The sequence below is a fragment of the Typha angustifolia genome, chromosome 8 (assembly GCF_048772165.1).
Source record: "Typha angustifolia cultivar Huaian chromosome 8, ASM4877216v1, whole genome shotgun sequence".
NCBI classification, from domain to species: domain Eukaryota; kingdom Viridiplantae; phylum Streptophyta; class Magnoliopsida; order Poales; family Typhaceae; genus Typha; species Typha angustifolia.
The window spans coordinates 11037794-11109882 of record NC_133246.1 but is presented as its reverse complement, the minus strand read 5'-3'; the positions used below and the strand labels follow the sequence as shown (position 1 = coordinate 11109882).

The 72089-nt window shown below is 37.0% G+C and overlaps 5 protein-coding genes across 7 annotated transcripts; 2 read left to right on the top strand and 3 right to left on the bottom strand.

The window, feature by feature from the left end:
* Window positions 1-11803: 11803 nt before the first annotated feature.
* LOC140766220 (uncharacterized) lies at window positions 11804-16885 on the bottom strand. The gene is made up of 4 exons (XM_073105691.1): window positions 16483-16885; window positions 16178-16402; window positions 12361-12386; window positions 11804-12281 (listed from the first exon to the last, which is right to left on the bottom strand). The coding sequence occupies exons 1-4, from the start codon at window positions 16825-16827 to the stop codon at window positions 12035-12037; spliced, it is 843 nt and encodes a 280-aa protein (XP_072961792.1). The 5' UTR covers window positions 16828-16885; the 3' UTR covers window positions 11804-12034.
* Window positions 16886-18324: 1439 nt separating this feature from the next.
* Window positions 18325-35884, bottom strand: LOC140764200 (uncharacterized exonuclease domain-containing protein At3g15140). 3 transcript variants are annotated; one of them, XM_073102631.1, is made up of 7 exons: window positions 35757-35870; window positions 35532-35652; window positions 28226-28422; window positions 25951-26031; window positions 22604-22726; window positions 19049-19172; window positions 18325-18879 (listed from the first exon to the last, which is right to left on the bottom strand). In XM_073102631.1, the coding sequence occupies exons 2-7, from the start codon at window positions 35598-35600 to the stop codon at window positions 18682-18684; spliced, it is 792 nt and encodes a 263-aa protein (XP_072958732.1). In that variant the 5' UTR covers window positions 35601-35652; window positions 35757-35870; the 3' UTR covers window positions 18325-18681. The 3 variants fall into 3 exon arrangements, 2 of the variants coding, with proteins under 2 accessions (XP_072958732.1, XP_072958731.1); XM_073102630.1 differs by having other exon boundaries at window positions 35532-35883; XR_012104997.1 differs by having other exon boundaries at window positions 18855-18879; window positions 19049-19243; window positions 35532-35884.
* Window positions 35885-53412: 17528 nt separating this feature from the next.
* On the top strand, window positions 53413-54469 carry LOC140765027 (fasciclin-like arabinogalactan protein 6). The gene has a single exon (XM_073103942.1). The coding sequence runs from the start codon at window positions 53536-53538 to the stop codon at window positions 54283-54285; it is 750 nt and encodes a 249-aa protein (XP_072960043.1). The 5' UTR covers window positions 53413-53535; the 3' UTR covers window positions 54286-54469.
* Window positions 54470-57005: 2536 nt separating this feature from the next.
* On the top strand, window positions 57006-58035 carry LOC140765255 (fasciclin-like arabinogalactan protein 9). Its single transcript, XM_073104235.1, has one exon. The coding sequence runs from the start codon at window positions 57164-57166 to the stop codon at window positions 57920-57922; it is 759 nt and encodes a 252-aa protein (XP_072960336.1). The 5' UTR covers window positions 57006-57163; the 3' UTR covers window positions 57923-58035.
* Window positions 58036-59930: 1895 nt separating this feature from the next.
* LOC140765729 (acyl-coenzyme A oxidase 3, peroxisomal-like) lies at window positions 59931-64602 on the bottom strand. The gene is made up of 13 exons (XM_073104948.1): window positions 63975-64602; window positions 63203-63320; window positions 62997-63104; window positions 62684-62856; window positions 62507-62606; window positions 62277-62351; window positions 62028-62158; window positions 61364-61499; window positions 61165-61284; window positions 60937-61083; window positions 60761-60865; window positions 60570-60671; window positions 59931-60420 (listed from the first exon to the last, which is right to left on the bottom strand). Exons 1-13 carry the CDS (start codon window positions 64475-64477, stop codon window positions 60169-60171), a joined length of 2070 nt encoding a protein of 689 aa, XP_072961049.1. The 5' UTR covers window positions 64478-64602; the 3' UTR covers window positions 59931-60168.
* Between the last annotated feature and the right edge of the window lie 7487 nt (window positions 64603-72089).

Below are 72089 nucleotides of genomic sequence, written 5' to 3'. Positions count from 1 at the left end.
ATAAATCTTTAGAAATTTAATAGGCGAAAAAACATAGATACTCTTAGCTAAAAGGAATGTATGTTATAATCAAGAGTGTTTTTATTTTACAAGTGAGCATCATGCAAAAATTTTAGAGTTTTAAGGAATATATATAAAACAAAGATAAGTTTTTTGATAAAAATATATGCAAATATCAACTTTTGAAGGATATACATACAAATAAGATATTTTAAAAGAGTATATATGTAAAAAAAAAAACTTTTATACAACAATTTAGTATAAAAAATAGCCACGTCGAAAACCAAAGTAGACATTTATATATGATTCTAATCTTGGCGCAGAAGTATCTTATGTTGGCAAACTGAATCCAAATGAGAGAGGCCAGTTATAGACCTCATACTTTCAAGGAAATAACTCAAAAGGAAGCATTGCCAAAAGAAATTTTTGATGAGCTTTCAGCCTGATACAACTACATGATTGCCTTCACAAATGAGAGCATGATGTGGGTCCTTGAGGAGAAGCTCTGACCTGATCAGCAGTGCCGTGAGCAACACTTTAATAAACTATGGCCCAGGTATGAGCAAATACATCTGGCTATAATGCAGATGTCCATCATTGGCGTATCATAGAGGAAAGCCAGTATGTTCACTGAGATCATAATTATGTAGTTTATTTCTTTCCAGGAAATTAGCTTTATCTCATGGATAGATACCTTAAACATGTGTTGGGAATTAGTAGAAGTCCTGAGATCCAAGTTTAGGATCATTGAGATGTAAAGATACTAAGGAGATAGATAGATAGATACTAAGGCATTCATCACCATGCTCCAGAGTATGACATGAGAATTTATTAACATTACATAATTTAGGCTCTCTTTGTAGAGATACATGCTATTAATCGGCAACCTTTTTTACACTAACTTAGGCTATTAACTAATACAGAAGTAACATATATCATGTCTTAATACAACCCTACTAATGATTCTGGACATAAGCTACAATCCTTCACACCGCACTAGAATAGTAATTAGCTTAATTACAGATTCCGCGAGATTTGAAATGATAACTTAAAATATTCGATCATGATACGAGAAACTTAAAACTCGTAGAGAAGATGATGAATGCTATGAGTGGGGAATCTTTTTAACTATTGCAGCATGCCATCCTCCATTCACTAGCAATTAATTACTCCAAGGATCAACTTGGAAGCAAATGTTTCAAAGTTTTCTCACTACAGGGGAAGTACACAAAATCTCATCCCCTTCAGGGCATTTCCACATGGCAGAAGATTGCTTGCAGCGTCTAATGCAGGAATTTCTTGCAATCAGGGATAGATGGAGTCTCATGATTGGCTGCAAAATGATTTACAGCACTTGTACTTTTAATATCTGCTATTTTTCCACAGTAAGTTCCTACATGATGCAGTAAAGCAGCATCAGTACAATGAAATGGCACAGATGCAAGTGTTCTCATTGGAAGGATATGTCTTGAAGCATTGAGAGCAAAGCAATCCTTGCTGGCCTTCCTCTTTGCCGGCCACATTGAAGGGATGAGAAATGAAGTGGGGAACTTTGATTGCTAGGAGATATGAGAATCCCATTCTATTCCCCCACCACCAAATTTGCTACCAATCAGGTTCTATCACTTTCTCTCTCAAGGACATTGCTACTAAAAAGTGCTTTTCTATTACTAGTTGCTTGGCTACTTGACTGATGTGAACTTTTATACATTAAACACAAAAAGATGTTACATAAGCAATTGATCCAAAAGGTTAAGCTACTATAGGTGTGAAGATGATTGATAACAAGAATATGTAGTCCTTTCATACTATAGCAAATAAATATAATAGATATGTAGTACGATCCAAGTCATAATTGAGTCCAAGAAAGAATTAGTCTAAGTTCCTAAATTTTATAAATTTATAGTCTATTTAGTTTCGAGAAAGTAATCAGCAAATATTTGTACGAAGTCCAAAAATTATGAAACTAAATAGCTTAGATCCACGATATCATGATCTACATTTTTTGTATTTAGATTTCTTTTAGATTCGTACTCTATCTAGGGCAAAATGGAGTTACAATTTAAGAAAAATATGATGGCTAATTTAGATATATTTAATTATTTATGTCTTATACGATTTAGGATTTTTATTTTATTCTATATATATAGGGTATCATAGCATGTATTAGGATGCTTATGGCTCGTGAATTAAATTTATCTTTTTCAATCTCTGTATCTCTCTTCTCTCTAGCATTCTTTCTATTGTATAGTAAATCCTCTCTCTTACCGCTCTCTCCTCTTAGCAATTTTCTCCTTCACCACATACTCTTTTTCATCCTGCAATTCTATCAAAATTATTACCCATGTTTCACCATCACCAACATCAATCCTATCCTAAATTAATCTAGCATCTACCATATCAAAACCCTAACTCAACCTATCATCAAGCTACGCCTTACCACGACCTTCCCTTCAACCCAAACACCATACCCCCTATAATTTCAAGAAGTCCCATTAAATTCCCAACAATGACAAATTACTAGATCAAGCTTTTCATATCAATAGCTTGCATCAATGCGCATCCCCCAATAATCGATGCACATCACTTCTAGAAACCAAAAGTAGCTCGAGCATCATACTAAGCTTAGAGCTCACCCTCCCTAGTTAGCGCGCACCGCTTTTAGACAGTAACAAAAGACCTTATTTGTGTCTAAGGTTGTTTCAACTGCGATCTTTAGTTAGTTAGGTCGCATCATTTTGATAACAAAGCTCAAGTGCTCTAAGATGGTCCACATTAAAATGAGGATTAGCAAGAGGTTAATAAGATTCAAACTCGTGACATCTTGAACGGATTTAGTCTCCCGTTACATAACCAATTAAATAGAAATCTTAAAGTTACGGAGGAAACTAGGTTTATACATTGCCATCAAATATTTGATTTTTGGACATATTTGTCCATGTAATTATACATATTTATGTCTGTCAGCGTTCCACTTATGCATTTGTTGAAAAGGAAAGACTTGGTAGTGATATTACTGAATATTCCTAATTCTGTTAGATTTGTGAATATTTGTTAAATGTTGTAAATTAGGAATTTAGGTAAAGCTAGTTAGCAATTGTAGTCAGGTTCATGATTTTGTGCATGCATTCTCTTCTATAAAGACTTGAGCCGGATCCGGCTTAGTTTGGATAGGGGTAGAGTGTTTGAAAAATTTCTGAAGGCATCTTCACCACCTATAGGGAGGCCACCAATTTGTTTGAAGTAGAGGCATGGTTGCTTTAGATTAAGAAGATTTTATGAGTATTGGACTAGACTGAGGACCAGAAGGTTGCTTTGATATCCTACATGCTTGAGGATTCGGTAGAGTATTGGTGGCAGATGATCGAGTGCCAGTATATTGGATGGGAGAAGGAGCTGATTTTTCATAACTTTAAGAAGATCTTCTTTGAGAAGTACTATCCTCAAACCCAGAAGAAGAAGAAGAACCATGTTGAGTTCTTCGAGCTGAGAAAAAGATGTACATCTATGGTGGATTTTCAAGCAAAGTTCACTGTGTTGATATAGTTTAGCTAGTAAAAAAGAGAGAGTCAACTTCTTTGAGGGAAAGTTGCAGTTAGCTATCAAATATAAAAGATCACTCTTCCACTGCCGAACACTTCTTGAGAAAGTGTCTAACGCATTCCTTGCTGAGAGGAATTTTGAGGAACTTTACTAGGAATGAGAGTAGTAATAACCACATGATACACTTAGTTGGGATCCTTTCTTATTGCATTAGTTATTTATTTTCATTAAAATAAAATTTCTGTAGGTCGTGTTCAAACGCAAGAGAAGTCACGTTTGAACGCCTTTACGAACGCTTGCATTAGGTTCGCAAATACAGAGAACGCATATTGTGTGTCCGAACAAAGTCAGGCTAGTTCGAACACCCACGTTCGAACGCCTACATCGCGTTCGCACATATAGAGATGGAGCTTTTGGTGCGTTCGAATGCGATCGAGCACGTTCGAATGCGATCGACGTGAATCCTCTAGAATTAGAGTCACATATTGTTTTAGGACTTATTGGCTAACCTCCATAAATATGTGTATGACAGCCAACTTTATTATGCTATTGGATTATTAATTTTTTGCCTCCTATCTTCTCTCTAGACTCTCTCTCTTCTCCCTCTTCACCATCCTTCCACTCCTACTATTGGCAAGGTTTCTCCTAACTTCTAATCTCCCTCAATTACCGGGCCACTCTCTTCTTTAGGATCTTGACCACTCGTTCCCTTCATCTACTTTCCTTAATCACATCCACCATCCACCTTCACCTCCATACCCATCCATAACCCTAACATCCACTCCACCCGTCACCACCACCATCACTCATGTTATTTCGTGTTTTCATCCTAGTTGTAGTTAGAATATATGAAGGGCATAAATATAAAAGTTGTATATCAGGAAGTTATGGATCTAACTCACCTAGTTTCGTAATTTTCTGACTACCGGAGAATATCTTATGAATATTTTTTCACGGTTATGTGGACTGATTTTTATAATACATCCAGATCTTGAAGGAATCGTTGCGTAGCCTATCGTTGGTACGAGAACCCATCACCACACAAGAAGAAAAAGAGTTACTAGGGGCAGAGTGGCAAGTGGACAATCATCTAGTGTTACGATCCGACCACATAGATTAAGTCGAGTCAAATGAATAAGCTAGCTTTATTTTATTATTTTGAATTTTAAATAAATTAGATAATCCGTATGTAGATCCGATCCACTAAGACTCTACTTCTATAAATAGGAGTGGTCATGTGTTGATAATAATCATGTAATGAGAATTGAGTTTAGTTATTCTATTTATCTCGTCTTTATCTTTTTATATAGCTATTAGATCGTTCTTATCTTCCTACAAGTAGATCGTAATGTAGAAACCTTCCAATTTTTCAAACCCTAGCCACCTTCCTCCACCATGACCCACCCTACTTTACAGCTATCCACCACTACTCTTGGTCATCCACCACACTCTGACGCTCGCTGCAATGTCAGATATTTTCTATTCTGCCCTATTTCAACCTTCTTCCACTATTTCATTTATAATTTTTCATCTTGACATTTAATTCATGTGAAACCAAAGCAAACCTAACTCACCAGGCTGCCACTAGCTAAATTTTTATAATTTTCTTACGTCAAGATCTATCCAAATTTTGTTCGTAATATTAGTACAAGAGCAAACGTTCCTCGGACAATGGTTATCACACTATCCAAGATGAACAAGGAGAGGGCGACCATGGAGGACCAAGAACTCATCTGTGTTCCTATGGGAATTTCTCTAGCGCCCCCTTCACCACCAGCAACTGTCAATGATAAGCCACTAGCATGGGTGAAGGCGATATTTAAAGAGCTTTCTATCGAATTGAAGGAAAAATTGAAGGAAAACTCGAAGGAGATCCAAACTTCCATCAAATACTCGATCTAGGCCTTGGTGGAGGTTCTCCTAGCCTAGCACCGCCAGCACGACCGGCCACGATGGAGCAAGCCCTCCCACGCCAAGAAAACCCAAGCCATGATGGAGGGGACGAGCCGGCCCAAACTACAACCTCGACCCCTCCTTAGATTATGGTGGAGGTCTTTCCACCGCTGCAGGCCAAGCCCTTTGCTGCAGCGATACCAGAGCAACCGACAAAGATGGCCCTCGAGTTGTCTTTCCCACCCGTAGTGGGAGCTAGGGGAAAATCCTATCTTCCCACTAGGGACAATCCAGCCTCCATTGGCCCTAACCTTGTCATCCGATCCCTTCTGTGGGACCCTCGCACGCCAGGCCGACAATAGTGGTAGGAAATGGTCTGCGGTGACTCTCTCGACTATAGCAAAATTGGGGCTCGTAGGCTCGGTTCTGGCCTTTAGGCAACCATCGATAGCTACAATCAGCATCCTCCGGCCAACTGCCATCCAATGGTGGCCACCACAATTATTGGAGACTACTGCATGGCCAAACCTGATGACCACAATCATGGTGAATTTTCTTGGACCAAGCAATGTCATAGTGGCTTCCACTAACCTCTCCACTGCCGGAGCTCGACTATAGTGGGGCCATGGCCACCAACCGTAGCCACTGAGGGCTGATGAACCTGCCGATAATGCTCCTTGGTTGCCGTTGCAGCAACCCGAGCCCAAGCTCAATAATGGACTTCCACCGCCACAAGGACCACTTAGAGGTCAACTATCGGTAGCCTCCCTACATAGCCTAATCGTTGCCAGCACCCATGCAACTCATGGCAGTATCCCTAGGCAGAAGAGTATTTTTAGCCTTAGGGAGAGAGATAAAACGCACATATCTTGAGGGCTCAACCAATTCACGCGAACCAGCTGGAAACCCATGAGCACAACTTGGGGCTCGAGTACAAGCTCGAGGACAACTAATGGAATGACACGATGGACTCATATTAGCTAATTGAGTTGAATCTACATTTTGACTCGCGAGCCCATGAGCACGACATGAGCAAGAAGATCCAGCTCGCGTACTAGTCATCTTGAGGACAAGGTGTCGAAAGCGTGGTGAATTATTACAATCCACTCACATAGGTTAAGTCGAGTCAGTTAGTTAGCTTTATCTTATTATTTTGAATTTTAAATAAATCAGATAATTTGCATGTGGATCCAATCCGCTAAGACTATGCTTCTTTTATGTGTTGATAATAATCATGAAATGAGAATTGAGTTTTTTTTATTAATCTTGTCTTTATCTTTCATACAGCTATTAATTATCCTTATCTTTCTAGGAGTAGATCGTAACCGTAGAAGTATTTTAATTTAAACTCTAGCCACCTTCCTCCACCACTAGCCACCCCACTTTACAGCTGTCCACCACTACCCTTGGTCGTCCGTCACACTCTAACGACTAACTATGGCTTTTTAGCCCCATTTCAATATTCCTCCACTATTGTATTTATAACTTTTTATCTCAATATCCGATTCACATGATACTAGAGCCTTTAGAACTCTAACTCACGAGGCTACCACCACCTAATTTTTTTTATATTTTTTTTGTCTAGATCTGATTCATAACATCTAGTATGGGATTCTCATTCATCTAGCATGGGATGCAACGGAATGTCTCCAAACTACTATAATTGTGGGAGACCTAGTCGTATGGCGAGAGACTATAGAGAGCACTCGTAGAAGATGGCATCCAACCTCTCAACAAGATCAACAGCATCAACCATCCCAATCTAGAGCAGCTAGCAGTAGAGCTCCAACATGTAGTGGAAGTCAAGGATCAAGGCCAAAGAACAAAGGAAGAGTTTACATCTTGACACACAAGGAAACTGAGCACTCACCATGTGTGGTTCAAAGTACAATATTTATCTCTTATGTACCTGCTAAAGTACTTATAGACTTTAGAGTCACACACTCTTTTGGTTCAATTGATTTTATTTCTCTATTAAATGTTGCACCTGAAACCATGGAATCAAGTTTAATAGTTACCACACTCATAGGGAGGACTATACTATTAGATCTTGTCTAGTAGATATTGACAATTAGAAACTCTAAGTAGATCTTATTTATTTAGATATGCATGATTTTGATGTTAGATTGGGAATGGATTGGTTATCCACACATCATGCTATAGTAAATTATAGAATGAAGAGTCATATTTTCTATTTCGAAGAAACCAGAATTTTACTTCTAGGGTACGTGATTATCTCGGCCCTTCAAGCAAACCAATTATTAAAAAAAGGATGTCAAAACTTCTCGGCATTTGTGGTGGGAGCTGAGTGAACGTAGTAAAAGATTTATGAACTTTAAGTGGTGAATGAAATTCTGAGTGTGTTTGCAAATGATTTACTTAGTCTTTCTCTTAATAGAGAAATAGGCTTCACTATAGATCTACCTAGCACTAAATGTACCAATATCGAAAACACCTTATATAAAGGTACAAGCAGAACTTAAAGAGATGTAGACTCAGTTTCGGGAGTTGATGGATTTGAGTTTTATCTATCCGAGTGTATCATCTTAGGGAGTGTCAGTTTTGTTCGTAAAGAAGAAAGATGGATTAATGCGTCTTTGCATTGATTATCATGAGTTAAATAAAGTTATAGTAAATAACATTTATCCATTACCTCGTACTGATGATCTATTTGATCAACTACAAGGCTCTTAGGTCTTCTTTAATATTGATCTGAAATTTGGCTGCCACCAATTGAAGATCAAAAGTGATGACATTGCAAAGACAACATTTACGACTCGTTATGGTCATTACGAGTTCGTAGTGATGTCTTTCAATATCACTAATACACCTATAGCATTTATGGATGATAAACTAGGTCTTTAAACCCTTCTAGGATTGGTTTGTTGCGGTCTTCATTGATGATATATTGATTTACTCCAAGAGCGGGGAAAAATATGAGCAACATCTAAGAATAATACTTTAAACTCTTCGAGAGAAAAAGCTTTATGTAAAGTTTAAGAAATGTGAATTTTGGCCAAATGATGTTGCTTCCTTCGGACATGTAGTTGGCAAGGATGGAGTCATGGTGGATCAGTAGAAAATCAAGGCCGTAAGCAAATGGCCGAGTGCTACTTCAGTGTCTAAAGTACGCAATTTTCTTGGATTGATAGGTTACTACAAAAGATTTGTAAAGAGATTTTTACAAATTTCCTTGCCACTTAATCACCTCACCAAGATATGGATGAAATTTGAATGGATGGGTGACTTCGTGATTTACATTGATACATCCAGTCAAGGTCTAGGTTGTGTTTTGATGTAGCATAGGACGGTGACAGCTTATGCTTTCAAATAACTTAAGGTTCATGAAAAAAATTATCCTACTCATGACCTTGAGTTGGCCACAATGATTTTTACACTACAAATTTGGCACCACTACCTTTATAAAGAATATTGTGAGATTTTCACTAAGCACAAGTCTCAAGTATATCTTCATTCAGAAGGAACTTAACTTGAGGCAATATAGGTGGCTAAAATTGATCAAAGATTATGATGTCAATATCAATTATCATCTAGGAAAAGCGAATATGGTGACAGATACTTTGAGTAGAAAATCATTAGAGAGACACTTGATAGCACTCACTGTTAGCAATATGTTATTGAGACTTTTAGATGCTTTGAGATAGATGTGACATCACATTAGAAGGGTGCAGCCATATGAAGCCAGTTAATGGTTAGCTCTATGCTTTTAGATCGCATGCAAACTACTCAATTAGATGATATCCATCTCAAGAAAATCTTAAAAGAATTAGAGAAAGGTGAAGCTCCTAGCCACTCGAGGTTAGATGGAGGATTCATCAATTACAAAAATTATATTTGTGTCCTAGCTAGTGAAGAGTTAAAGAATGAGGTCATATTAGAATCTCATAGTTATAGATTCAGTATCAAGGTTGAACATCAAAGACCTACAGGAGTATTACAATCTTTGTCTTTGCCTAAGTGGAAGTGGAAGTGGAAAGAAGTGACTGTAGACTTTGTCTCGAGACTTCCCCGTACCAAATAAAATCATGACGCAATTTGGGTGATTTTGAACATATTGACTAAGTCTACCTATTTTTTGGCATTCATATGATCTATTCCCTAGACCAATTTGCATAGCTTTATATTAAGGAGATTATTTGACTCTATAGAGCACCCTTGCCTATTGTGTCAGATTGAGATCCTCGATTTGTTTCTAACTTCTAGCTGAGTCTACATTCAACTTTAGGGACAGTTGAAATTCAGCTCAGCTTATCACCTATAAATCAATAGACAATCCGAGAGGATTATCCAAACCTTCGAGGATATGTTGTGAGCTTGTTCTTTAGAGTAGAAAGAAAATTGGGATAATCATCTTTCACTCATGGAGTTATCTTACAATAATAGTTATTGTTCTAGTTTGCGATTAGCACCTTATGAAGCACTATATGGTAGGAAATGCAGACCCGTCGACCACACCTTATGAAGCACTGTATCAGCGACTTCGGGTTGTTGTCGATCCGTCACTAGAAGCTTCCCGTCATTGGCTTCATGCCATGGATGCTTCCCTTTGGAGCCTTTGTGGCTCAAATCGCCGTCGACCATTGTTGGAATCCTTTTTCCCTCGTTGGTCACCTTGGCTAATTTGCTTCTCGTTAGGATGTTGAAATTGCGAGGAAGGTGTTGGTGTAGTCAAGGGGTTGTCAACGACAAAATCACCTATGATCTCCTTTTCCTCTTCGCAGTGACCTCCATCGAGCAACATGAGGGTTGAACTCAAAGTCAACCTGAGCCAAGCTTTTTGGCTTTTTGGCTTTTTGTCTTTAGGTTAGAATTTGAGTTTGGGTTGGGTCAATGAAGATGCAACCCAAACCAATAAGTGGGTGAGCTATGGGCCAAAGCCCAACCTAGTCTGTGATTTACTGAGAAGTAGTGTTATAACGCCCAACTTATATAAATGAGTTGAGGTTTGGATCTTGGTCCAGCCTAATTATTAGGAGTGTGTAGGCTGCGGGCTAGCCGCAATCCAATCTAACTCTTCGGGCTTAAATTAGCCCATTTAGCAATTTAATTAGTTTTAAATTTTAGAAATTATAATATTAGTTAAATTAAAATATGTTATTTATTTATTACTAAAGGTAATGATTTTTATTAGTACGTGAACTAGAGATTTCAGTCATTTGACCTAAACTCAAGTGAGTTGATTCACTCACATTTTTATCCATCTTGTATTTTATACTTTTTACATGATTACATATTTTTCTATGTACAAATTTAATATAATATTTATATGTGCAAGTTAATTATTATATTTCTATGTGCAAAATATATTACTTAGTGCATTAATATCCTTCATGTAAGTACCAAATTTAATAATCATGAATATTAGTGAAAAAATATTTGATATTTGATATGACTTAGAGAATATAGATTGCTTGCAACTTTTCGTGGTGACTTAAATCTATTCGAAAGTCCAAAAGAGAGTCCTAATTTAGATCACTACGGCCATTTTCTTAGGTAACTCTAGCAAAGTTAAGGAACACTTCCAAGTCATTGACTCTAATATCTTTCAACGGTTAGTGAAAGAGACAATATGTGTTTATCACATAGTAACACCTCCTAGTGACCCTTCGAGAAAAAGATGATGTGTGTTTATCATATAGTGATACATCCTATTAATCCTAACCGGATCAACTATAAAGAAAAAATTTGAGGGCTATCTCGAGATGACTTCTAGTTAATATAGATCTGACTCAATTAAGACACCATTATTAATATTGAGAAAATTTTAGTTTATTAACACCAAACATGTTATGAGATATGACTTTCATTATTATTATTATTTGTGCTGTATTATTATTATTATCATAAATATGCTTAGTGAAATTGTTATTGAATATCACTAAACTTGGATTATTGTATCTCAAAAATGTATTGAAATGCATGACTGATTATAATTCCGAAAATGGGTTATAATAAACGGGCTACGGAGGGATATCTTTCAAACCAGTTTGAAGGAGAGTGTTAAAAAGCAAAGATTCGGTAGTGATATTATCGAATATTCCTGATTTGGTTAGATTTATGAATATATGTCAAATGCTGTATATTAGGAAAATTAGCTAGGCCAGCTAGCAAATGTAATCAGGCTCCTGATTTTGTGCTTGCACTCTCCTAAAAGGAGAAGGCATGTAACATTGTGCATATGAGATAGTGGAATTAATTCCATTATCTTCGTCCCTTTCAAGTATAAAACTGCTACTATACTTGAGATAGTGGAATTAACACCTCCTGGTGACCCTTCGGGGAAGAATATACTTGAGATAGTGGAATTGTTCTATGGTTGGATACATCTATAAAACTGCTAATATACTCGTAAGCCTCAGCCCCAATGCATGACCCACATATATTCTGTGGTACTGATTGATATATCAAATATCTTGCAGGCATTACTTGTTGCCAGTTTCACCCAGATTTCTTCGCTTGTAGAGTATGTATATAAAAAAGGGAACAACTACTAACTACAACCAACGAGTATTGACTGTGTACAGAGATGGATGGAAACTAATTTCCTTCTATCATAATAATCCTATAGCTATTCTGATTAGCTCTTACTCTTATCTGAAGTTTGCTGCAAGTCACTGCTGCTGGATTCCACATTGCTTGAAGAGCTTTCGGTAGGAGCCGCAGTATTAAGCTGCCCAGCATCCTTTGTAGAAGATGACACAGGTTTGCTGGAGGGATTGTCCGTAAAAGAGCCAAAAGCGAGCTGAATAGAGTATAGTATTAAACCTATGGAATTAATACCAAAAACGAAAGTTGCTAAATAGCATATGCCATTCACGATTGTCCTGCACAGAGAAAGGAAAGTTATCTGTAAGAACGGCATGGAGGATCATATAAATAGATAATAGATGGTGGGAGATGCACCTTATTGTTATTGTCATCTGACGAACCTGAATACCAAAAAAAGTAAATTCCATCAGCAAGCAGAATGCACAAAGTTACAATCAATCTTTTAGTTATACTACCAATGTCTATGTATTTATCTAATATCTACAGGGAGGAAAACAAAATGCTTCATCCATAAGTATAAAGATATGGGCAGCAACCTACAGCACCTTACGTAATAGAACAGGAGAGGACAATACAACGTGGGTTCTACTGTGACAAATTGAGATATAAATGGAGTTTCTGGATCTTCAACTTTGATAAGAAAGTTGGATCTTGGATCATCAGTCACAAAAATTAGTTAGTAGACAGAAACAGCTATTGTCAAACAAACAGAGGAACTGAGAAAATCCAAAGACAAGTTGGCCGAGTAAATATCCTCAGCAATTCCTTAAGAACAAGATCTGTAATAAACTGTACATTACCTAAATTTTAGCTACTACACTAGAGTCTATTGATCTCTTGCTCCATAAGCAAACAACTTATATTGTACCATGGCACTTTCTTTAAGAAGTTTAGGTAAATCAGTTATGCCATCAACAAAAAGATTTTATAATGCTAAACTATGTTGCAGATAATGCATGACTTTCAAAGATAAAGATGTGCCACTTGAAATGCATTTAGTGTCCAGACTTTTCCAACGTGGTTTTCAGTTGTTTTGCTTCTTCACTTTGAAATTGTTTCTAACCCGGCAAAATCTTTAGATGGTTTGTTATTACTTGATTTCTTTTAGCATCAACAAGGTTGATACGATCCCGGCTAGACTAGACCATCTCGAGCTTAATCTAATAGGATTAAATTCCTAATTATCTTTTATTTATGTATTTATTTAATGTATTGCTAATTTAGTCAAGTAAGAGTCTTAGTTGAGTTAGGAAAACCCTTAAAGCAGAGTTTTAGTTGCTTTAAAGAAAGAGTCTTAGTTGCTTTAAAGTAAGAGTCATAGTTAAATTAGAAAAGCTAATAAGGTAAATCCTAACAAAAGTCGGACTAGAGTTAACCTCTATAAGCAAACAATCTATATTGTACCATGTCAGTTTTTTTTATTTTTGCCCCGTTCTGATCTTGCTCCATTATTTTAGCTATAAATTTCATCCGAATCTCCGACTAACTCTACTCCAAAATCATTAGATCCGAAACTTCCGAGGTTATTACCCATCAAAATTCAGGATCATCCTACGAACATATCGTTCCAGATATGACTCGTAAGGTGGAACTTCTACCCATTCCACCATAGCAATAAACATCCCACATAAATAGAGTCTTGATCTAGTGCATCCTATGTTAGTTTTGATTTAAAATCTGGTAACTGCAGCAGATTACAACTAACATTCATTTGTCGAATACAGTGAAAAGTAATATGGTTAAGACGGAACAAAGAGAAAGCCATGTTAAGAAGAAAAGGGTTCTCTTTTGCTCCGGTATACCTGTGTCACTCACTAGATTTATCAGGCTCCTGGCATACCTCTAGCAAGCAAGCTTTGGGTCTAAAAACCAAAAGCACTAACCAATCTATTTAAATGTATGAACTATAGTGGAACCACCATTCATGTAATTCAGTACTTCAAATGTATTAAAGACAATTGAATAAGAAAATGGGGATGAGAGTGGAACGAACCCACCTGTTGAGACTCTAGATGGTAACATGTCCACAGCATCTTATCTCACATTAATAGTAGGAATTTAATAATATTCATCAGTTTGACCAATGTAATAATATTCTTTATTTACATTCCCTTCAATATATTTTCTCTTACTACTAGGATAACTTGTATACATATACAATATATGCAGTCTAGACAGATCAAAATGATTGAATATTTTGGACATACAAACACTAAACAATATATGCATCAGTTGTCGATAATCTTAGCATCTCAATAAGGCCCTACTACTATCAAGATTCCAAGGGTTGTGCCCTGAACTTCCCTGCAAAGATGCATGACAAGAATGCTGTAAAAAAGGTGTGTGGGTTCCCTAAATGGACATCTGTTCAGTGACAATCTCAATGATATAAGCATGTCACTAAAAAAAATCTCAAGATAAGAAAAATATATGCATAGTGTCCACTGATCATTGATCTTGAACAACTCGAATCACTCAGTACCAGACACAACATTGCGCAGATGCTCTCCAAGTTATATACATATAGAGCAGTTGAAAACTGTCAACTGCTAACAACTAAGCTTCCTTTCCCTTATTATTCCCATTATTCCTACCGTCAATTAAACTGTTGATGAATGAATCTGCTTAATGGTTTATGAAAGTAATGATTTATGAAAGTTTGGAAGATTGGCAAAGGAGGTCAATCTCGAAGAGGAAACCATTCAATGAAATTTGTCAACAACTACGGAGGATCAATTTAAGATAGTAGCAGCTAAGCAAACAAAAGAAGATTGTGATCAATCACAGAAGGAAAAGAGTTTGGGATCTATCATAGAAGGAAATAATTCAAACAAATGGAGGAACCATTCAAAAGGGATTGTGATCAATCATAGAAGGAAATAACCCAAATAAATGGAGGAATCATATGTTGTCCATTTGCTATTACAAACTATTCTTTCATAAAATCTATAAATAAAAGTTCATTGTTGCTAGTTTTCTCGTCTGACAAAGAGGACACAGGAACTACTTGTGCCTCCTTTTCTACGGTATTAGAGCATAACGTCCTGAATTCGAATTTCACTATGTTTGTCTGTTATTAAATGGGATTTTTCCATTATTGCCACCGAAAGCTTTCAAAATATTGTAATTACCACTACATTCTTCAAAATTTTATATCTACTTTCGAAATCATTAGCTTTTTCAAAAATGCCATTCTATTAGTTACACGGAACTAATCATGATTAAACCAAACTTAAATCTAAAAGGACTATTTTTCCACTGCATGAATTATTTAAAATGGTTCAAAAGTTATTCAAATATTTTATCCGGTATCATAGTAGAACGAAAAATATCTTCTTTTATGAGACAAAAATCACTAAGAATATTTTACACACAACTTAAAAAAATATAAGGTATTTCAGTCATTTATATGTATTTGCTAACTTTAACAATAATACATTAGGAATATTCAGTTAAAAACTAACCATGATGGCAATTATAAAAGGATCAAAATATTTTAATGGCAATTATGATATTTTGAAAATTTTAGTAACAATTTTGTTAAATATAAAAATATTGAAATACAATACCTCTGCTCATTTAATTCAAAATCTATGTCGAAGGCCTATTAGAATATTCTGAGTCAAAACATGAGTGGGAATATTAGAATATAAAGAATCAAAGACACCATCCTCTTAACACCTTATTCTTTTAGAGAAGAAGATCAGCTAAGATCGTAATGATCCTAACGGAGCATTTAGGGTTTAGGGTTTAGCTTTGATGTCTAAGATCATGTTTAATTCACCATCATCTCAAAATATTAAATCGTTAGAGAATGACAGTTTTAATTATTTATATTCCAGCAATATTGGCCTATTGAAGGGTCATAGTTTACCTCCACTATAAAATTGTCACTTAGAAAAAACATATTCGTAAATTCCCAAACTCTCTTACCTTCCAATCCAACCATGTGAAGGAAGGTTTAAAGCTTCTGAAACAAATTACACCCCTTTCGTATTAGTATAAACATATAGACAGAGATAGAACACTCATCAATAACAATTTCATAGCTTCCAATTCCACCAAGTACTACAAAAGTTCCCAAAATCCCATGTAAAGATGTAACAGAACATATGAGAAGGTGCAGTATGGTATCAAATAAGGACCACAGAATGAGTGAAGCAGCACTGACCGAGAAGTTATCCGAAATTGTCTGTCGATTAAGCGCAGCCTCAATCGTCGTCGTGAACTTATACAGAATAAGCGCAATGGCTCCCGCCGCAATCCCACCCAGCAATGCCTGCACAGCGGACGGCGGCGCCCCGGGATCGATCGAAGCCTCCCTCATCGCCTTCAAACTATCCAGGGCCTCCTCCTTTATACCATTCGCCTTCTTCAAACCGTCCGATCTCACTCTCTGAACCACCACCCACTAAATGTTTGACAAAATGCAAACATTGGGAAGTAGGAAGAAGAAGGGAGAGACAAAGTGTGTACCAAATCCTTGGCTCGCTTAGCTCGGCGACGAAGGGAGCGGAAGAGAAAGACGGAGACGGCGCCGGTGAGGAGGAGGCTGGTGGAGATTTGGAGAGGAGACGGGTTGTCGTCTACGGCGAAGATGGGGGAGCGGGAAGAGGGGAGGAGCTCGATGGGACCACTGCCTTCGTCGCCGGAATCCGCAGGCGGAGACGGAGGCGACGCCGCCGAGTCAGGAAGCGCGCGGGCGGTCGCGAGGAAGGAGGTGGATGTGAACGGGATGAAACGAGGAGGGTGATGGCTTCGGAGGCGGGAGACGGGAAGGCGAGGGGAGAGATGGGGAAGAGGGTGGTGAGCGTGGAGCATGGCGTTTTCCGTTTTCGTGTGTGCGGGAAAGTGTGTGCTTGGGGAGAGGATAACGAAGCAAGTGCGGACTGTAGAGTAGAGTCGTGCGAACACCGGGCTGGGTTGGATCGGGCCTAACTCGAAACCCGATTTACCCAATATCACTGTGCCCCCTAAAATTTAGACCACGTAAATATTTCATCCAAAATTAATAATATCTGTACCTTCTAAAATTAGGGATAATTTCACTACTATTATTTTCCGCTGTAACCCTCTGAACTATCTTTTTAATACATATTAACCCTTCTAAACTATCAAAATATCTTACCATTTAATGTCGTGGAGAAATGACCAAATTATCACTCTATTTTAGTAAACATGAAATTCTCTCTAAAGTTACACATGTATCTGAGAGGTAAATGTTATTCTATTACCTGACTATCACATGATAACTTATGAATAAAAATCTAACGGAAGAGGTGGAATAAATATTTTTGACAGTACCACAAAAATATGTCTGATCATTATATGAAAAGGTGATAGTTGGGAGTGAAAAAAAAAATTATTCCTAAAAATTATTACAAATATAGACAAAAGTCACTTTTATCTCCCAAAAGTTTTCTCTAGATACATATTTTGTCATATCTGTTAACACTGTCTGTAGCTGCAATTCAGTTAAAAAGTCTTAAGAGGGTGTGAAGTGCTTTTAGTCCGAAGTACCGGAAAGTGGTATTAATTTCACCTTTTTCGTTTATTGCTTTAAAACTCAAAACATTTTAGATGGCCTGAACCCGACCCGATAGCCCAAGAAGAACTAACCGGGTCAAGTAGCTTGACTCAACCCGGGAAGTATTTTCCTTAAGCTCACAAGTGGTTGGATTACTGTTTGATAATTAAGGTGGACATCGGGTTATGACTCCATTATCTCTACCATATATGATTCAAAAGAACAAACTTTCTCACGTTGAGTGAAAGCATCGGCAGTAGGAGAAGTAATTCAAAAGAGGAACAAACTGTATGATATTTTTTTAGTTTTGATTTAGGTACCTAAACAAAGCTAAGAAAATATGATGTTTGTTTGTTAATTATACTAAAGTGTAATTATCACTTTTGATGTGATGTTCAAAACTAAAAAAGTATTAGTTTTGAATAAGAAATAAATGATATATACAATTAATAGATCAAAATACCTTTTGACTTTGATAATAAAATTTTAAAATATTATTATTGTAGTAATAATAAGCTTTTAAATTATTGATTTGTGAGCTTATACATGTAAACCCACAAAGCATGCATATAAACCCTCAAACAGGCTAATACATGCACATAAGCCCTTAAACAGGTCACTTACATGCAAATGCATGTAAGCCCGTTTGGGCTTACAAGCATGCATATTCCTTCAGAGTCCTTAAGGATCTAAGAACTGGTATAAGACAACAACAAATGCAGGGGGGTAATGCATCCCTCAGAGTCCTTCAAGATGTTGATATCTGTAACTCTGTAAGTACAACAACATGCTGAATGAATCTAATCAAAATTGGTTTCATACCCTTTCTTCCACCGGCATTACAATTATCCATGTCAGAATATTCATAGCAGCATCTGATATGAGCAAGCCCAAGCTAGTCCCAAAATCACTTGATTTGGTCTTCATCAGGAAAATATGTGAATGAGATTGACTAAGCTTCAACATATGGTCTACAATTTAAAACAAATTGTCAGAAATCTCCCTCTTATAACATGCTTCATGACCTCAAAATTTGCCAGTACAAGCATGTTGAAACCTGATTTGTAAGTAATATTTGGCCTAAACTATTCATCTACAAAAGACTCCATCTTGCCTCAGGCTGAAAGTTTGTTGATGCAAGCATATTATCACCTAATTCGATTTTTGAATAGAAATTTCACATCACCACTAGTTAAATTCCTCCTCGCAGTAATTTGCATCAGAACACCATCACCAAGCATACGCTGAACAACTCTACCTATATTCTTAGCATCATCTATTCCAAGATGGTGACTTCCCACCAGTGGCATTTGTAATTCCTTCATCATTGTTATCATTCCAGTTGCCTACCAAAAATAAAAATAAAAGGTATCCAATCAGTTTCAAGCACAAACATATTGAACTGAAGCATTTCAAATGTAAAGTCTCTAATAACCACAGTTAAAATCTGTTTTATGCAAAATATTGAAGATGACAACATGAATAAAGAGGGCTCTTCAAAGAGTAGGTGCTCACCCTTCTATTGTAAAAGTTGAGGTAGATATCCTTCAAGTTAATCCACTCCATAAAATAAAGGGGTAATTTTACTTTTGAAACTCTGCACTGCTCAGGAATCTTCGTCTTCAAATCCCAATTTCCACTGCAATAAGAGGAGGCAAATACCTCTATTATGATGCAAGCTGCAGAAGTTAACTTTGAAAATGGGTATGCCTGTGTAAACAAGAAAAAATATGTGACATCTATCAATAACGAGTGCACCATCCTTTCTTCCAAGGTAATTTACCAGCTAGATAACTTTCTAAAAGGAAAAAGGAGAACAAATAAAGACAAAAAGAGAATCATCATGCAGTCTGAACTTTTGTTCCAGTTGCAAAGCCTACACAGAAGTGAAAAATATAGCATACAGAAGAATAATAAAACATGTGAACAATTTCAGATTACACTATCGAATGTTAACAACCAAGCTATAATCCCAAAGCCCAGATGGATAAGGGTGAGCCCAGATTAGATAGCTTAATAGCCAGCATAATTTTTTTGCCACAGAAACTATGAAAATGATTCTATTCATAAAGCTCTTACTTTTAGGCAGTTAAAAGTCAAGCCGTGACTTGCTTTACATTGCCCTCATAAATCCCTTGATTGACTACAACTGAAGGAAGAGTTAGTCATTCAAGAAAAAACACGAGATAAAACAAATTATGAATGGTGAAGTCAGCAGCAGTCAGTCTAAATGATCCATTTAGGCAAAAAAAAAAAAAAAAAGAACTGGCTTCAACAGAGACATGTCGAAACCAGGCCTAGTGCTAAGAAGGAGTGGATCCAATCTCTATCAGTGGTTTTAACTATTTTTGCACTGTTCCATGCTTGTTTCATGATTTCATCGCACTTCTGCTGAAAAGGATTTAAGTCCGAAATGACTAGAAACTGGCAAGCACAAGCTAGTGGAAGACCACTTCAGTTGGCTGAGCCATTTAACTGAAGTAGTTTCAACAAAGATTGGTCAAATCTAGGCCCAGTTCTTGAAATTTGGTCAAATCTAGGCCCAGTTCTTGAAATTTGGTCGAATCTAGGCCCAGTTCTTGAAATTTGACCAGTTTCATCCTAGAATGGTTTTGGCCAGCTTAGGCAGTATCATGCCCATTCCTTCTCCTTTGGCTGAAAAGGACCGAAATGACTAGGAACTTGCCAGCATAGCCAGGAAGAAAGTTTGGCTTGTTCAGCCATTTAACTATATTGGTCAAAACTAGGCTCATTTCAGGCCATATCCAACTTGTACTTGACCAACACCTTTCCCAACTCAACAAGGTATTTTCGATTCTTCCCCCTTTCCCTTTCTACTTAAAGACCTAGCCTAATCAAATTAAGATATACGAATTGAAGGGTGATAAAAGACAACAAAGCAAGAATGCTAATAAAACCAACATGTATTATTTTTTTTCTCGATGAGCTTTTCTTCTCTCTTTTATTATTTCTTTATTTTCTTGTTCTCTTACAGTCTTTAGAGGATGGCATCATTGGCAGCCGTCATTTCCTCCAACAGTAGTACATGAGCTTTGAAGCTGCAGTTTGCAGCAGTAGTGACACCTTTTGCCAATCTATTCAAAATATGAAAAAAAATTGATGCAAGAGGAGAACGAAGAACAAGGAGGCTAATCGAAATCTCCTTTCTTTTAATTAGAGTTAACATGTTATGGTACATAAAACTTCATTGGATGAAGAAAGATAGAGTCAAAAGCACTAAGTATGACTTGTTCAGGTAGGGGGTGTAGTTTGACATTTTTGAACCAGTGAAGTGGTGCTTCCATTATGTATTTTCTAAGGAAGAAGGCCAGAATGGCATCCCATAGTTGGTACTTCTTCTGGACTTCTATTGAGATCCTGATATAATGAATATTGGCACCAGGTAGACAACTGATCCATAAGAATTGCTTGTGCAGTAAGTCTTTTGGTTGCTAGTCCTAAGCATAGAAAAATGAGAAGAGGGATAGAAGAGCACTGGAGGAACCAAAAGGATTTTGCTGGAAAAGATGAGATATTCCAACATCATCCTGATCCAACTGTGTGAGACATATATTTTGTTCTTCTGTCGCCTTTCACGATAAATTTAATGTTTGGATTAATCAGGATGATGATAGCATATCAGGTTAGAAGAGATAATGCTAAAACTATGCTGATCCAACTAAGTGTAATATACTGTGAGTTGATAAATGTTCAAAAAGATAGAACATACGGTTCATCATGCCAACACAGCATATGTTATGTACTCACATATGCAGTTTTGGGCTAAATTATGTAAACAATATAATTCAAAGTTACATGAACATGTTCGCTTTTCAGTTTTCATTCAAACTTAATAAAACAGGAGCAGAACACATTGCATAACTCTGGCACTACTAGTTATTTGCATTCCTCCGTTTATTGCTTCATATAGTGCACAGCAGTGTATGCTAGTTGATTTTCTTCACATCTATTCAATTGGTTGATTTTTTTCATCTGATTCTATTCTAGTTCATTGTATCAACTAGGTGCTTCCAGTTGATTTTATTAGTGCTTGATTCATGGTCTGTAGTTCTGTCCAAAAATAAGATGTTTCACGAAAATGTTTTGTGCCCCTAAAACCAGCATCCAACTAAAACAACCTTAATAACAATTTCCAATATCTTTTAAGGTGCATTTCAGATTCCGAGCTGGATTTGTCTTGAATCAGATTGTACCAAAACCCAATACCACCCCCCGCTGCTTACATGCTATTAGATCTTGTGTAATGCATTAGAAAATAAGATAAAGAAGATGATTTACAAATATTTCAGGTTGGCTTTGACATGAATTTGGTTTGTTTCACTTCACATAGTGACTATGACCAACAATATTTTAACTAGCTTCATAATTAAGTGGGCCCTTCTAATTTCTTTCTTAGTTGCTTTTTATTTTCTCCTGTTTCCTAAACTTTCTACTACTGTCTAGAAATTTTGTACTTGATTTACTAAAAATTCCAAAATGAATACACAGAAACTAGAACTTGAACATCAACCAACCAAAATTTTATGTTTTTAGTTGAAATTTTGAACCAAAACCGAAGCCGATACCAAAACTTCAAGCCACGATCTAATTGAATTCACTGCTTTTATTAATTGATTTCATTCAGGGTTTTTGAGGCATTAAAAGGAAAATGTAGGAGTCAAATGATAAATATCCATATAATAAGGTGTTAATGATAATGAAAGCAAAATTTAGTGTGTTTCTAATGAATTTCCTAAAAGATTATCCTTGTTTATCCTTAGACAATAATTTTACACTTGATCAATGAGTTGCAAAACTTATCTTTTCTTATCCTATTTATTAAGTGAGATACGCCAACATCTGTGGCATCCACTGTGTCAAGATGAACCTTTGGTTTAGAAGCATGTATAGCAGAAACAGGTACTAGATCACAAAGAAATAAAACAGAGAACAAACTATAAAATAAAAGGTTTTAACATCATATGCAATAAAAAAATGACTCAAGGCAAGAATGTGCCAAGTAATTTTATTAAATGCAGTAGGCAGTAGTCTTCAACAGCAATAACTAACCATGTAACAAATGCAGCTCGATTGAGTGGCCCTCCTTTCTCCTTCCACAAATTATGATTTGAGATCCATTCCTCGAACTCATGAAGTACGTCTTTGAAAGGGATGGCAGTATCATGCCATACACTACAAAATATTGATAAAAAAGAAAAAAAAATGAAGACTCTGTGTTCAGAGTTATTTTGAAAAAGGAAAATCATAAGAGTCAGCTTCCATCTACAATATAGAAATAGTAAGAGACTAACAATGAATTTCAAAGATAATTCATAACAGCAAACAAGATTTTAGGAGTGAGGTAATTAATTAGGATGAAAGGATAAAATGATAAGTGGAGGAAAATTAGAACAAAAAACAAGAGAAAAATCAAGATAATTTGCATCAAACGTTTTGCACATTAGATAATATAGTACATTCAAGTTCCAGTAGACGTACATACAAAATCATGTGTTCTGAAAAAACAAAAGTCATAAAGGTACAACATTGTTCTTTGATCAATGTTCTGTACTTCCACGCATTACATAAGATAATATGATAAAGTTCCACTTGACATACATCGGGCCTGCTTGAGATAAGCAAACCCTGTTCTAACCAGCAAAACAAGTCCTAGCCCTCTTAATGACTTACATACAAATAGAATTTGTTACAACTCAAACGTTTGGACATTACATAATGTAGTACGTTCAATTTCCACTGAACATGCATGCAGAACCATGTTTTCCGAACATACATGGAGGTACTACGCAAGGATTGACATGCCATAGACATGCACAGTGGGAAACACTGCACAGGCAGCACAGCTGACAATAAAGATTGAGAAAAAGGAGAGTGGAGGAAACTTATTAAACACCTTATCAGTTTCATGCCACCGATGCCGTCAAGATCTTCCGCCTCTTCACGTGCAAGGTGCTCCAGATCAGAGAAGTCGATCCTCTTTGCTCGATCAGAGAAGAAAACTACTAAACAGGTCATCTTAATTGGCAACCTGCTTCAAGGGGTTATAAACGGATCTGCCTAAAAGGAGCTCTTTTATGACGATTCACTCAATGCGGATCATGAGTAAATCATGAATTTCAAACGTATATTCTTCTCCGACAATAGAAGGACCATATCGCTACGTTGTCACGCGAGGACTCGAGGGACCTTCTATGGTTATAAACACCATTAGAAGGCATTTTGCAGCCTTCCACATTGGTTTATGTGAGTACAGTCGGCACCCCCCATGCCACGTGCTAACCTAGAGTTTGCACAATAAGTGCCAGTAGGCATAGCCCATGCTGATTAACATAGTCACCCATGGTACTACATTGTTCTACACAAAATTTTATGTTCCTCGACCGATGCATCATAAAATATCCATGTACATCTTCAAAAAGGCACCATCCACTGCATTCAAGAGTCAATTTTGTTTATCGAAGAGTATTGTGAGCTCCTCAAAGAGTCTTATCATTGTCCAAAGATGATAAAGAACCCAGGTCCAAGATTCTTGGTTCTCACCTTCCACCATACAAAATAAGATTAGAAAAGTTTGACTACCAGCATCAAAACTAGTCGTAATAAGTAAGCAATTTTGTAGCAGCCAAACAAGAAAGTATTGCCAATGCTGAGCAATGGACATAGGTGTGACCTGTTGACCTGAATGAACGTAAGCATGCACTGGAAGCCTAAAATACACCCTTAAAATGTCTACAGTCATCCCACAGCAATCTTGTTACTATTTTCGCATCCCTGTTTTTAAGCTCATGTAAATAACCGTGCAACCACTTATATGAATCCGCATAGTTCCCTAGAACTTTTCTATTTCCTTTTGCCTAGTGTTATACACCTTAAAATAAGATGGCGACACTTAGTATTTTTCTGCACGTCCACTTAAATCATATTCTGGGTGTATTTCCATTATTCTTCAATATCTACTCCTAAATATACCTCTGCTACTTGTTTGTTGTTGGATAAAGGCATTTATTGAAAATGTTTTCATGCTAGTCAACTTTGTAGCCTATATATTCCATAGCATTCTTTTGAATGGCAACAAGTAACAATCTTCTAAGGGTTACTTTAACGGGCATTATTCAAATCTACGCTAGACAACAGTCTTTTAGTGCTCTTTCGAACTTTGATGAGTCTCAGAGCAGCAGTCCTTTAAGAAAATTGTTAAGATGATAAATTGTGGCACATTAGTTTTAAGAGTTTCTAAATACTGTACATAGGTCTAACATAGTCCTCTGTAGCATCCGGCTCAGGTTCAATATCAGTAGCCATAGATATTTTACAGCCAACTGACATTCACCATCAATTCATATGAAGATATTTATGGTCGAATCACTTTCATTCTGCTCAAGTTCATCAGCTTCCGTAGAAAGATTTATCGGCATTTCACCTTCATCATCTAGTGATAGATCAAAAGAATCAAACATAGGGAAGTCATAGATTCTCGTCGAGTTCTTTATCGGCATCACGTGAATAAATAACATTTGCTTCGACGTCAAGAGAATGATGCAGAGCAGAGTCAAGTACAAGAATATCATGTAAATACTATCCATTTAGGTCAAAAGGGTTGTCAGCAGGATGGTTTGAATAAGACTTTTGAATGGCCCAAGTTAAGACAACCACCCTTAGAAGAATGTGAAAGAATATATTGCTCATGCATGCTATTTTGCCCCTCAATTGACCTAATGTAGAAAGACTTTTAAATGATGTAAATAATTGCATCATTTAAACATTAACTGCTGGTAATGTGTGATATGCATAGGAAGAGGCACCTAACACAATGACACTATAACAGCATTTTGGGAATAAAATAGTAAAAAAAGGCTTGATATGCAAAGGAAACTGAAGTGGACTTGGTGTCTCAAATAAAAAATGCACTAGATTTTTATTCCAAGTTACCCTTTTTTTTCTGTGGTACTACAGGAAACACACAATTTCCCTAAATGAATCATCATCACAAAGGTCAGAGTTGTTCATAATTTTCTAATTAAGAAAAAAAAAATGAGAGAAGGACTAGTCAGCAGCTTTGTCATCCAAAAAGAGGAAACTAACTGATAGGCTAAAAGTCATTGAATATGAAAGGAAAATAACTTTACATTCAAAAGCATCTAGCTGTGATCTGCAAGATGGAGTCATATGAAAATTACCATACTTCATATTTGAATATAAACAATAAAACAAGTATGCACCTATTGTGAGTCTATATTTTACAGGACACCATGGCACATTGCAAAATAAAAATGAATATATGTGAAGTCAGTACTATAAACTATAGAATAAATTATTAATTAAAGGAGTGAGAAAAGTGAACATGTGTGAGAAAATGTAAATGATCATGTTACTAGGTAACTACAATGAGCACTTACCGGTCAACTCCAAATTTTCCATATTTTCCTTCTATATATTCTCCAATTCTTTGTTCACTCATTATGCTCGGTCTCACAAACCTGTAAGGAAATTGCACAGAAGAGCAAAATACTAAATATGAGTGAGCAATTCTTTACATGAAAGATGTACAAAATATTATGTGAAACAGTAAACCACAAAAATGAGTCTTATGTCAGTTAAAGCAAGCCTTGGAAAGTACATACTAGAAGTTTATAAGAATTGTTACATTCTGATAATCAAAGTAGAAAGAGAGATATCTGAGCACATTTAACATGAAAATAATAGAAAACAATTTAAATAGAATATTATCTATCGATACAGGTTCTTGTATCCTACTTTTTCAATTGACATGCTTAAGTTCAATGAAATTGGAGCATGGATTCTAGTTCTACTCTTTCATTAGTTAATTTGATATATTAGCCTAAGAAAAGATCGACACATCTTCCATGGAATTATCTTGATTTAAGATGCACTAATCAACACTTAAATATCAGTGAATACTTCAAAAGAGAGCAAATTTTGGAAAATAAAAAATGTTTACCGGTACAAAACAACTCAAGCAAGTAGTTTTATTTCAGTTCTCAGAGAATTATAACATAGATGGAACAGCAAGGTTTTCCTAAACACAACTGAGATATCAAGGGCCTCAGTTTCAGATTTAATTGGTTTCAAATTTTCAATAGAAGACGTAGGGTAAGAATGATGGACATTAAATGTTGGATTATTTGAGGTCTAAAATCCTGCATATTTGCTTAAGAAGACATGTCCCTAATCTACAATGTTTAGCTCAAGGAAAGGACTGAGCAATTTCCACACCCCTTCGGACGGATATGAAAATAGAGCCTTAGAACCCAACTCAAAGAAACTAGGGAGAGATTGTATGTCTATATAGTTCAAGAAACCACCAATCATTGTGAATTTCTATTGCTTCTACATGAATATCTAAATCAATTTGGAAGAACTACTTAGAATGTGACAACTTTTGCACAAAGAAACAGACAGACAGGATAAGGATACAACACAATACGAAAATGGCAACAAAATCGTATATTGTGCAAGTTCCTAGTTAATAAGATGCAAGACAAGCAAGAGAATTCAACATATTAACCATAAGAATGGAAACTTCATGATTTCCTGACTTGGGTCCCCCTTCAAATCGATGAGTGTCCCAATAACTATAATAAGATTAAAATTCTCACATAAAATATTCTAGAGATAACTGAAATGGAAATAGTAGTCTCGTTCAATTTTGACTTATATTCGTACAACTCGCAACAGTATCCAGATTTCATTCTACACTTCTAGGTGATATCAGCAATATTTGTTTTAAAAACGTCTTTTAACTACCCATATGTATCCCTAAAGTATTAGATTTATTTGTATGTCCCATTTCAAATGTGCCTTAAGTGTCCGTTCTCCAAAGCTTTTGCTTCAGTTATTTGCAGTGCAGATGAGTTACCACTTACAAATTATGCATTGCATAATATGTTGAAAATCTAAGTCTTTGCAATTATTGCTATCAAGCTGGGAAAAATGACTTTTCAGACTCTTAATTTGGATGACATTAATAGATCCTATCCACCAAATTTGTGGCTAGTAAATTTGGCAGCCATATGGTGCCTCATGTAGACAAAATCTGATATTCAGTGTATCCTTACCTAATTAAACTTGGTATACCAATCTCTGAAGTCTTCAAAAAGTGCAAAATATAGTTTGCAGTGCCTAACTACTGACTCTGGTAGTTCTGGGCCAAAATTTTCTTCCACCAATAAAGCTTTTTTATATTTTAGTGCTCTAACCAATATATACTTTCATTCCATGTACTTTGAACCATTTTTCTGCCACCCTCTTTTATAATACTAGTACCAAACTGTAGATGACCTGTACAGTTCCATTTGCATGATCGAGAATAAATGATCAATCACACTTAAAAACCAAGCCTACTGATAACATCAAAACTAACTATGTCAATCAAGCCACCCTTATCTACAGTGCCAAGCTTGACTACTACAAGAATAAGTGCATGACAAGTTTCATGCTTTCACTCATATAAGAATCTCTAGCATGCCAATTACCCGTCAGAGTTCAGATGTTACTGAGATGCCACACTAAATAATTTAAGCGCTTGTTGATGAAAGCATGTTGATTCCATCAAAAGACAAGCCAAAATGGAAGTGGTTGCTGCAACTGAAGCTAATTAGGGTTGATACAATAGATCCAGAAATGACACTAAACTCTAAACAGAAATTTTACCTGTGGAAAGAATCAATGAACTCCATATTCTTGGCATCAATCATCAGAACAGGAAATTCAAGAATCTCAACTTTTCCTTCCAAATCAAGAACCAAAAGGTAATCAAGATTTTGAGGTCTCAGTTTATTGAGGGCAGAATTGTCAACTTTGAGGTCCACAGTGTGACTGAATTTCTCGAGGTGTGTAGCATCATCCATCTAAAAGAAAAGAAAAATCGATTATATTCCATGCAATTTATCATGATCTTTTTACCTTGTAAAATATATTCTATAGATTTCAGTGTCACCATCATTTATTATTGACAAAACCTAAAAAGTAGTACAACTAATGGCAAGGATAGTGATATTGAATAATAACACCAAATATTCTATCCATGTTTGTATGTCATTAACACCATTGCACTGTTAGCAAAATGCTTGAATGACTTATTAGTTTGTAACTGGATGGCTCTAATGCAGTTTCTACATTGTGGCACTTTTGAGCATTTGCTAGCACAAGAAACCACCTAAAACAGCGGAACTTCAGTTGCAACGTTCCTAGGAGAATAACTTTTAATTTGTCAAGGGTATGAGTGTCTAACAAAGGTTCAAAAGGGTATATATAACACATAAACTACCCCCCAGCCCTTATCGTCCTCATCCAAGCATTTTTCTTCCCTCACCTTAGTCATTGTTTGTCATTCTCATTCTCAAATGGTGACTCTTTCTCTAAGTGTTTATGAACCATGATGTTACCTTATTATAGTGGTATCCATGGATTCTAGATTTGACCGATCCAACTGGGATCTAACCCAGGGGACATCAATTATTGATGTCCCCACTCTCCCATCCATTTCTTTATCTCTCTCCTCGCTTCTTTCTCACCACTTCCAAGGTTTCACCATCGACAATTGAATAGATCTCCGACAACCTCAATTTCCGACGATCTCGAGTGAGTTTTTTTTCAATTTTTCTTTCTTCTCTCTCCCTCTCTCTTTCCTTCTCTATAGCAGTAGAAAGAGAGAGGGAGAGAGAGGAAAAAAAAAAAGGACCAGAAAAAGAGGGTAAAAAAGGGAGGGAAGAGAGAGAGAGAGATGCAGCATTAAAAAGGAGAGGGAATAAATGAGAGAAAGAGGGAAGTAAAGGGAGAGAGAAGAAATGGAGAAAAAAATTAAAAAAAGTTAGAATTATAATAGGCCTAATGTACCAAAAGATAGGCTCTAATACCAATGATAGGTTACGGAATGATTCTTTCAAGATTTGGATTTATTGCAGGAAGCAATCCGCGCAACCGAGAAAAAATATTTTCCTATAGTCAGAAAATTACGAAACCAAGTGAAATCGATCCGTAACTCCCAGATCTACGTTTTTCGTATTTATGCCCTTTGTAGATTCGAACTGCAATTGGGATGAAAACACGACATATTGCGAATGATAGTGGTGATGACGAGTGGAGTAGATGTTAGTATTACGGATAATTATGGAGATGAGAGTGGATGGTTGATATTATTTAAGTGATAAAGACGAAGGGGAAGAAGTGGTCGAGATCCCTATAAAAAGGACTTGATAGACAAGGAAGATTAGAAGTTAAGAGAGACCTTGCCAACAGTAAAGATGGTAGGTTAGTGAAGAGAGAGGAGGGAGATTAGGGTAGAGAGAAGATAGAGAGGCAAAAAAATCAATATTTCAATAGCATTATGATTTTGGCTGCCATCTACACCTTTATAGAGGCTAGTCAATAAGCCAAAATAACAATTATTAATCCTTATTCTAGTGGACTCCCGCCGATCGCGTTCGAACACACAAAAGGCGTTCTCTGTCGATACGAGCATGATGCAAGCGTTCGAACGCGCCCGACCGCGTTCAAACGCGCATTTCGCATTCTCTATTTTTGCGAAGCTGATACAAGCGTTCGCAAAGCTGTTCAAACACCCCCCCCCCCCCCCCCCCCCCCACATTCGCGTTCGAACACGACCTACAGAAATTTTATTTTAATAAAACAAATAACTAATGAAATAAGAAAAGACTCTAACTAAGTGTATCAAATTATTTTTTCTATGTTTTCGACAATAAAGAATTTGAGAGAAAAGGGATGAGGGGAGGAAGGGGGAAGAGAAGGAATAGAGAAGAAAAAAATTACGAAAAAAAATTGAAGGAGGGTTTTATTTTCTTAAATTTTAAATTATTTATATTTTATTTTGATTTTTGTTTATGTTTAATTACAGTGAAAATTGAACTGGCTCCAAAAAAAAGTCATATGGTACCAACATCGTATGACAATATTGCAACACTATTAAACAAAATAAGACATGGTAAATATAATTGGTGTGGAAAGAAAATAGGTACAAGTGTGAACCGTTTGAAAGAACATTTGGCTAGAAGACAAAGAAATATAGCACCTTACACTCAAGTGGTCTGAAGTTAGAAAACAGATATTGACTCATCTAATATACAAAAAGAAGGATAAACAATCTACCCAATAGAGAGACTCAATAGTTTGTGAAGAATTAAAACATAACTCTGTATACATTGATGATGATAGTATTATAGTAGTGAGTAGAATGGGAAAGATGATGAGGATAGATAGATGGCGAGTGCAATAAAAGATAGTAAAAATATGCATAGAGAAGAGAAAGAGATAAGAAGCAGTGATAATAACTTTTTGATATAAATCAGTTCACATACAGCAAGAAAAACAATATAAGGGCAGCAGTTCAACCCTTATGACTCCTGGTGTTATAGTAGAGTTTAAAAATATTTGACCAATGAATAAATATATTTGCAGAGAAAAAGGGTCATACATGCAAATAAACACATTGATATGGCTATCTCTAAATTTTTCTTCTACAACCATATTTTTTTTAATATAACTAATAGTGTTTATTATCACACTACAATGAATATTATACAATTAGTAAGGCTTAGTGTTCTGTTTCCTAGTTCAAATGATATTGCTATAAATATTTTGAGTCAGAGGTAGATGAGCACACTTACATTAAAACAATTAAATAGTATTGAAATGAATTTCGTTTGTACACTAATGTGTGATATGCGGACTACACAAAATAGAAGAAATATAATTAATTTCTTAGTGTACTTAGGCATAGAACAATTTCTAAAGTCTGTAAATGCTACTGCTCATTTCAAAAGTGTGGATTATATTTAAAGATTGAAGGATGAGATGGTAGAAGAAATAAGTGAAAAAGAATAGTCCAAATGGTTACTGATAATGGAACCAATTATAAGACTGTTACAAAATTACTTATAATGAAGAGACATTATTTATATTGAGCATCATGTGCTGCATATTATATTAATCTCATGTTAAAGGATATTGTCAAAAAGTCTAAAATTAATATGATCATATATGAAAGTCAGAGATTAATAAATTTTATATACAATCATGATTGGGTTTTTAATTTACTTAGGTAAATAACGATTAATAAGATCATCAAACCTAGCCTCACTAGATTTACCACTTATTTTTTAGCATTGGAAAGAATCATACGCTACAAGGATGATATTATATGAATGTTTACATCATAGGGATGGTCTACAAAAATTAAAAATATGAAACCTAAAATTAAAACTTTCGATAAAACTTTGAAAAACATGGCTCTTGGAAATATATTTTGGGATAGTATTACAATTGCTACAGTATTTGAGCATTTTGTCAAGATATTACAACTTACAGATAGTGATGACAAGTCTGAGATGAATTTCTTATATGAGATAATAGACATCAAAAAAATCAAGAAAAAAAAAGTACACAAAAGTTATGAAGTGGTGGAAGATAATTGATTCCAAATAGAATATACAACTACAATAAACTCCATCTTGTGGATATGCAAAATACAAGATTCCAATCTAATTTACAAATTAATTTTTATTTATGAATATTTAAAATTTTTGAATACTTACATATTTTAAAGTTTAAATTTCTACCAAATATTTTCTTAATCTAAAATTTTAATTCTCTACAAATGTCAAGAATTATGCTAAAGTTTTTTGAGAGTTAGGAAGGTAATCAACAGGCTAGAACTCAACACTCATAAATAAATCTTTTGCAATAGAAAAGTAAGTTATGATTCAATTAAAAGAATTTATTATTTGTTTCAAGTTTAAACTTTCAACATAATTAGTTTCTTATTAAATTTATGCAATGATATATTTCAAATGAAGATATATAGATTGAGAGATAAGCAATTCAATACTGCTAAAATTGCTGCAACTATATCTCATAATACTTCAACTGAATGGTAGCCTATTTATGGATGGTAGAAGACACTAAATTTAACACAAATAACAAAGAATATTTTAAATCAAATTCTGTTTTCATCACAATGTGAAAAAAATAGACTACTTTTTCCTTAATCCACACCAAAACACGCAATTGGTTGACAATTGAAAGATTAGAGAAGTTAGTTTTCTATTTTATAATATGAGATTAAAGAAGAGAATTTAAGGCAAAGGGCATAAAATGAACAGCTGATTAATTTAAATCATATTTTTTTATTAAGAAGATCATTGACTCCATGGATCAAAAAAGTAGAGAACAGATTATTAGATAAAAGAGATAACTCATGACTAAATGAGATATTAAGAGAAACCATAATAGGGGCAAAGGCTGGTACGAGTCATTCAGTAGTGAGAAATAGTACACCTACTAGTACCAATAATAACCCTGATGATCCTGATGATATACCTAGTGGTGAGATCATCATTTCTATATTTGCAGAGGAAAATCAGTGAGATATAAAGATTGAAGATAGAGAAAGTACGGATGTACATACAAATTAGCGATGTCGTTATGAGAATGTTGCTCCTATAATTACGGTACATCGAGTATTTATTGTTTGGAATCATCACAAGATTCATATGTTGGATATTATACACAGTATCCTTAGACAAAAGATCCATATGGTGATTAATATCTTTCTCAGACAATAAGATTCATATGATATGACTAGTATGATACAACCACTTTTTACAACTCAAGTCCTAGGCATTATTATTTACAAAATTATAGTAATTATGATGATGAAGACCACAAGAATTTACAAGAGTTGGCTCGATATTCATCAAAGTTTTGACTTTTAAGTAAATTAATATATTTTTAAATTTTTTAGGCTTCATATGTGAATAATTATTATTTTTTATTTTCTTGTCACTTTTTTTAAATTTTTTAAAAAAATTCTGCATTTTTAAATAATATTTAGAATTTCATATAATTAAAAAATATTCAAATCCGTACTTATCGTTTTTCCAGATGGCCGCTACTGATCCTAATCTCAATACTCGAAACATTGGTTATATTATTCTTTCATCCTAATCAAGTCATAGTCGTAAATTACTACATGAATGCAAATATTTTGCTTCCAAACAACTAAAAGATAGATCAAAGTTTGTTAAATTGATCAAAATTTTCAACTCCTTTATTTCTTTGTTTCTTTATTTATTTAACATCAGCTCATTTATTCATCAATCATCTTTCTCTCACGAGAACATATGTTAAAAATAAAAGATGAAATGTGGAAAAAAATTTAAACCGATCACTTTTACAGTGCCTTTGCTTCAAAAATAATCAGTGATATATCAATAAAGGAAATCTCAACACTTCAAAAGAATTGGATGTGCAAGAGGTATACGTTTTTTCCGAATCTTGCTATATTATATTGAAAGCTCCTTCTGATTCTTTAACAAACTTTATAGACAAGCAACATATAATTCTAGAACTTAACAATTTTTCAAACTTTCTCGATTGAAAGCACAAGGTAGTAATTTTAGTCTGAATGCATAAAAATTAAGTATTCAAGAGTATCAAGAAAAAAAAATCGTAGTAGACCCTTTTTACAGCTAAGATGGGAGTACCTTGATATAAAAATTATCCAAATTTTCGTAAGGCAGAAGTTAACAATCCTCTCACAACTCATCCCTCTTAAAAGACTATGGAACAATCAACTTTCAACAACACTACCCAAAATAAGATCATGTCTCTTCCTCATTTGCTAGAAACGGCTTCAGTGCTCTCCAGAAGGTAGAAAAGTTCTCCTCTATTCCATCACTTTTTCCAAATCATAACTAGAAATGGAATCACAACCTTGGCAACTCCAAACTTTGATATTCTTAGGCAAAGCTATTCTAGAGTTATTCAGATAGTAGACAATGTCAATCCTTCATGAGTATCACCACATCTCAAAGCACACACCCTTATCTCCACAAGAACTATGTTCTGATGTTGTACTATTGGATACCGCTTGTTCCAAAAACATTACCACCATGCAGCATCAAACATTTTAATATCTTCCTGATTTCATTAGTCAAAAATAAAACCTCAAAATTATGTAACCCTGGAATCTTGGTTTTACAAATGTCATCATCCCCATTTTAGAGTAGAACATATGAATATTGAGCTAGAGGAATGAAGACTCAGCCAGCAACTTAACGAATCACATCAGTTTAGTATTCTCATTCCAGAAATTATCATCAATAGATTTTGTCACTCCAAATCCACCTTCTTGTCCCAGTCCCATCCAAAGCTATCACTAGGATTAACGAACACAAAATGCAACCTTGGACTACCCTTTGAATTGTTGAGAACGAAAAATCATGTCATCAGTCAAGAAACTATTATTTTGTCTTCTTGTGAACCATGCTAAAGTTGAAGAAGTAGGGTTGATCAATATCTAGTGCAGTCTACAACATTCCATTGTATAAAAATGAAAAATTGCAGTTGATCCTTCACCTCCATTATACATTTTGGCAATGCGGGGGAGGGGGGGCGGCAATAGGTTTTACGGCATTTGGTGGATAGGGAGCGTCATGGCGGGCGCCATGAACCCAAAACGGCATCATGCAATTTTTCTAACTTGGGTCTCGTTTGGTTCATGTATAAGTCTTAAACACGAATAAAGCATTAGAAAGAGTTGATAATCGGAACAAATTCCATATTTTCAATTATAATTTATAGCCCTTTGTAGTGGTCCTTGATTGGAGTATCAAATGAATATTACCTAAACAAAACATAAAGGCAGAAGCTTATACATGCTATAATACACAACAATCCGCTGTGGCAGTCATCATAACCCGCCAAAACCCTTGTATATAATCAGCTCAAAGTATTAACCATTGTCGAAAAACTCTTGTATCTCTGCAAGCCAGCAGCCAATGGAAATTAGAAGGCAAAAACAAATGTTGTCACAAAATATATGGCCTTTTCCGTTTTAAGGAAAATTTTTGGATACCAAAATCGAATTGACCTGAAGAAAAGATTACACACATAGGAAACGGTAGTAGCAATACAAGTAAGCACGAGAAGGTAAGCTTACCATTGTGCACTTCCCCTGCGTGTGGTACAAACACATGGGCTTCCATCTATTAGGCTTTGGAGCTTCCATTTCTATCGAAGAAGGAGAACTTTGGGACGAGAAGGAGGCGGAGATGGAGGGCCTTCGATTGGAGAAGCGGCAAATTGGAAGAGAAGATATTGGAATTAATGCGTGGATGAGGGAAGAGGAGGAAGACAAGTGAGAGAAAAGAGTAAGAGAACAAACCCTAACGAGCGCCATTTCAAGGGTTTTGAAGAGGAAGAGAGGATTTATCAGATAAAAAAAATGAGAGGAAGAATCGGAAGACGATAGCGAGAGTGCCCTTGTGAGGTCGTGGACAATGACTCTTCTCACAAGTCAGGCTTTTCTTTCTTCTTCATTTTCTCTCTTTCCAAATTGACCATTTTGCCACTTTAGTGCTTTTAAGCTTTCGTTCACTTCCCAAATATAAATACCTAAACTTTTGGGCATTTGGTGTTTCGGCAAGTTCGACGATTTTAGGTCGTCACTGCCCTTTTATCAAAAACTTTGCATCGTCGGTCTCATGTTGTGGATAGATACTTTCCTTTAGAGCCCTCATGGCTCGAACCATCGACAGCCATAAAGTTCTTTGATCGTCGATAATCAACCTAACCTCCTCTTTTCTCAATCAAGTGGCTGCAGTAGTGTGAAATCATTGAGTGTTGTCCAAGGACAGCAATGGTGCTCGTCAATTCTGCCCTTCCGCTCTCGAGGGGAACCTCATAGAAGACGAGTCAAGATCAAGTTCAATCAAGCTCACTTTCCTTTTAATTTAGGTTTTGGGTTAGGTTGAGTTACGAAAGACCTAACCCAAAGCAATAATTTGGCTGCGCTCTGCCCGCAACCAAGCCTAAGTCTTGGGCTTCAATTTTGGCCCATATTTTTTCAAAATTCAAAAACTTTGGTTATTGTTAAATTAAAATAAGAGTTTATTTATAGATGAAAATAAAGATTTGCACTCATATCTAGATTGTTGACTAAAAGAGGGGAGTTCCTGATGTATTTATCCTCTCATAGTTCATATTATAATTTTATTATATTGTCTTCACACTTTGTGTATCATTAGCAAATGTAATCGAGCTGGGCTTGATCGAGCTTAACTCTGATCAAGCTGATGTGAACCGAGTTATCTCTGGTCACATTATGGGGACATTGGGCTCAATGAATTGAGTATATTTATTATATCCACTTCTATAGTTTAGTGAGAGTCCTAGTATGTTATAAATTGTTAATTAACTAATTCTATCTCTGCACAATTTTGAAAAAATATTCACACAATATCCAAGTACTACAAAACTACTTGGATAAGATCGACAACATCCTAGTCTAAAACTTTCATGTTTGGAGTCTCCTTAGATTCAAACTCGGAGAAATAAAGAAATAATCTGAGAATGATAAAAAAGACTAGTTTAGCTAACTTTGTTAGTTTATTTTATGACTCTTATGTTCTATTATTTATAAATAAAGCCTTATGACTTGTATATTAGATAGACATTAATGAAGGATTAATTGGTTTTTGCCCTTGTCTATCTCCCTTCTTATCTAAGCCACCGACCTCAATATCCCTTCCTAAGCTTTCACCAACCAACGTCATGTTTCCTATCAGAATAGTCTCGTCTAGCTTCTAATCTCTCTCATATACCGATTTCCCTAGTCCCGTAGGGCCAGTTTACTTATCTCCCGTCTTCTCCTCTACAATATTAACCTACCAAATCACCATCACCATTATCTACCATTTACCCCATCTCCAACAATATCTACTAGTTGAACCACACCCGCCACCAACACCACTGTAGACTTACCATCCAGATTAGACTCCAATATCATCCGAATCTAAATAGGGTCTAAATATCAAAGTTAGAGATCAAGAAGTTTGGTAACTTTTTGTTGTCAGGAGTATTTGGTGAATATTCTCCCTTGACTGTGCAGAACTACGCTTGATTCGGATCGACTCTAAGTCAATTCATATCAATTGGCATCAAAGCCACATTTCCTTAGACCACATGACCACAGGTGGCCCAAGCCACACCGAAACCCCTCTAACAACAATGGAAAACATGATGTAATAGTTGTTAATCATATCACAAAGAAATGCGAAAAAAGCTAGAATTGATCGCGGCTCGACTAGCCAACTAAGCTACACCTCCACCAATAGCTCCTCCAACGACGATTCAACCACCACCTAGCTTTGTTCCACTAGTTCCCCTACCACCCTAGCAAGGGCCATTGCTGCCCAACCCCCTAAGGCATAGGGCAACCAACATAATTCTACCCGAATCAGTTTTTGATGAACATTAGTATCAAGTGAATTCGGATTACTAGTAGCTAGTCTTACGAACTTATGCCATTGGTTGGACTTATCATCACAATAGTAGCATAGGCTTTTTGCTCTTTGTTCCTCGATTTGGGTTGTTGTAAGGCGTTGTATAGGAGGTCGTGACTATCCTTGAAAGGTCATGGGCACCTTTGGACCAAATCTAGTTATGAGTGGCTGAGCCAGCCTGAGAGTGTCCATCTGGAGAGCAGAGTCCGACTGCTTTCAAACTCTATTGCCTCTCAAAATCCTCTTAATATGTATAGAAAAAAGTATTTTAGTGAGATTTGCAATAATCATCTCAAAGTCCTTATACTCGAATAATCTAAATTGTTAGCAAAGATCCTTTGCGAACTTATGCTACATCCAAAATGAACAATTCCTTTAAACTAATTGGAATCTTCATTTCACGACATACTCTAGATAAAGTGCAACTAGCAACACTATGATCATCTAGCATGGTTTGGTATGATAACAATTGTCCGATAGATCCAATCTAGCGGGTCTCCACCGGTAAATTTTGAAAAAAAATCCAACCACATGATGTGATCGTGGATCGTTACTCCGTGTGTGTCTCCACATCCAAAATCATCTTGACCACAATAGGGCTCCTTTTGCTTCGCTTTAGTATGGTTGTCATAGATATGCTTTCCCAGCCAATGAGTCATGTGCAGAATGGCATAAGTTCGCAGGTGCACAATATCCACTTGCGAGACCACCGGTTGCATTCGAAGTGGTGTGGGTGTCAACGACGCTTGTGGAGGCTATTCCATGGATGGAAGGATCATATCTTCATGTCAGGACAACGAAGGAGGTGGGGACATAGGGCTATGTACTAATTGACCATGGTAGCTATAAATTGACAATTATATGGTAGGTCCAGATTCACCTCCATTCTTCATCTCAAGGAGCGCACAGGTGTTTTCCATAGCAGTCATCTTCAACTCGGTGATGGTAGAGCATATCATAGATATAAGTTAAGAGAGATTCAGGGTTGAGGTGGTTAGTATCTCCTTGCAGAAGACCTCAATCTCGAGTCGTGTTAGTAGATCAAGCAGCATGATAAGCGTTGAAGAACTTGGATCCAAGATGTCTCTCCTTGTTGGCATCAAAAGGATGGTGGGAATGCCAATAAATTCTGGCCCTAATTTGATGCAATAGATATATCACATCTAGGCTAGGGCTTAACCAAATGGAGTTCGTGGCTCGATTCCGAACTAGGAGCACTAGGGCTTGCACACATCTAGGACTAAGAGGAGTGCATCTAAAGGTGGGAGATGATAATAATTGATGTAACTCGGGCTAAGATTGACTTGAGCTAGGTTTGGATCAAGGCCAAAAGGGGAAAGTGGCTTGGGTTTGGCTTAGGGGCACATGTAGGGCTAAAACCTTTAAAAGGGTGTGTCTCACCTTATAGGTGGTGAGTTTGTGAGACATATGTAGTCAATGAGTGATGAGACAACCCCAAGTAGAGTTAGAATAGAGCTCAGCTCAAGGATAGAAAGGTTTAGGGCTAGGACACCTAGCTTGCTCTTGGTTGGCCTAAGAATATGCCTAGGCTAGCCATTGGGTAGGGTCTAGAGTTTATATGATTTGTGGATGAAATAAGGATCGGCAAAGGAACCCTAGCATGTTGGGAAGTCCATATATGTAAGGGTGGCTAAGAGCCCTATGGTTCATAGATAATGGATAGAGTTGGAGCATTCGCTAGAGGGTGGCAGCGCACATAAGCCTTGGGCATAGGGGTCTAGGGTGGCGATTAGGGTTTTGGTGAGAGTATTGTATCTATGAAGATGAATGGGATATGGTTGAAGTTGATAAGGGTGGTGATGGTCAAAAGAATGAGAGCTTATGGTTGATGGTGGTAGTGCTCGACTAGATGGGAGTGATGGCTAAGAGGAGGCTAGGACGATGGTGTTCTTAAGTTGGTGGTGGGATGCACATAGACCAGATTTGGGTTAATGGTGGAGAGAGAGAGAGAGAGAGAGAGAGAGAGAGAGAGAGAGAGAGGTCCTCTAGAAAGGAGTGGCTGCGACAAGTAGACATGATCATTAGGCGGGTCAGATCGAGTTCGGGCCGGGCTTTTTGGGTCAACTAGGCTTAAATATTTATTCATGACCCGACCCACCAATCACTCGGGCCAGGCCGAGTTAAAATATTCTAGCTTGTTACCACTCACTAGCCTATTAAATATTGGGCTTGGGTTGGGTATAATGGGTCTAACATAATATGTTAAATATAAAATATATTATATTTTATTGGGTCGAGTTTAATAGGCTTATATGAAGACATTTTAGTTATCTCTCGTGAGAACATACTTATACATTGATATATAGTTTACTAAATATTCAATGTGGGACTAAAAAAAGTATAGGAGTATGCATACATTTTAGGTCGGGCCATATATGAGAGTAATAGATTGAGCTTTTGGGCCGGGCCAAGCAGGCAAAGGCTTAGCCCATGCCGCCCATTATCATCTCAGGCTCGGATCGAGCTGGGCTTAGCCCGATTAAAATCGAGTGGGTTCAAGCTGGGTTTGTGAAGGTTTAATGATCATGTCTAGTGGCAAGAAAGAAGGTGTCTTGTGTCTAGTTTAGGGTAGGGTTAGGTTGAGAGAGTGGAGAAAGGAGAAGAGAGAGGGAAAACTAGACTAGAATAAATTCCAACATGATCTTGGACTAGACTGCACTCCACAATATATAGAGAGGGCTCGTCTCGACTCCACTTGACTAACTAACTTGGTTAGGATCTAATCAAACTAATTAAGAACTAAATTTGAACTAAACCTTACATAAACCTTATTTATGCAATAAGTAAATAATAATTATGAAAATCACTATTTCAATACTAGACTCAATTGACTCAAGCAACCCAATGTCTCAGACTAGCTCAGACTCAGCATGGATAGTACAATATTGCATACCTATAATAAAACATTATGTGCAAATATGCGTTACATACCAATAATAAATAAATGTACTTTAATTTAAAATATAGTCAAATCAAATATATTTTAGTCAATTTTTTAGCTTCTTATTTGTATTTTATCATAACTTTATGTCTCATGAAAGGTAACCATTACACCAAATATATTTTAGAGTATAAATAAATATTAGAATATCATACTTTAGCTAAGAAGTACAATTTTAGGAATAAAAATCTAGAATAGCTATTCTAGATATTCCTTTAATGTCAAAGTGAATGAGGCCTTAAATACAGTAATAGTTAAGTAGAAATATCATTCAATATATAATATCTAATAATTTAAGTTTCACTTTGATTCTTATATTTTTAAAGAGTATTTTATATAAATCTAGTCTAAAATTATAGGATATCTCTTACTATCTTACAATGATGCATACCAGGTGCTTGGGAGCATCTGGCTAAGGCTAGGGTATCCCAGAATAGTGAGTCTATGATTCCTAAGTGATTAAAGGGATATGGGACAATCCTAGAAAGGATTTAGGTAAGGCATGACTAAGCACAATAATTTTTAGGGCTCAAACACAAATGAAGTATGACACTCATCTAGACTAGCTGACTACCTTTAAATTGGCCAATTTGGGCTTTTGGGTGCCATTAGCTCTTGGGAGCAAATCTATCTTTGATTGGGCATAGTGGATAGATCTGGGCCTTTGTAATGGTTGGTCATGGAAAGAGCTTGAGTATTTGGCTCAAAGAAAGGTCGAATATAAGGAAGCTCTAAAATAGACTATTAGACTTTGGTCTAACAGAATCAGCTAGGGCTTTGGGCCAGCTCAGCCTAATGGGAGGGTGTCCCAGGCCGAGATTTGACTCGAGGATAGGCTTGACCCGTAGTGAGGTTTGGACTAAGGTTTAGGTGGATTTTGGGTTAAGGAAAGAGGTGGACTCTAAGGAAGCCTTAGGTGGTCCATGGGCACCTCTGCGGGTTAGGCTTGAGCTGATTAGGGTTTGGGCATGCTCTTTGCATGTTGGGGCATACCAGAGGCTAGGAGGTGCTAACCTAAAAGATGGCAACCCTAGCTAGGGTTTTGATAGGGGTCTAGCAAAAGAGAAGGTAGCCAGATAGTGAAACTAGTTAATGACTTGAAGGACTTGGGGTTGGTGAGGAGATCTTGACTGAGACAAAGCTTGGCCGTGGATGGTAATGGAGATGGTGGATATGGGGTGGGGTGGAGGTGATGTAAGAAGGGTTAAGCTGAAGGTGGAGGTCATGTGAATCTTACGAACTAGATCTGAAATGATCCATTCATAAAAAAATTATAAAAATTTAGATGGAAGTAGCCTCGTGAGTTAGAGTTCTAATGGCTTTCGTTTCACCTAAATCGGAGATCGTGATGAAAGAAGGGTTAAGCTAAGGATGGAGGTTATGTGAATTACGAACCAGATCTGCAACGATTCGTTTGAAAAAAAATTATGAAAATTTAGGTGGAGGTAGCCTCATGAGTTAGGGTTCTAATGGCTTTAGTTTCACCTAAAATTGAAGATTAGGATGAAAAGTTAAAAATAATATAGTGGGGATAGATCAGAGATAGCAAAACGATAAATATTCGACGTTGTGGCGGTCGTCAGAGGGTGACAGACGACCAACGATGGTGGTGAACAACCGTATTGTAAGGTGGCTACTGGAGGTATGAGGTGGCTAGGGTTTGGATGCTTGAAAGGGATCTATAGTTATGATCTACTCGTATGAAGATAAAGACAATTTAACGACTAAGGTAAAAAGATAAAGATGAAATAGTAACTGGCTACTCAGACTTCTCCCAATGATAATTATGAACACATGTCCACCCCTATTTATAGGAGAAAAATCCCTAGCGGATCGGATTCACATGCGAATTATTCAATTTATTTGAAATTTAGAACAATAAGATAAAGCTAAGTAACTAACTTGACTCGACTTGACTTAATTCATGTGGTTGGATCATAACAATTCACCATGCTTCTAACATCTTATCCTCAAGGTGACTAGTCTCTCACGTCCTTGTACTCATACAACTTGTCATGCCAATCAGTGGATTTGGGTTCGTCTTTCTCGAGTCTACATAGGAACATGACGTGGGTTGGTTGGTGTTTGCATTTATGACCGGGGGTAAATTGGTCATCACAGTAAAAATACAAGCCTTTTCTTCCATGCTCTTCCAAGTCGTTGGGTACAAAGTGACGTGTGATCATCTATCGATTAGACTGAGTCGGGCCAGACGCCGTCTCCAGTAGGCCGTGGGCTTGGGCCACCTTTCTTCTCTCCTCTTTGCGAATCTGGTTCAGCTAATCCTACTTGGACTCCATTAGAACAACTAAATAGAAGGCCTCATTAGAAGTAGTGGGCTTCAAAGTCTTGACCTCAGCCTGAATGTCAGGCCTAAGCCCACTAATGAAGGTATTCTTCAAGCCGAGTCAGACCAGTTAGTGACTCGGTTGCGTATCCGCTCAAACTCCTCCCGGTAAGCTCGAACTGTTGTTGACTGAGTCAGCTTAGTCAACATAGCCTAAAAGTCCTCATACACCGAACCGAGCACAAATCGCATCCGCAAAGTCCTGCCAAGACTCAAATGGTCAAATCCGCTCAGCCGACTGGTACCACCTAATCACTATGCCCTCCAAGTGGAATGAGGCTAGTTGGACCTTCTGGTGGTCTGGCGTGCCATGGTACATGAAAAACTGCTCTGCTAGATAAGTCCAGTCTAGTGGGTCTCCTCTAGAAAATTTTGAAAAATCAAGCTTGACAGTTCAAGTTTGGATCCCAAAATGTGGGCTGTTATCATGGGCGAAGTGACCTCGGGTCGAGGCTGGTCTTGTGGGTCATAGGCCCACGGGTTTGACTCATGTCGCCATCGGGCTACACACGGGTTTGGCTCAGTCTGATGACGCGGGCCCATCGGTTCATTCCACCATTTTTCCTCGGGCTCGTATTCATGCTTGGGGCTTGTTCGTGGGTTCCAAACTGGTTCACACGAGGTGGTTGAACTGTTTCACAAAAATTTAGCCTGCCTAAAAAATTGTGCACTTTATCTCCTTCATTCCAATGACCTAACCCTAACCCTAAGGCTGAATTTGGAATTTGGCCTAGGGGAGCCACCAAAAGGTGCATGGGGGCGGCGGTGGATGGGTTCGGTCGGGGGTCACCGACAGTCAACCCATGGCTGGTCCTCATAGCGGTGGAACGGCGGTGAGCGGTGGTGGAAGGCCAAACTCGAGCTCTGGCTCAAGCTAGTGCAATGGCGGTCCTGGTGCGTGCCGGCTGGTCCACCGACCCTCGGCAGCTGCAAAAGGGACCAGTGGTCCCACTGTAGAGGAGCAATGGTGGCGGGAAACCACGGCGGAGCCACCCCGACATAGGGGTAGCTTCCCGTAGTTGTGGCTGTTGGGTTGAGCCACTCAACAATCGCCGACGGCTATGGCGGCAACCATTGGCCAGCAATCGGCCTAAGAAAGCCAACCATGGCCGCCGGTAGGAGTGGGAGCGTTGGACCCGCGGCCACTAGTCGCGGGTTTGCTATAGCACAAACCGTCGCGACTAGCAGTCTTCCAACCGGTGCCAGCGTGAAAGGTGGCCTAGGCTCAGGTGCGGAAATCTGTGGAAGAGACCGATCGTGGCAGTAGGGGCCATGAGCATATGGATGGCCGCCGTTGGGAAAATAAATTCAAAGTACCTGTGGCCACATCATTGGATGCCAAAGCGTCGTGCTCCGTTATTGCGAAGATCCGACCACCTCTAGACTTTTGCCCAGGCTAGGAGAAAACTGCCCCTCCAACTCCTCTGCCTCAACCAGTTGTAGTAGAAACCCCAATAGGTGCAAGATGCTGCAGCAGCAGAAGTCAGGGCGGTGGTGGCATGCGGACAGTCACGACGAATATTACCAGGCTGCCCACACTCATAGCACAAACGTGGGTTAGGGCAATCTCGAAGATGATGACCATATTTGCCACATCCGAAGCAAGGACGACCTTGACTTGGCGGTCCCCTAGGAAATCCACTTCCTCTACCATCTAAGGATGGCCTAGTCACACTGACTTGAGACACTGCTTGGCTAAGTCCTCCAAATCCCCGTGAATCAGATCTATTAGCAAATGAACCCACATTAGAACTTCCTCAATAAGGATGGTAGGAGGGCGATGCTGCGACTGTGAAGATGGCAAGCTCTAGCTAGCAGGAGGAGTTCTAGAACTCCCGCCTCACCCAGAATGTGTCTTAGATCGCCGAGCCTCCATGGCCCTCTTCTCCTAAATCACTCCCTCAAGTGTCATAGCCCTCTCCACTATATCAACATAAGAAATAAGGTCTGCTGCCTCCAAGCTCTGACGTATAGCATAATTCAGTTCATGTTTGAAACGTTGAGCTCTGGTTGCTTCATTTGGAACTTGATGGGGTACAAAATAGGCTAATGCATTAAACTTGACCTCATACTCTGCCACTATCATAAGACCTTGACATAAATGCAAAAATTATTCTTCCATCTTTTCTTTCCTTTAAGCTGGAAAATGTTTTTGATCAAAGGCATCAAAAAATAACTCTCAAGTGATGACGACGTCCCCTATCCTTGATTTTATTAGTCTCTCGGTGACTTTCCACCATTGTTCCACCTCACCTTTAAGCATAAAGGCAGCAAAGGCTACCTTCTACTGATCATTACATCCTAGAGTATCTAACATTTTCTCTATGCCCGATAGCCATCCATTGGCCTCCAATAGATCAATGCCTCCACTGTATATTGGGGGGTTTAACTACATAAACGTATTTAAGGTGATGCTCGCTATAGGAGGTGGCTCAAAACTCTCTACTAATATGCCAGCTCCTCTGTTTCGAAGGATTTCCTCAATAAGTCTTTCTTGACTGTCTGGGAGGCGCGAAATAGGATCATGCTCCTCTACAGATAGATAAACTTCTAGGGTCTCAGTAGGGGTCTTAGCTGTGGAGGTCACCCTAGACTTGAACCTCTGTGACGGGGCGGCATTTTTCTATGGAAATAGTCAAATTCATAAACTGATTAGTGATCAAGTAAAGCTCTAAAATTTATCTCTTGCGTAATCCTAATATCGCAATACTTCCCTAGACTCAATGTGACAATGTACAAAAGCTCTTGATGATTTGCCAGATACTTAACAAACCTAGGCTCTGATACCACTCTAAAATGTAACACCCAAACTCTAAACATGTACTTGACATGAGCTCACACGGCACATGTAAGGCACCTGACAACTCAGTTAGATGCCGACAATTAAATAAACATGTATCAACACCATAATCTTATCCACAACGTCTAAACCAAAAATAACTCAAGACTACCAACAACATATAAATAATTCCTAATAGGGCCTCACATAGGCCATAACACATCATCAAGAGCATTTCACTATTACATATACACGATAGTGGGATATACATAATTTAACAAGTATAAAATCACTTGCTAAAAATATAAGACAGAGGTAAAGACATTATGAGATGTCAATTGATATACTATAAAATATAACGCATCTGGCGTATAATACTAACCACACTCTACTCTTCATCTGCTGGCAAAACCTCTAAGAGAGTATCCTGCTCCACTTGCTCACTTGGTTTTTATTTTGGAAAGGAGAAAAACAAAAAGAATCATGAGCTAAAAGCTTAGTGAATAAACTGTACCTCAAATCAGTGATACCAAATAGAGAGTAAATCATGTACTAAATTTTATGAATCAGAAAGAAGTACAATGCCATGTATGAGCATGTATATATATATATATATATATATATATATCATCAATGACATATATATAAATGAAATCAATTCTCATAAATGAACATATTATATCCTCAACCAAAATTATATCTCATGATAAAATTACAATATAACATCATCGAATATAACAATATATCATGTATAACAATCATGATCCAATGATACTAGTCACATCAATGATAATGCATGATGTATGTCAACCACTAGATAATCGTATATGTCAAAGCTAGGTATAATTCATATATTTCTCACTATCACAATCATTCGTCTTAATTTTGAAAATCATCCACCATGCTGAACTACGGTACCCGCCCTCAAACTTTGAATATCATACCACGAGCTCAAAGTATACCCTATCATATGCTAAGAGTATCTCTGGAGATAAATCATACATTGTCATACGCTAAGAGTATCTCAGAAAAAAATCATACCCTGTTATACGCTAAGAGTATATTAATAATAGTTGTACCCTATCATACATTAAAAGTACAACCATCAGTCATCACCATACTCTACCATACACTAAGAGTATGTATAGTACCAGTTTGGACCAGATATAGGGGTGAAAACAGATCGGATACGGATCGGATAGTGCTCAACTCATATCCGGATCCGTATTTTTAGTTCGGATACGGATTCGGATACAGATATTAGACGGATAGCAAAATTTAAAACCATATCTTGATTAAACGGATCGGGTAATTTTCGGATAAAAGATCGGATCTTAAACGGATATTAATTAAATTTAAAATAATTATAATATTTTATTTAAATATAATTAACACAAAATTATTAAGAGTTTTACAACAAAATTTTTTTTTTGTATGTCAAATATATAAAATTAGAGAAATTAATCTATATAAATAATATATAACGCATTATTAGTAATAATATTAATACTTACTATTTAAATAAGCAAACTAAAAACTGTAAATCATTTAAAAAAATATGCGGATAAACGGATATCCGATATCCGTATCCGAATTCGAAAAATTTATCCGACCCGTATCTGAATCCGTATCCGAATTTTTTTCAAAAATTCTATCTGTATCCGAATCCGAATCCGAGTCGGATAGAATTTTTTTATCCGAATCTGATCCGAGTCGGGTCGGATAGCGGGTCGGGTCGGAGTTAATCCGACCCGTTTTCACCCCTAACCAGATACCATTTCAACCATGATATTACATACACTAGTATTTTTATGATTTTCTAATATATGATAGATCATATGCATATCCAGTATTACAACAAATCATGCAACTCAGGAATTTAGGTGGTAAAGAAGCCAAGAGAAAGATGATGTAATGCAGACTCCAACCATGTATCTAACACATGCATACTTCTACTAATTTATCATATGCACACTCATAATACAGATCAACTGGACATAAAATTATAGCAGTATAATTATCTCAAATCATCTCTATATATCACCAATGTACTTATATCCTAGATCAACCTAATCAAATGCATTATAAAATATACTCGACTGAAATCATCTCTAGATAAAGTCATATAATCATGCTGGAGGTCAAAACATACATGTGCATAATATATAATATATCCTAATTTGAGAAAGACGTCTAAAAGATAAGACTACTCACCACCACTGTATTTACCAAACAATCACTCGTTCACGCTGCTATGATAACGATCAGGCCTCGATAGCTAAGTCCACAGGGTCTTGAACAGGGAGGTCGGGATCTGAACTTATTTATAACAAATAATGTCATTCTTTCTATTAATTAAAATTAACCCAGCTAAAGATAATTTCTCGTTATAATTATGTACTCTTCATTTCTATATTTATTTTGTTATTTATTAACCATAATTATATTATTTAATAGTGTATTTAAAATATAATTATCTGCCTATTATTCTCTTTGACAATTGAAAAAATAAGAATTAAGTTACTGTAAATAATTATGCAAGAATATATGTACATAACCCTAATAATTACTATTACATATCTAGGATTAATATAGTAATTTATGTTGCAGGTATTTTGCTAAACATGATATAATTAGATTTACTTACTAACTATGATATAATTAGATTTAATTCATATAAATTAAATACATTAGGTTAACTAAACTAATTAAATAATTAATAACATAATCAAATATAATTTAAATAGTAATCAATAATATGCATTTATATATATATATATATATATTAAAAAACTATACACAGTGCTGGGCTCAACCCAGCACCTTAACATAACAAGTGCTGGGCCGAGCCCAGCACCTTGCGCTACAAGGGTGATAGTCCAAGCCCAGCACCTCATTGTAGGGTGCTAACAGAGAAGCCGAAAAAGGGAAGAAGAAGAAGAAGAAGAAGAAGAAAAAGAAGAAGAAGAAGAAGAAGAAAAAAGGGAAGAGGGCTAGGCAGCAAGGGAGGGGTACAGCCGTTGGTGGCCACTCAACAGCCGGCCTCTTGCCGGCAACTCAACCTCCGGCGGTCCCGAGAGGAAACCGAGAGAACCAAAGAGAAAGAGGAAGAGAGAGAGAGAAAGAGGGGGAGAGAGAGAGAGAAAGAGGGGGAGAGAGAGAAAGGCTCACCAGTGGATATAAGGGCCGATAGCGGCTCTTCCCGGCGGTTGGTGACTGCTCGAGAACTAGAGGGAGAAAGAGAGAGAGTGTAGGGGAGAGCTAGAGAGAGAGAATGAGGATAAGAGAGAGAGAGAGATGGTCACACGGCGGCGACAGAGTGGCCGGTGAGCCGGGTCCCATCTCCATGCGTCACTGCGGCGAGGAGAAGAGTGGCTTAGTGGAGGTGCGTGGCACCTCCATCGCTGCCATGACATGCATAGCATGTTGGGCACGAGGCAGGCCATCGCATGGCCGGTCGTGTCCGTAGAAATTTTATTTTACACTACTTGGGTTATTACATCCTTGGTCCTCCATAGTCGATCCCTCCTCGTGGGTCTTGGATCGGGTGTTTACCATCTTTCGAGAAACATTAGCTCTGATACCAATGTTTCAAACCAGAATGATCTGTTCATAAGAAAGTTATGAAAATTTAGGTAGAGATAACCTCATGAGTTAAGATTCTAATGACTTTAGTTTCACCTAAATCAGAGATCAGGATAAAAAGTTAAAAATAAAATAGTGGCGATAGGTTAGAGAGGGTCGGACGGTAAATATTCGATATTGTGGCAATCGTCGGAGGGTGGCAGACAGCCAAGGGTGATGGTGGCCGTATTGTAAGGTGACTGCTGGAGATAGGAGGTGGTTAGGGTTTGGATGTTTGAAAGGGATCTACGATTATGATCTACTCATATGAAGATAAAGATAATCTAACGGCTAAGGTAAAAAGATAAGAACAAAAATAATAATTAGCTAAACTCAGATTTCTCCCAATGATAATTATCAAAATATGTCCACCCCTATTTATAGGAAAAAAAATTCCTAGCAATCAGATCCACATAGGAATTATCTAATTTATTTGAAATTTAGAATAATAAGATAAATCTAAGTAACTAAATTAACTTGACTCGACTCGACTTAACCCATGTGGTTTGATCATTATAATGAATTAGCAAGAGTATACGGTGGCATGCTAAGCAAGGTGTTAGTGGATGTGACTTGGGCTAAGGGGGGATGTTAGGTGCATTAGAAAAAAGAGAAAAATGAGTCTTCAATAAAAAACGATATACTTGCAAAATGCCAAAATTTAGTGCTAAACCATAATAGTTTAAAAAATAAATAAACCCCATCTGACTAATCAAGTTCATTGAAATCTTCTAGAAAGTGAAAGCAAAACAACTCAATAATCTCGGGCTTAAAGAATCAAATATAAATTCTAATTATATCTTTTAGCAGGTTAGATGGGTCTACAGGCGGATGTAACGAGTCAAGCTCTTGGGCCGATTCTGGGCATCTGAGACCTCTAGCCACAAGTATATACCTATATATTATTAAGGAATAGATAGGATTCGGACACTACAACAAAGTATACACTAGTTCAGTGGCACAATAATATAACATGTTTCAATAATGATTCAAAAATGTAAGTGGTTAGATTATGAAGATTTACGTTGATCACTCTCTCAAAAAAAGCATGAAAGTGGTAGGAAATTGATTTCAATTAAATTCTCCTCACTTTATTTTAAATCAAATACCAAAATATATATATATATAATAAAAGCAATTACTTAAATCCTTAATTAATTGACTAATCTACCTCTAGTAGGGTACCAAGGAAAATTAAAATTGGCACCGAGAAATCAGTATCATGCTTGCTAACTATTTCCCAAGGGCTAATATAGCCCTTGAATTAGGATTTAAAATGTAGCATAAGGTAGTATTTGTCCTGAAATAAGCAGACAATTGTTACCTTTTACAGTAGTACCTAGGTGATAAATTAACAAGATGAAACAATTGCTTGGATAACGAACCTGGCCGACACTTATCCAGTCCTGTTCCAAGTTAACCCATCATTAGGTGTGGATCCGACAAGGCACACTTAATTTTATTTGCTATCAGATCTTATTCTATTCTGTGTTTTGGATTTGATCGATGAATTAATATATCCGAGATCGGACAAAGATGCGTCTTTTTTTTCATAATCTTTTTCTTTAAACATGGTCTAGAAAAACCATAGGATAGTCAAGCTGTCATATATGTACCAGCAATTGGCCTAAGAATTAATAAGAAAATTTTGGCCATTAGATTCCATCAGTTATTGTATATGTTATTAGTATATTCTCCTTCCTAGCTACTTACCATGAAATTCTTAACTATTTTCTATGCCCCCTCTCATTTGTAGAATAATAAAGAACTTATTCTAGAATAAGCTGCCTCAATATCTTATTTTATTCTAATATAATAATTTATCATTCTCTCTCATCTTATTCCATACATCTTTAAAAAATAATATAATAATAACCCACAATTACTATTTTTCCTATCGATTAAACAACATTTAATTACAAATCACCTCAGCTACGGTTGAGATCCTCTCTCCACTATCTTTTTTATTAAATATTAGTCATCTTGGTCATCTTAGCTACAGTTTATTTTTTCTCTCTCATCTATCTTTTTTTTTTAATTTTAAACATCTCACCTACGGTTGAGATTTTCTTTTTGAACTAGTAAACTCTGGAAAAGTTTAAAAAAATATTAAGCTCGCACACTTTTTTCATAGTACAGGCTTATAACATTGTATTAATCTACAATGTCTATTTATTTATTCTAGTGTATGATTATTTTATATAGAGTGCAGGTTTATAATTCCGCATTACCTCATAGTTCCTCTTTATATCCTTTAATGCATTGTTATTTTAGTGCAGGCTTATAACTCTGTAATGCCTCTTTATTTAGTGCATGATTTTTTTATATCAAGAGTGTAAGATTAATTTTACAGTGCAGACTTATAATCCTGTATTACCCCGCAGTCCATAATTATTTATTCATAATGTTGATATACAATTATCTTTTTTTAATACTAACTTTTTATCATATTAAATATAATTATTATATCTTATACTAGTATTGAATTAAACATTACAATAGCTTAGACTAGTATTAACCCTCCTATACTAATATTAAAAATTAAAATATTTATATTTATTTTATTCTTATTCTAGGAGTGAACGTGTGCATGAGTTAATGTTGACGGAGATAGAAAAATGGCATATATACATCACTAGCAGCCACTCCTCAAAAGGTAGAAAGTCATTGTGCAACTATGCTGATTCCAAGTGGTTTCACATTAAAAAAAAATCATCATGCAGTTATTTCACATCTCATAAAAATGTGAACTTTGTTTCCGAAAAATAGCTAGCAATCAAACTTGATCGCCTACTAATCTCTCTCTCTCTCTCTCTCTCTCTCTCTCTCCTTGCTGTCATGAGGTGGACATAGCACCAGAGCACGGTAAGGTCAGGCAATGGCTTCTCTTTATTGATCATATGGGAGAGTACGTTACAGCAACGCTTAGCCAGAGCACCAATTTGGTGGAATAGAGAAGAAGCAAACAAAATGCATGCCAATATATATGCATTAATGTCTATATCTAAAGCAGAGCACATGGGTAATTGTGACAGACTGCCTATAAAGATGCATATGTTTCACCTAACGTACATTCCGCTTACGTGTCACTTAGCATGCAAAGAATAATAGACCCACTACGTACTATGCCAATGGTTACTAGGTTAACCTCGATCAAATTAGTGTGATATGATATGCATGCTTGGGGTAATATAAGCTGAGATCATATTTATTCTATCAGAATAATGCTATTTTACTGGGAAACACAGTATCTTTGAACATGTAGAGATATTAGTCCTGATCTATTACATTCTGGAGTATTCTCAAGATATTTAAAACATTGTTCAAGGGAAAGAGTTGAGCGTCCTGAGTTCTAAATCTAACTTCAGAATCTTTATGCACTTGAATTTAAAATCCAGTACTTGGACCTCCTGCTGTATTATGAGACAGGGTAAGAGATATTGTTCCATCACTATTTATTTTAGCACACTAAAACTAGTGCCTAGCTATAGATATCAACTTTTTTTGGAGAGAAATACAAATTTAATAGTGTCACAGTTAAATCGAAGCTGTTCATTCAAAATGAATCCCTTTAATCATTTGAGTAACTTGTTACTATGCATATCATACATCAATCTATACAAACCACCATTCTTATCAACCTTGGCCATACAATTACAATGGGCATGATGATCTGGGACCACAAACATCTCCTGTCCTACTCTCCAAAGGGCAAAGGGCAAAGGGAACAGTCCAAATCAAGAAATAAGGATGGCATAGAATAGATGACACTCCAATCTTACACAAAACTAATAGATGCCCTTGAAAGCACTCACTCTCCTACTCTCCCAAAAGCCAGCTCATCCCACCCTCCTCTGCTCTCCTTACCTCCCATATCCTACTACATAAACTCTCCCTCTCTCATTCTCAAACCCATTACTCACCTCTCCCATTGCCACCATCACCTCCATGGCCTCCTCCAAACTCCTCCTCTTCCCACTCACCACTCTTCTCCTCCTCCTCGCCACCCCGAGAGCCCTCGCGGCCACCCCGGTCGCTCCCGGCCCGACCCCGGCCCCGCTGAACCTCACCGGCATCCTCGCCAAAGGTGGGCAGTACACCACCCTCCTCCGCCTCCTCGACGAGACCCAGGTCAGCCAGCAACTCATCAGCCAGCTCAACAGCTCCTTCAATGGCCTCACCCTCTTCGCCCCCACCGACAACGCCTTCAGCAGTCTCAAAGCTGGCACATTGAACAGCTTAACCAACCAAGAACAAGTTCAACTAGTCCTCTACCACGTCCTCCCGAGGTACTACAGCTTGACCACCTTCCAGACCTCCAGCAACCCCATCAGCACGCAGGCGTCCGGCGACAGCGGCGTGTACACCGTCAACGTGACGAGCACGAGCAACCAGGTCAACGTCTCCACCGGCGTAAACGACGCCCCAATCAACAACGTGCTGTATTCCGAGTTCCCGTTGGCGGTCTACTCTGTAGACAGCGTTCTTCTGCCGGCCGAGATCTTCGGCGTCAAGCCGCCAGCGCCGGCACCGACGGCCGGGACCGTGCCGTCGAAGCATAAGAAGACTCCGGTGAGCTCGACCGCCGCGGCGCCCGCGGAGGAAGCTGACTCCTCGACGAATGCGGCGAGGGGGAGGAGCGCTGGGTGGGCTTTTGTGTTGGGGTTTGGGTTTATGAGCATCGTGAGTTTGTTCTGATCAGGAGGGAGTGAGTTTTTGCTTGCGCTAGCTGTTTGGTGTTAGTTTGTTCGTCTGCCTGCATGCTTGCAGTTATGGCCGGGGTTCTATTTATCCGTCTGTTTCGGATTTCTCTGTATGTATGATTGATTGATACTTTTCTTCTTCCCATTTTAATGCATCATCCTTGTTTATTATTCTGCTATATATATATTTTCTTCTGTTACTTCTGAATTGATTCATTTGTTTTTTAATCTAAAAGGGCTCGAGATAGCTAATAAATAATTGCTCAGCTGGGTTCAGATCTCAATGGGTGCCGCTTATCCAGTGCATTGACACAGGTCAATACCAACCTAGCATCTGGTAACAACAGAGGACTGAACTAGAAACATTTGGGAAATTTGCATCTAAGTACCTCTTTTATGTTTTACAACGAACTTCTTGATCTAATGCGTCCAGAACAGCACCCTTTCTTTTGGTGGAGAATAATAAGATACTCTTTAATCAGTAGTTACCTATCCGGCTATCCGCCTTTATTGCTATGTTTAAGAGCTTAAAAAAATAGTTATCCCGTTACTAGGCAGTCAGAGTTTGCATAATTTAATAATAATAATAACAATAATAATAATAATTCAACCTACAAAATGGTAATTGTGCTGCTGAGATGAGGCCTTATTTAGTTAACCAAACATATGCTTTTAAATTAGTGAAAATGCATTATTTGGGTACTGGAATATAAACAGAGGAATCAATTGGATACGAGGGAAAACAAGATATAAGTCTAAAAGCAGGGTGTTAAGCTACGAGTACTTTGAATTAGTCTCTACAGTACTGCTACATAATTTTATAAGGAAAATAAATGTTAGCAGCCGAGGAATGGCTATCAGATGAGAAACTTAAACAACCTATAAAACTTATTTAGCAGTCAAATAGAGACTAATGACACAGCTATAATTAGGTGCTCACCAATTAATTAACTTGGCCATTTTAAATTGGTTAGGCGAGTTGTCGTTATGGTAGGATTGGGACCGGCCGATCTTGTCCTCGTTCGAATCCAGATAGTAGAATAGGAGCCAATGCATGGGAATGAATTATACAAAAGGGAAAGTGATACTGCTTATAAGAGCTGGGTGTTCTTTGGCCAGATCGCAAGTTTCTCTTTTCTTGTTCGTTTGAACGTCGCATCAACTGAGGTGTCTCCTCTTACCCCACCTTGACACATCTCTCCCACCACCCAAACAGTATACAGGTACCACAACTGGGCTAAAATCTAATTCACTTTGCCACAAAACCAGCAAATATATGACTTGGAAACTCCTACATCTAATGCATGCTGATATGTATTTACCACTAATTACCATGTAAAAGTAGATATTAAGTGTTACAACCTCGATCCTCCCTCGATTTGGACTAGCTGGGAAATTTTCTGGGTATTTTATGTCCCTGCCAAGAATGAAGTTTTTTTCTTTGAATATAGAAATTGATTTGGGGTAAACTACTACTACCTATGACAAAAAACCTCTCACGTATCTACACATTGGTCAACTGGTCTTGTGCCCGAATTGCAATCTTTTCCTTGAATCAATCACTCTTATGTTCTACCAGTGCAATATTGTCATCTCAATGTGCATTTTTTGCGGAGGAATGCCTAGGCATTGCCTTCAACCTACCCAGCTGGGAAAAGGGGGATTGGGTTAGGGAGGGTGGAGGATTTTCTAGCAAATGGAAAGCTAAAGCTATCCTGCAGGCCCTGCTAGCAAACATCCATTAGCAGATCTGGAAGAGAAGGAATGATGCGTGCATCAACAATACCTCTAACCAGGTGTATGGAATTTCTAATAATTTAACTAAATAGTTCTTTGAACAAGTATATGCCGCTGCTCGTTGAACTAAGTACGGATGCTGGACTCTGTGGGTAGATGATATTCGTCTACTTTTATAAAACTATTAAAACTGTAAAGTTTCTTATATTTATGTTTATAGAGAAGTCAACAAATCTAAATGTTGACTTGTTAACGTAAGAATAACTATAGGTAAGGTTTTGTTCCAGCCTGTGATTGTTTTGCTCCAACATCAGCAGGGTTTTTTTTTTTTTTGTAATGGTTGTGATTAATCAATAAAATCCTTTGTTTTATTTTTCTTTTAAAAATTAACTATTATAATATACGTAGTTGAATGAAGTTTAGTAAGTTGTGAGCGATATCATGGTTTAGACCATTTGTGTCAACTTTTTAATCGGTTTCACTAGTTGTCCAATATATGTGTATAGAAGAAAGAATTAAGTCTTTTAACTGTCCCAAAATTAGCCTTCAGAGTTCATAATCGATCAAAAAATTACAAAAAAACCATTACAGTATATAAAAAAAAAAATTAAAACTATCATGCATTCATCTCGAGTAGCATCAAACTTTACTATTTATTTTAAATATAAAATTAATTATACCTAGACCATTTCAACTATTTCAACTCTCTCAAATGCTTCTTTGATTGGCTGCTGGTTTCTCTTTATCCTAATTATAGATGAAACAAAGAAACAAACAAAAAAATTGAAGTTATTCTGTAAAATTGTCATTTGATATTTTAAATTGAGAAATTAATTTTGGATAGTCAAGAGGATCAAAATATCATTAAAAGATAAACAAATAGTACAAGTGAAGATTGGCGATAGTTAGGTAGTCCAAAATAATTAACCCTTAAAAATAGGTCCATACACACAATCATTAGACTAGCTTAATTTTATTTGCAATTTATGGGGCCTGACACCCTGAAAGGCCTCGCTCTCCAACTCCACTTCCCAGCTCATTCCCTTCCATTCCTTCCCTCCCATCTTACTACAAAAATCTCATCCCTTCTCTACTATACCATATCACCACACCCAAGTAGCGTACATTAGTTCTCAATGGCCTCTCTCCAAACCCCTTCCTCTCTTCTCTCCCTACTCCTAATCCAATTCCTTCTCCTCCTCATCAACCAACACCACCTCACTCACGCCGCAACAGACGCCGCCGCCGCGCCTGGCCCCACGCCTGCCCCTCTCAACCTCACCGGCATCCTCGTCAAAGGCAGCCAGTACAGCACCTTCCTGCGCCTCCTAAAAGAAACCCAAGTCGGCGAACAAATCATCAAGGAGCTCGACGACACCGTCGAGGGCTTCACCATCCTCGCCCCCACCGACAACGCCTTCAGCAACCTCAAGACTGGCACGCTCAACAAGCTAAGCATGCAGGACCAATCCGGACTAGTCTTGTACCACGTCTTGCCCAAGTACTACAGCTTCGTCACGTTCGAGACCACGAGCAACCCGGTCCGCACCCAGGCGTCGGGCAACAACGGCGTCTACACCGTCAACGTGACGAGCGCGAGAAACCAGGTGAACGTGTCGACCGGCGTGGTCGATACCTCGATCACCAACGCGCTCTACTCCGAGTTCCCGCTGGCGGTGTACTCTCTCGACAAGGTTTTGCTGCCTTATGATCTCTTCGGGCCTAAGTCTGCAGTTAGTAAGCCCAGGGGAACTCCGGACAATTCGACATCGACGGCCGCGGGGCCTTCGTCGGAGGCGGACAGTAGTAGTTCATCGGCGGTTGTGTTTACGGCTAGGAATTTGGTGTGGGGGTCTCTCGTGGGGTTTGCAGTGTTGATGGGTCTTGTTATTTAGTATTCTTTATAAGGAGTAGTACATCAATTTCATGCATGCTGGATTTATTGTTTTGTTATTGTATGAGTTTTTTGGTTGTTGGTTTGTCATCGATCTCTTATTCTTGCCGAATTACTTCCCGAGTGGATCTTTTTCGTGGATTTTATGAATTAATGGTGGAAATTGTATTTGTTTTAACATAGAAATGGTAGAAAGGAGGTGAAAGACCTACCTGCGTGGGGTTGTCGGTGCAAATTAACGAGGGATAAAGGGAATCGAGGGGACAATAATATACATATATATATTTCAAGAGAGGTGGTTGTGGTTGTGGATGTGGTTGTGGATGGGGCCCGGGGTAGACGCTGGGTTAGGTCATGGGCCCTACTATGGCTCAGCCCTTTTGGGTTCATACTTCATTACCTTTTAGTTGGTGAATGGTGATGACTCAGATCCAGTGGTCTGGACTCTGGACCAAGGCACATGCTAGATTATGTGGCGAATTACGTGGTCCCCACCTCACATGAGGTACAATTAACTACAATAGTCATATACTGGTTATGTTCTTTCGGAGCCTAGTTAAATTTAGTGACCAAACTATTTTTTTTTATATATATTTTTAATTTCTAGTCAAATTCACTCCCTAATAAATAAAAAAAGCTCTAATATAAATTCAAATTAATTTTATTTCTAGCGTGACTTAAATCTATACATTTTATATTTTGCAATACTTCTCTTCTCTGTTCTCTCTCCGTTTTCTCTCTGTACTTTCTTTCACAAAATATATCTTTTTTATTATTAAAGAGCTTCTCTCTTACCATGGCTCTTAGAAAAAAATAACCTTCGAAAACGTACACACCGCTGAAAGAAAATTAAAATTTTATTATAATATAATTTACTACTAAGTTTAATATGTGTTTAAAATGGCGGACTCACATTTATATTTTATAAATTTAATACTAATATTTTAGTACTATTTATACGACACATGCTCAATTTTTCTAAAAAAGATAAATATCATATCACATCAAAATAATAATTATAAATATGTTTTAAATCTTTTCTCATCTATCTCTAATCAATTTCCCTTCAAAATAAATACTCTTCTCTCTTAAAAAAATTTAAAACTTAATAAGTTAACAATAAATCATAGTTTGTAACTTTTATCAAAGTCAAAGAATATTTTCATCTATTAATTTTATATATCATTCATTTCCTTAGAAAATCAACGCTTCTTTATTTTTTTCATCGCATCAAAATAATTATTATACTTAGGCCTACTTCACAGACAAATACCACATTTTCTTAATCTAATTTAAAGTACTTAAATTATAATTAAGAAATAAAGCCAAACTAATCATGTTTAATGCTTATACTTAAACTAAACATACTCTTGCTTCCTAAGTCTATCTATCTTCTTAGCCTTACTTTTCTATTATTCTAAAATATGATTATTTCAGAATAATAACTAAACATCACAATAATTATATTCTAAAGACAATTACCACACTAACCCTTTTATTAATTTACCTTTGATATCTATTTTATCAATCTACTTAATGTCGATTATAATTTCATAAAAGACAAATCATTTTCCATTTTTTTCTTTAATTTATATTATATCAAAAATAATTATTACATCTTTATTCCAAATTAAAGACATAAAAATAATTATTTTTATAATAAATGCCTCATTTTTAAAATTCCTTTTATTCCTAAAATCATTGTGACATATAACTACTTATTACATAATAAAATCTAAGCATCATAATAATTTTATTTTAAAATATAAATATTATTTATCAATATTATATTTTATACTGCATACTAAACCAATTACTAATTTACCATAGCAATCTACATTATATCAAATCAAAAAAATATTTATAATAATTTCATAAAATTTAAAAAATATATATATTTTATATCTTCTTTACTTATATCACATCAACAATATTTATTACATTTTTATTTCATAATACAAGTGAATACAAAAGTAATTATTTTTAGAAGAAAGCCCTCATTTTGGTAATGACAAAAATAAATATTTATTTTATAATTGACTTTATTCTTAAAATAAATGAGTCCGTGACCGAAGCCTAATATACGAACATCGTCATCCTCTACAGACCGCAAGGTGAGCTATAATCATGCTCCATAGGCTGATGCAAAACACAATAACACTTTATTGGTAGCATTTGAACCACCAAGGAAGGATAAATATTGGCTGGTATTACTGTTCTGCAGGAGGCATCATAGAAACTAGGCATCTACTTGCTGTTCACAGAAGACCATGAGTTCGCTTCGATCCAGTCAAAAGCAATAGGACTGAGGAAAGCATCAGGTATACCAAAAGAACTGACAATAGCAAGTGCATGAGGCCTTAAATCACTACACAGTGCCATAACTTCTTTCCTCACAGTAGCAGCATTGCCAACTGACAAGTACCCATAACGTAGAAAAGATGCTACTTCTTCAATGCAGATCAAGGCATACATAGACCTCATCAAACCCAGAATATCCTGAAAATCATAATATTCATCATTGAGATGACCTATGTTGCCAATTTTGTTAATCTTCTAAATAGCAAGTTGAGTTTACTGCTCTAACCAGCAGCCAAGTTCTTATGCTAAGCTAACAATATACAACTAGTAAGTTTAGAAAGACTCACCTTCAATGGTCCAGCAGGCAGGCTTGTCTCAGCCTCCAAAAATATTTGATATATTGTGCGTTCAGTAAATGCCCTAGCTAACTCTTGAGCAAGCTGATAGCTCTGATTCATAGATAATGAAGGCAACATGAATCAACAAGCTGGTTTGTTTATCAGCAATAAATGATAGGAGAAATAAATAGAGTTGTTACCAGCATAAGTGCCTTCTCTTTGCTTTCTCCCAGAGACAGATAGCAAGAAACTTCATCTGCAAAGCGCTTCAGCAAATCTCGTTCTCGCAAGCAGAATATGTCAGTCTGAAAGAGAAAAGAATCACAGCCTGACAAGGTCACCTTATGAAGCAAAAAGCAAAGACAGTACAAAGTACCTGGAACTTGAGGCTCCTGATTGTACAGCTTGTAAGATTCTCTGGAATAACAGGGCACGGTCCATTCATGTGTTCCAAACCCAGTCCTTTAAATGGTTTTTTCCTTGTCTGAACTGCTAGATATTCTGCTAGGAGAGCTTTGCTAACCTGTCCCAACAGGATTATATTACCTCAGGCCTTCAACTACGTAGGAAAAGACACATCAACTAATGTTGTAGATACAGGTACCTGTTGCATTAGTATGTTATTGTCACCCTCAAACGTGGACTGCACATCATATTCGCCTTTCAGAACTCCAATACGGTTCTCTGTCTTCAAGCCTTGGCCACCACAGGCTTCACGACACTCCTGAAGCAGTTAAAGACATCTTGAACTTTAGAAGAATGTCCTTGGGAAAGAGTGAAAATATAGGTAAGATGCATATGACCTGAAGTGTTAACATGTTTTGCCAGGTGAGTGTAGCTTTCAGAGCACTAGAATAAATGTGCATAGCTTTCTTTGCCTCCGGAGTCCTCTGAACATAAATCTTCTTCAAGTAGTTAGCTGCACAACTCATAGCACATCTGCAAATATAAGGAGGATTATGTCAATAAAATTAAAAATATTCTAAGGAATAATAAGAAATTGACTGAAAAATATAAAAGTACATAGTTCTTTGCAGTATATAGTGCCTGAAATACTGAGATTTAAAGGGAAAAAAAAATCTGAGCTGATCTGGGTCTGTGCATGATCCGATATGGAATCATGCCTTGGCTAAAGAAACAATGTGTCAGTTAGGGGTTAACTCTGATATTCAGACATGAACTGAGCCAGGGACATGTTCACGGAAGTTGAGAAGAGTACCAACAAATGAGACAAAGTTAACGGTTCATTGAATTGAGATTCGACTACCAAAATGATAGCATAGTATTCAACCAGAGAAGGTCTGAATCTCCTAGTAGTGAGTCAGTCAGATTAACTATCAAGTATAAGATAATACACTTGCTACTGGTCTGGTACCTCAAAATTCTTAACCTGGTGAATCCCTAAGAGATTGTCCAATCAAAATTTCGGAAATTAAGCATGAAAATTTAGTCCGAGTTGGAGATTACGTCTTTGCCAGTATTGGTAAGAGACGTCGTTGATGACTAGGATAGTCAAGCAGTAGAACTTCTGGACCAGTCGGTGAGATTGAAAAGGCCCGCCTAGTGAGGGCATATCTCACGGCAATTGCTAAACCAACCTGAAAGTATGGGAAATAAGATAGTAACCAGGCCATGCATAATTGCCCTGTTCCTACAAAATCTTTAAACTACTTAAGAGCCAATAGGAAGAACGTGTCCTTGAAAGTTGAAACAAACCTTTGATGTATAAACCGAGTCAACTGCAATTTGCACACGCCCAAATGTCAGTGGAGCTAGAAAAGCTGCAAATCTCTGAAAGATAAAAGTCTCAGTTTATACAAAAACTAAAGTCTTAACTCCAATCTCTAGTATATTGTAGGTACATCAGGATGTGGTACAGAGTCAAAGAGAAAAACTGATAGAGAATTGGATATTTAAAAAAAAAAAAACTAACGAACTCATATCACCTGATCTGGGTTCTTTATTGAGCTCACGTATGTCCCATCTTGCAATACATCAGCAACTGAGTTTAACAAGTTTTCTCGAGGGACGCGAACATTGTCAAACCTGACAGAAGATAAAAACAAGATAAACTAACTTCTGACCATTGGAATACACACTATTGTTAGAACTATATGACGCACCATATCCGACCATTATCAACACCATTCAGGCCAATTTTATGACCACAATCAGCTATACGGATATTGGGGCATATATTTCCATCTGCATCTCTGATCTGAGCTATGAAAGCATGGACCCCTTGATTGCTTCCATTCATATGAAGTTGTGCAAAGATTATGGTGTGTGTAGCATGCTGTCAAAAGACGGTTAATAAGAGAGTGGGAATACTGAAACAAAAACAGTTAAAATAGCAGGCATATCTTGTAACCAAATGAAAATGAGTATTGTGTTGTTAACTCATCCCCTAAGTGAACTAACGAGAATTTTTCTCACATTAGCAGCTCCTCCTATCCAATACTTTTGAGCTGATTCACAAGGAGTGTTTATGACAAACTCTCCATTACTTCGGTCATAAGTTGCAACTGTCTCAATTCCTCGCACCTGGAAACACATCAAATATTCAATCAGAAAACTTATAGCAGCATAGACTAATAAGGCCTTACTCCATTTAGTGATTTAACTCAAACATCTCCACGTACGTTGCTTCCATGTCCCAGTTCAGTCATTGCAAAGCAACCCCTTACAACATAGTTCTCGGTGTCCTTCAACCACTTGTCATGATGACGCTTTGTACCAAAGAACTGGATAGCACCACCCCTGTCATCAATTAGAGAATCACTTAATTCAGAAATGTGACATCACACGTTTTTTTTTTTTTTTTTTTTTGAGAATAAAAAAAAGTGTGATGTCACATTAATTTAACAATATATATATATAGTCAGATCTCGAGGTATACATTTTGGTTTCAGAAGTGATCAATCTTTTTCCACTTATTTAACATAAAATTTGTAGTAAGTCTTATCCCAAATATATAAACATTTATATCTATATAAACAGTCATATATGGTTTGTCTTACGACCTATTCCTTTGTTATTTATTTGGGAAACAAATGAAGAGATACAAATGAAGAGATACAAAAAAGGTCAGCAAGAAAGAGATATATCAATTCAAATAGCTAAACGGAATCTCAAAAGAGATGACATGACAGATAACATCACCTAGCCTTTTGGATTTCCATAAATTTATAGATTATCCACATTTCGTTAACTAGAACAATAAGATAACATAAAGAATCAAGAAAGTTTTGGCTTTCTATTAACTAAACTTTCCACGATCACATAGATATCTTCCATGGCGTTCTATTAAGCTTTCACCAAACACCCCGTCCAAATTACCAATTTCATAATTCCACAAACATAACATACTAAAAAACAAAATAACAAGATCAAAGAGATCTGAATCAACTTTACCAAAGAGAAAAGTGGACCCCAAGTTTAATCGCGAGGGAGTAGTCATAGATTGCCAGGCACTCCAAGAAGGCAAAGTTCCTCATCGCTGCTTCGACTCCCGTGTCCGTGAGCCACCCATCAAACACTCCGCGACTCTTCAGGTACCCGATCCGCCGCATCGTCATCTCCCTCTGCTGCTCCTTCGTCTGGTTGTAATCTGCCGCCACGAACGCCATCCCGCCGCCGTGGCGGCGCCGGCAGAACAGCGGGCTCTCCTCCATCACCCGGAAGAGCCAATCCCGTGCCTCCACGTGGTGGCCGTCGATGAGTCGCCGCAGCTCGCCGGAGTCGAAGGCCGGCGGCTTCTCCGAGAGCTCCGGAGGGGTGTAGTGGAGGCACATGATGGTTTCTAGGGAGGAAGAGCAGGAGGCGGGTGGAGTTTGTCGGAGATGGCCGGCGATGACGGTGGCGCGGCGAGAGGCGAGGTGGGCGGCGTCGCCGGTGGAAGAGGAGGAGGAATCCATTAGGGCTTATCGGGAAGGTGATAGGAAGGAGGAGGTTGGTAGTTAGAGAAAGAATGGAAGTCACTCACTTGATACTCGTTCGGAAAAGGGACTGTGTAAAATTGGCGGAATAAAGACAAGAAAGAGAATAATTGGAGTTTGTACATCATCCTCTATTCAATGCCAAGCTTTTTATTTCTTGTTATTTCTATGTGGAACTAAATATTTCATGTGGTCCAATAAACCAAGGCCAACAACAGTGCATTCTAAATGTTAGTTAGAACTACCAACAACGTGATATAAAATCAATCACAATTAAATTGGCAACAACGGTGCATTCTAAATGTTAGTTAGAACTACCAACAACTTGATATAAAATCAATCACAATTATCTACTGCTCGAGTTTTGCTTGTAGTAAAGGACGAAAAGAATTCACACTTAGAAACAAGTAACTCAATAATGCTTTTCTATGCGATATGATATTTACTAAGGTGGCAAATCCCACGAGTTATCTTTAAGGTCACTCTGGCTTACAGAAAATAAAGTATCCGTCATTAATAATTAAATATTTAGATGTCAATATATCTTAAAATATTATAAAAATAGTGATACAAAAGACTGTTCTCATACTTCTTCATGGATCTCTAATTTATTTTTTAATAAAACAATAAGTTCGTAAAAATCTAAAATATAAATATTAGTATATTTTAGTATATTTGATATATGATAGTTAAATTCACTATTCCTATCTATATTCATATACGAGAAAAATATAAAAATATATAATAATTTTGTCATTTTACGAAATCCATATCCGGTCATTTTCACAGGGATTCAGAAGTCAGAGTAAGGGTCAGAGTCAGAGATAAAGATAAAGATAAGACACGTCACAAGCAGCTATTCTTTGGTAAATTATTACAATGGTGCCATCTGCTATTTCTGGCTCATGTTTCTTTTGTGCGATGAGAACGCCATTGCTCTCTGGACTCAAAAAGATTAGTGAAGTTTGATTCGAGAATTTTCTTTTCATATAAATCACTTTATCAATCAACTACTTATAGGAAAATCACTTTAACCAAAAAATCACTTTATTAAAACTTGACAATTTTCGGAATGGTTTTAAAATTTTTATATAAATTATTGATTCAGTAGCAATTTATATTTAAAAATTAATAACTGAGATAGTAATTTTAGAACACACTTGGTTTTGTATATAAATTTTAAATTGTACTAGATTGGTAAAAATAATTTAAGGTAGACTTATATTAGTAAAAAACTACTGCTTTTTGTGTCGATTAAATGCCTTAAAAAAGGAGTTGTCTATGATGTGAAAGTGCGGTGGATGAGCAAATCTTCATAACACATGAAGATTGATATTAGTAGATATATATACTCAAAAAAATTTCCATATATATATATATATATATATATTTGCAAGAACTGATAGAAAGTGAGCAGCTAGTACTGTAAAGCTCCAACACAATATTTCAAAGGTAAAGAAAAAAAAAATCAGTTGATAATAATTATGAAATGATATGTTCCTGACAGGTACACTGGAATCCACAAAGTAGCAACAAGAGTAATCCTAAAATCTCAATGCAACCAATAACAAAAACCATATCTGGAAACAAGCAAGAAAATAGAAATTTCAACATCAACAAATGATAGTAAAAGATGGAGACATAGCCAAGTTTGAAGATCTATGCTCCTAAGAGTTCCTTGATGCATGCCCTTGGAAAACTCACTTCCGCAGGAAAAGAGCTTCTCCAAAAACATCACATTAATTCAACATCAACCAAGAATTATAGAAGATAAAGCCATTGCCAAGTTTGAAAAATCTATGCTCCTAAGATTTCCTTGCCGCATGCCCTTGAAAAACTCACTTCCTCGGGAAAAGATGCTTCTCCAAAAGAATCACAGCATCTTCACATGAAATTTCCAGGTTAAAAATATATATATGAAAATTGCAGGTAGCTTGTCGTATTGTCATAGTAACACATGATAATTGCGACAAATATCAGAGCCCGATAGAGCTAAGCTGAGCAACATCCAACATTTTTAACTGCTGATACATCATCCTTTACATTGATCTCAACTTTTTTTAACTGCTGATACATCATCCTTTACATTGATCGTTTGACCCGTATGCGAAGCTGCAGGGTCATCACCAACATAAAGAGCCTTATTGCTGGTCATATGGTAGATCTGTGTGAGGACTTTGGTAAAGGCCTTTTCGTCATTCATTGACTCGAGTGCAGATGTCTCTTTGAAGAAGGTATTCTCCCTCTCAGCAAAGGCTTTGTGCTTCCTCCGTGGATACTGCTCTTAGGTGGTGTAGATCCCAACAAGCATTATAATGTCTCCGTCCGACATTGGCACGTGCATGCTCACGCGCCCACATGGTACGCACGACAGGACGGGCAAAACCCGTCACACATAAATACATTCCTATGCTCATATAATATGGCATCATCAAATAAAACATACTAACATATTTATGCTCACATAATTCATCTTAGAGATAAATCATACTATTAATCAAATAAACATATTAACATATGAATATCTTCTCAGGATAGACCACTACATAACCTGACAAGGCTCACACAGGTCACGACAAACTATCAAGATACAACTTATAATCACTGATACACGAGTACACTATAATTCGACAAGTATTATATAAATCATCGTTTGATATAATAAAATACAGATATAACAAACAACGATACAACTTAATTTCTATACAAATTATTATTTATACCGTCTCGCACTGATAGCTCACATCATCATTCTAAAATATCTTCTTAGGATATCTCAAGTCGCTATCACGTACTACATATCTGAGGGGGTTAGAAAAGAAATAAAGATGGTTATGAGCAAAAGACTCAATGAAAACACCTTACCCCGAATTAGTGATACGAAACAAAAAGTAAATCATGTATTGAATAATATGAATCATATATGAGCATTATGTTATGAATGAATATATGAATGTATCATCAACAATATATAAATAACGTATAGATATTATGTCATAACTGATAAAAATATATAATTTTTGATAATGTATAAACAAATCTCTATATCATACCATCATCATAACTCTCTCTCAAATATGACATATATAATGTATGCCGACCATAACCATGCTATGATATCAAATGCAACTACATATTATGCATATTAACCACTCGATAACTAGGTATATTAGGATAATGAAATCATATGCATTTCTCAACATCACCAACATCTCGGTATAATATTATCATACTAGACCATTGTGCACAGTCAACACCCGGTACCCGATCTTATCAACATATCCGAAGGCTCAGAGCATACCCTACCATCATAAATGGTATTTCAATCATAATCATACCCTGCTATCCTCTAAGAGTATCAACATCTATCCAAACCGACCACCCTTATAGTTGATAGAAATACGTGAGGATAACTCACCATATATACCCTAGCGAATGGCATGTGTCTAAATGTTTGCTACACACATAGACTAACGACCTCAGACATAAGGTCACAGGATCGCGACTATGATGAGCGATCAATCATCTATCAAATGCGTCCTAACCCTCGCACTCACTCGGGTATCCTCACACTTTCTGTCAACTATCCTATCAATCAGATTTCATGCTTTTCTTTTAAATGACAAATCATATGCATTTTATCCAGTATTATAATGAGTCATGCATATTAGAAATTTAGGTGGAAGAGACGTCAAAAAAGTATATGATGCGATGAAATCACCAAGAGTATATGTATCATATGCATACTCATGCTATAGATCATCTCAACATAAAGTCATAACAGTATAGTCATCTTCAATCATCTCTATATATCATTAATGTACTTATATTTTACATCAACCTAATCAAATGCATGATAAAATATGCTCGACTGAAATCATCTTTAGATTAAATCATATAATTATTCTAGAGGCTAAAACATGCATATATATAATTATATAATAAATCCTAATTTGAGAAATGCATCTAGGGAATAAGACTACTCACTTCAGATCAGAAGACACAAACCATGTATCTCTCACACATGTTAATCAACTATCATTCATCACTAGCAAGGTCCACGGGATCTCAAATAAGGGGTTCGAGATCTGAAAATATTTATGTGACATGTAATTAGTCGTTTATCTAATTAAAAATTTGTTCATGTAAAATATGATGATTTAAAATTTCTACTTATCTTTATAACTAGTTAGGTTTATAAATATAAATATAAATATAGATAAAAAATCTAATTATAATTAAGTTGTGGTTCTCACTCTATCTTGAGTAATTAGGGACTATGTAGTCTTTACCTTATAAAATAATAAATAAATAAATAAGCCTAGTATTTTATTTGTTACAAAATAATAATATATAATAAATTATTAGAATTACTTAAAATGTATATCATAAGGATATTAGAATGTAAATCTAATAATTATAATTTACAAATCTATCTATTAATCTAATAGAAATATAAATAAATAGATATAAGTATTTCCTATATCTATGTGTAGTAGTTTATAACCTAATTAATCATTAATTATACTAAATATGATTAATTATAATCATATTGATGAATATATATCATTATTAAAATAATCAATATCTAAATAATCTATTTACATTAATTAAGAAAGAAATACCTAAATAAATAACATAAAAAAAATAAAACAAAATAAAAAGAGAATACTGCCACCAGTGTTGGGTCGAGCCTAGCACTGTTGCAGAAAGAGAAGGAGAAGAAGCTGAGGAAGAAAAAGAAGAAGAAGAAAGGAAGAAGAATGAAGAAGAAGAAGAAGAAGAGAAGAGAAGAGAGAGAGAGAGAGAGAGAGAGAGGGGAAGGAGGAGAGCCGGGCTGGCGAGGAGGGGCTCGGTCATTGCTAGCAAACTAGTGGCCAGCCTCTCGCTCGCGGCTCGGTTTTGATGAACCCAAGAAAGAAAGAGGAAAAGAGAGAGAGAGAGAGAAAGAGAGAGAGAGAGAGAGAGAGGAGGGAAGAGGCTCATCGGCGTTGGTGTAGGTGGCGGCGGTAGCAAGTTGGCAGTCTAAGGATAGAGAAAGAGGTTGACTGGGAGAAGAATATGATAAAGAGAGAGAGTGAAGAGAGAGAAGAGAGAAGAGAGAAGAGAGAGAGAGAGAGAGTCAGTGGAGGAGAGGGGAGGAGGCTTAGCGGTGGCTGCGATGCCCTCAACTTGCCCGCTGCTATATGGCACGAGGCTAGCCATGCCATGCAGTAATCAAAATATAGAATTCCTTGCAAGGGCTAAGTCTACCTAGAAAAATAGAATAAATAAACTCCGATAGAGAAATAAATCAGCTACTCCTCAATATTTGCATTCTCCTTTTTGACTCTAAAATGTATCTGGAATATAACTAGCTTTCCTCAACTATTGGGCTCTTCCTATATCTGGAGATCCGTTATGAATCGAACTTAGCCCGGATCAAGCTTGGGTGCAAGAAGATAGTTTGCACAATCTAAGGAGAATATTCGCCAGATATTGTACCATTCTAAAAAAATTACGAAACTAGTTAGATTCAATCCATAATTCCAAACCTACATTTTTGATATTTATGCCTTTCACATATTCGGATCACTGCTAGGGGTAAAATACGATGGAGTCTCGGTGGAAGGGTTAGTGATGGTAGGTGATGGTAATGGCGGAGATGGAGTGGATGTGGATTATGATAGGGATTGCACGAAGGCTATAGGGTGAAAAAAGAGGAGGGAGAAGTGAGTCGGTGTTCCAAGAATGGAAAAGGGTCCGATAGACGAGGGAGGCTAGGGGTAACTGGCGTCAAGAGTGTATGGCTAGGGCTTGAGAGAGGAGGGAGAAGTTTTTAGTCTAGAGAGAAGAAGAAAAAATAACTTGATAATTTCATTCATAATCTCTAATGAAGCTACCATCCATATTATGTATTGGTGGCTAACCTAGCAAAAACAACCTAATAACATCGTCCTAATAAAAGCATCCTTGTTGTGCGTTCGAACGCAGTTTGAGAGGTCTTTGTATTTGTGAATGCACTTAGGCATTTGAACATTGTTTGAGCGGTCTCTGTATTTATGAATGCACTCAAGCGTTCGAACGATCTTTCTTGGCATTTGAACGCACTGCCAGAAATTTTATTTTCCAAAGAAAACTAGAAATTTAAACAAGAAATGGAACCACAAGTCAAATCCTAACAAGATCCTTCTCGCACATTAACATATCTGTGGATCAGATTAATGGTTTTGATACGATTCAGACTTCACCGATGTCGTCTCGAGCATGAATACACTTTAGGAGTGTCTTTATTTCTTGTTTTAATGTTTAATTTCCAATAAAATAAGTTTTCTGTAAGTCGCATTCGAACGCGGGTGGAGTGCGTTCGAACGCGGTTGTGAACGTGGTTGTGAGAGTGTGCATTATGCGTTCGAACGCGCTGTGAACGCCTACATCGCGTTCGCAAATCCAAAGAAGTGGGAAACAGGCGCGTTCGATCACGTGTTCAAACGCCTGCATCGCGTTCGCAAATCCAGAGAAGAGCGAACTTGGTGCGTTCGAACGCAGTTGGGCGCATTCAAACGCGGTCGGTGAAATTGTATTGTTTAAGGTTAATTTTGAGTTGTTTGGTTAGCCTCTAAAAGGGATGTGGATGGCAACCAGAGATTATTATTGAAGAATTGAGTTTTGCCTTGCCTCCTTCGTCTTCTTCACTCTCGCTCTATCAATCTCCGGCGATGCCGCTTCTAATCTCCCTCGACCGGCCAATCATCCTAGACCCTTAGGGGCAGCCCTCTCCTCCCCATTCTTCTAATCTATCCAACACTTGCCCTAACCCTTCCATCAACCATAACCTTTCCATCACCACTTTTCACCGGTGCCACCCCACAAACGCCGGTTTGCCTCCAACCACCATCACTTAGGATCTCGTGCCTCCATCCATGGATCCTGATCAGACCACCCTGACGTTTGTTCACTAATTAGATTATATCTCGAGATTCCCACATCCGATTCACTTGAAATTTGCTTTGTTGGAAAGCTCTTTTCTGGGGCTACACATGTCAATCCGATGGTGGAATATTTCGGGATCTTATTATAAAGTTTCGTGCTAGATCTAGTTCAAATCAAAGAATTGGAAGAGATCGAACCTTAGCCTAAGGGGAGATCGTATCAGGTTTGATATGGTTCACTGGTGCTTTGATCCATGGGCTTCATCAAGCTCTTCGGCAACACAAAACAAAGGAGAGATAGGAAAGAGATGGAGGAGAAGGGAGCAGCTAAAAAAGAAAATTCAAAGAGAGATGGCTAGGCTTATATAGAAGAGTGGTTTAGGACCCATTAGTTCGGCTGACACTTTAAGTCAGATGTTACTTTATGGGTAGAGGACCATAGCCAAAGATTGGGCGCAAGAGGGTGTTTAAGAGTGCATTTTATTTTGATGCACATACAATGCTACATAGGTCTTTCAGCACCCTAATAATGGAGCATATAGTTACCTCTCCAATGGCTCATGTCGAGCATCTAGGTTGTGACGTCTATAAAGAGCATCAGCAACATGCGATAATAATTACCAATAGATGAGAAAAAGAATCATCCTTTAGCTTTATCAACAATCACATGCCATGTTTAA

Coding starts and splice junctions, on each gene's coding strand:
- LOC140765729 (XM_073104948.1), bottom strand. CDS start 64,477: ATGGATTCCTCCTCCTCTTCCACCGGCGACGCCGCCCACCTCGCCTCT. Junction 60,866..60,936: donor TCAGGAGCCTCAAGTTCCAG/GTACTTTGTACT, acceptor TTTCTCTTTCAG/ACTGACATATTCTGCTTGCG. Junction 60,421..60,569: donor TGCCTGCTGGACCATTGAAG/GTGAGTCTTTCT, acceptor TATGATTTTCAG/GATATTCTGGGTTTGATGAG.
- LOC140765027 (XM_073103942.1), top strand. CDS start 53,536: ATGGCCTCCTCCAAACTCCTCCTCTTCCCACTCACCACTCTTCTCCTC.
- LOC140764200 (XM_073102630.1), bottom strand. CDS start 35,771: ATGGCGCTCGTTAGGGTTTGTTCTCTTACTCTTTTCTCTCACTTGTCT. Junction 26,032..28,225: donor TTCATTGATTCTTTCCACAG/GTAAAATTTCTG, acceptor ATTTCCTTACAG/GTTTGTGAGACCGAGCATAA. Junction 19,173..22,603: donor CGAGCTGCATTTGTTACATG/GTTAGTTATTGC, acceptor CTCTTATTGCAG/TGGAAATTGGGATTTGAAGA.
- LOC140766220 (XM_073105691.1), bottom strand. CDS start 16,827: ATGCTCCACGCTCACCACCCTCTTCCCCATCTCTCCCCTCGCCTTCCC. Junction 16,403..16,482: donor CTAAGCGAGCCAAGGATTTG/GTACACACTTTG, acceptor GTGGTGGTTCAG/AGAGTGAGATCGGACGGTTT. Junction 12,282..12,360: donor CAGATGACAATAACAATAAG/GTGCATCTCCCA, acceptor TTCTCTGTGCAG/GACAATCGTGAATGGCATAT.
- LOC140765255 (XM_073104235.1), top strand. CDS start 57,164: ATGGCCTCTCTCCAAACCCCTTCCTCTCTTCTCTCCCTACTCCTAATC.